Source organism: Thalassophryne amazonica, chromosome 12 (assembly GCF_902500255.1).
Source record: "Thalassophryne amazonica chromosome 12, fThaAma1.1, whole genome shotgun sequence".
Classification (NCBI taxonomy): Eukaryota; Metazoa; Chordata; class Actinopteri; order Batrachoidiformes; family Batrachoididae; genus Thalassophryne; species Thalassophryne amazonica.
The window spans coordinates 43,058,963-43,131,051 of NC_047114.1; the positions used below are offsets into that span (position 1 = coordinate 43,058,963).

The window sequence follows — 72,089 nt, forward strand, 5'->3', positions numbered from 1 at the left end:
AAAGTTTAGGCGCAGCCACTGAAAAAACCCGATCACCTCGAGTTTTTAATCGAGATCTGGGCACATTTAATAAAAACTGGCTTTCTGACCTCACTGATCTGACCGGAACATAAGGAGTCAAAAGCTCAGAGAGGTATTCGGGAGCCAAACCATTTAAACACTTGAACACAAGCAGCAGAATCTTAAAATCAATCCTAAATGTGACTGGGAGCCAGTGGAGCGAGGCTAACACAGGGGTGATATGCTCTCGTGTGTGTGTCTGATGTTTGTACCTGTGGAGTGAGATATTAGTGCTATTAGAGAGTATGGACTCAATGAGACCGCAGTCTGCCAGAACGGATGGATATACTATAATACACTGTACAAGGCCACCATAGAAACTGATGTAAGTAATAAGTGTGACTGTTGTATACTTAATAATCATATTCCTAATTTTATCATCATTTTGCAGTTTGATCTCATCTGTGACAAAGCTTACATTGTGAAAGTGGCACAGGCTGTGTTCATGGCTGGCTTTGGTGTTGGTTCACTCATATTTGGACCTTTTGCCGAATCGTAAGTGCTGTTTAGTTGGTGATGTACTGTGTATCTGAGTTACACAAACAATCAAGAAATAAACTACAACTCCACTTATTATATGGCTGTGACGCTACGTGCGCTCTGATTGGGCTGACATTTTCCCATATCAGAACGGTTTCCATGACAATTGGCCCCAAAACACTTATTTTCATTACAAACCAGGAAGTTAAAAATATGATTAGAAAAACAAAGTCAGATATGAACATACTTCATAAATATCTAAACAGCATCTGAAAAAACATGTTGGGAAAGTGTAGTGACACGGACCCACAACAGGGGGCGTAAATGAACGGACAATGGAAGGAGACAAATTATAACACTTTACTGTTGTGAATGTCACAACCAAACACAGCAGATTCAGAATGTGCAACAGTCAATTAATAAAGGTGTCGTGTGGGCAGGCTCGACGATAGGAGACGCCCGTCTGGAAACGAATCGGAACCACACGATTTCCACCGCCACCTGAACCCGAGGAATACTGGAGCCGCCAAGTCCCGGAGTCGCCAGGTGGCCACCTTCCCGGCGTGTCGGATCTGGTACTGCTGGCAGAAAGCAAAAGACAGTCAAAGGGTGGGTGTGTGAACACCCAGTAACAATGGTGGGAATGCCACCTCCACCTCTCACTCAACACGTTGCAGCGGTCTCAGATGAAAAGGAGCGCCGTCTTGCACAGCCTCCGCAAAACGACCGGTTCTCCTGCAAACACTCACAATAACAGATTTATAAATCTCACAAAAAGGCTGAGAGTATTACCTCCAGATGAAGATGATATCTCGGCAGTTTGGTGGAGGTGTCTTCCTGCTTTTATACCAGATGTGATGATTAGTGACAGCTGTCACGGATGATGGGTGACAGCTGTCACCACGGCTTGTTCCTGAGGCGGCAGCGCCCTCTCGTGCCTGAAGCCCGCACTTCAGGCAGGGCGCCTTCTGGTGGTGGGCCAGCAGTACCTCCTCTTCAGCGGCCCACACAACAAAACATACAGATTAAAAGCTTACCAGCTAATGACTGGACCATCTGTTAGCAAGTTCTTCATGGAGGTGAAGCGAACAGGTCGGACTACGAGCCGTCAGCAGCTTTCATATTCAGGCGATACTGTAAGTTTGCGCGTTTATATATAATAGCCATATAATAAATTATTAACCTCACTCACTCGGTCTGTACAGAGATAACAGACCTCCGTGTTTTTCGCTTTGCTCGGTCCGTACTGACAACACGTCAGTCTGATATTTCCCCGTACAGTCCTCACTGTCAGCTAATAATCCTTTAACCCTCTGGCGCCGACGCCGTCGTATACGACAGCTGGGACCAAGCTTTACTAAGTTATAAATAACTTTTTAATGATATGAGATAAAAACTTACTTTTTTTTGCTGAAAAGTTAACTCCGCAGACGTTCGATCCACCGTCGGCCATCTTTGTACTCCTCATAGAAGCTGTGTGATGACGTGCGCAATGTGAGTGTCCAATTGGAATTGGTTTACCGTCACATGGTTTTCCAAAATCCAATCGTAGGTCAGATTCACCTCACGTGAAAAGCCAAAGATCGTTTTCAGAAGTGATATATTACTAGTTGGCCCGTTTGAATAGCCCCCTAACTCCTCCAATGCACCCTGCGCCATTACGCACAGTGGACGGAGAGCCTCGCATGACAATCTTACGTGCTCAAACAAAGAATGTGTAACTATCAGGATTGCTCCACCAGTTTGCATTTGAATGTTACTGGATAACTCTGTGGCTCTCTCCCTCTGGGATAAAGCACTGTTTATCATATCAATGAGGTGAGGGAGAGAGGTCACTCCTCAGACTGGAGCATAAATGCATAGACCATTTTTGTATATATTGTTCAAAATGTGCATTTGTGTTTATTGTTTGAACTTTTTTGTTGTACAGTGTTTCACACAAGACCTCAAATTACCTTTAGAAAGTGTCAAAACAGTTGTTTATTATAGTTTGCTGTGTGTGGAAAATTATTTTTCACTTTATTTTTTCCTTTGATATTTTTTTATTGTAAACCTTTATTACACTTATAAAACACAACAAAAGCATATATATTATGAAAAAACAGGTTATCCTGAAAAGAAGAGACATAAAACTTGATTGTGGGATGCAGGGAGAGCTGTTAACAGCCATAATAAAACATTTATGCCAGGCGAGTGAACTGTCCAAAAAATGCCCTTGGACCCCAGAGGGTTAATATTGTTGCAATGAGACAATATGCATTGTTAGAAATACATGCAGTACACACAATGGACACTAAATAGGTTGGTTTTAAGATGTGCGGACGGGTCCGCGCGTCGGGACGCAGCCGGCGCGGTGCGGCGGCACAGGAAAAACACCTCCGTGTTGATAACCATTTGTAAAATCCAGGCGGCTTTTGATGGCTTTCAGTGGAGTGAGTATATGAGAAATTGTTTAACAGCTGGACATGTTCCAACTTGTCCTTAAGGCTTCCAACGGAGGTGTTTTTCCTGTGGCGGAGCGTCGCGGCGGCTGCGAGCCGACGCTGCAATCCGTCCACACGTCTTTCTTTAAAAAAATCTCCTTTAACAGTGGAATATCCGGATAAAATGCTGAAACCGACTTCTTCTGAAACTTCTCTGTTCTCTCACGATGTCCTGGATCAATAGAGCCTGAAATGTGGAGGTTTTCAGCTTGAAACAGGCTGATGATGGCGCCTGAGAGCGCTGCGCGACGTCTCGCACCGTGGGAAGTCCTTAAAGCGACAGTATCACCTCAAAATCTCTCATCAGACGTTAAAATTTTCACTGAAAACCAGCTTAATTTTTCGAACTGTGTCCACGTCGATGTGTCTCACAGGCTTAGAAAAAATTTTGATCAAACAAAGCGCCAGTCTCTCAGCAACTTCTCAGACAAAGGAATTCCGACGAGGGGCTGGACGACTCCTCCCACAAGGAGTGCTCACAGGCGAATGACGTCACCGACAGGCGTGGAAAAACTCACGCATGCGCACGAGGGTTCAAGCATGTCTGATGTAAAAACATATGAATGAAATCCATATAGTTTTTGAAAAAAATAAAAAGGACCTATACTTTATTGACAGACCTCGTAGGTTAGAAATTGCAAGTTTTACTGTTACAGTGCTGTCAACAGTTAAATATGAGGTCAAGAAAGAGGTCTTTATTTTACTTTTTATAAAACAAGTATTTATTTTCATTGAAGTCAAGAAAGGGTGACTATAAAGTGAGTTTTGGCAAAACAAGTATCATTGTCATGTTGAGGTGGCAGAGGGTTGTTGTCGGCAGCTGGGAAAAGTAACTAAAAAGTAACTAGTAATCTAACTTAGTTACTTTTACACTTGAGTAATCAGTAAAGTAACTAAGTTACTTTTTCAAGGAGTAATCAGTAATCAGTAATTGGATTACTGTTTCAAAGTAACTGTGGTAACACTGTCTGTATGATTGATCCATGTTCAATAGCCGCTTACTCCAGTTATGTGTCACTGTGTGTGTGTGTGGGGGGGGGTCCTATCGCAGCAGTCATGTTATATGATGATTAAGGTTTTTTTCAAATTTGCATGACAATCCAATAGATATAATAAATGCATCTGTAGTGAATTTGTAAAATGTTCAAGCCTGAATTGTTTCCCTTGAACTTGTTTTGTATGAGTTGATGTTTCGATGTGACATAAAATGAATAAATCATATCTTTTCCTTCTTGAAGCCACTGAGTGGATAGGTGTGAGTAAGCGAATCATGGGGAGCATGTGTGGCTTTGCTATTTGGAGCAGTCGGGCAGTGTGTCCTTGCTGGTACAGTTTACTTGATCCGAAACTGGAGGCTGATTCACTTCATCGAAGCAGATTCATTTGCTGTCACAGCCAGCTACATATGGTGTGTCACTGTTTTTAATGCATTTATTTCTTTAAAAACAAAATGAAAAAAAATGAAAGAAAGACTAATGTCATTGATGTAAAGGAGGCAATACACACACTATTAAGAACAGGGGTATGTAAACCTTTGAACAGGGTCATTTGGGTAGTTTCTGTTGTCATTATGACAACAGAAAAGAGTCAACACAGTTGACAATAAATGGCTTCACCCAAGCACTAACCATGAGTGAAAAAAAGTTTTTGTGTTATCATTCATATTCTCTGAAAAATGGCCACAAAACCAAAAATTATGCCAGGGTATGTAAACCTTTGAGCACAACTGTATCTGTGTTGTTGAGAATATAGGTTTTAAATATTTACGCAAATTAATCCCCCTTACAAAGTTCTCTCTCTGTTGTTCATTAAAAAATACTGTACCATGATCTCAAAACTATGGTTTTTACTATATTCTAATTTTTGTGCATCCTTTCATCCCTACTAGTTTGATGTATAATAAAGTAATATTCCTAAAGTTGTTAACAAGACTTGCTACTACTGCTAGTACTACTACAAATAATAATAATAATAATAATAATAATAATAATAATAATAATAATAATAATAATAACAATAATAACAATAATAATGGATTGTACTCGTATATTTGGTTTGTTTTTGTTTTGACATAAATTGTTGTTGTTGTTACAGATAGTGGTGAAAGAAGTCAATGATGGAGGCATTAAAATTGTTTTCAGTTCACCTGTACTGATCAAACATTTATTTATCATGGGCTTGGCATGGTAAGTTAAAATTTCAACAAAATCCACTATTTAAATTTATGAATGCTAAAAGAGTGGATATGAAATGATTTAAATTCTAATGTAAAATTCAAAAATGTTGGAAACACAGATGACTTAAATGACTGTCATTAAGTCACTGAACACACACACACACACACACACACACACACACACACACACACACGTGTGTGTGTGTGTGGGTCCAATGTTTATAACTGGTACCAGCAGGTGTAAAATCAGTCATGTTTACATAACACCTGGGACAATATGAGTCCAGATGCAATCTATATTCCATTCAAGGGATCCTTAACACAAAAGTTAACTTGTCAACATGACCAATAATGTGTTCATCTCCCACTCCTACTTTGGGCTCAAATTTTACTTGGTACAAATTTAGAATAAGCTCTGTTTCATGCTGAATTCCTTTTCTCCCAGTTGTCATGGTCCTCTCCAAAATGACGTAATGAAGCAGCCTTTCTCTTTGAGTGTTATGAACACCTAAAAAACAACATAACACAATGCTTGATTACCAATATGACTGGAGTGTCTGTTTTAATATCCAATTTCATTAAGTCTTTTTACCATTTCAGGTTTTCGATAAGTCTTGCCCTCTTCAGCCTGTACTTCAGTATTGGAAATCTGGGCTTGAACATCTTTCTGACACAGCTCCTGTTTGGTCTTTTTGATATACTAGCACATATTCTTTGTATATGGCTGTTGGAGATTGTGGGGAGGAAAATATCATTCATTTCAACACTTCTGGCATCAGGATTCCTTTGCATATTCATCCTAGCTGTTCCTGAAGGTAAAGCATATGGTACAGTTTGGATCCAGCAAAAACATTTTTATTGTTTTCTTTTGAATCATTATTATTTCCACCAACCGACAGACCAAGGCAGATTCTACATCATCTACCACACAATCCATTCTGTTTGTTTGTCTGTGGCACCCAAGCAGCAATCTCTGATACTCAAAAACTAATCAAATTAATACAAAGAAGTGCCAAAACCTACAGTTCCACAGATGGCCACTTGAGCCTAGTTCTAAAAGCAAGCCAATCTCTATGTTAAAATGTCCAAATTAGTAGCAGAAATACACATTTTACAAAGTGGTACAAGAATAAACAGTTCTTCAGAAACCGCCAAAAAAGCCTACACCAAGTTAGGTCTTCACACCAACCTGAAGAAGACACTCATCCTGTATCAGCCTCCACCCAACATTCATTTATTCATTCATTTTCTATACCCCCTTACTCTAATGTAGAGTCATGGGGGTTTGGTGCTGGAGCATATCCCATCAATCACAGGGCATGAAGCGGGGTGCACCCTGGACAGGATGCCAGTTTATCGCCTACCATATCTAATGGCATTTCATGATTCAACATCACAAACTATACATGAATCTATTGGTTCATGATATTGTCATGAAAAGTGTCACATTTTCATAAGGGGAGCACAAATTAATTTGAATATATTCTGTGACAGGAGCACAAAATGAAAAGTGATGCAGGGGGGTCTGGGGAGTTAGGGTTAGGGGAAGGGTTAGGGGAAGGGGTAGGGTTAGTAATAGTAAGATTTAAAAAGTGGAGCCATACCTCAAACAGAGAGAAAAAAATAGAAGAACAACAGAATCAGGCAGCAGAAAGACAACAAATACAGTATAATTTGTCAGCATTAAGCAACATGAAAAGCAGAAGAAATACTAAGGCAGTGGTGTCCAAAGTACCCCAGAAAGGGCCGAAATCTACCGAAATCCAAGTATTATGATGTAGGTTTATTTTTGTAACATGTTGCAAAATTACAGCTCATTTTAATGAAGAGGACATATTTTTCTGGGGAGAAATTCCATAGAAAATATTGTCTATTCCTTCCTCGCCGTCATGCAGACTAACTACAAGAGGAAGTGCATGTGCGCATGCATGAGAGTTTGAGATTACCTGTGACCCATCTTACATTGACATCCATAAGATTTCTTGTAAATCACTTCTAAATCTGCCATATGTTGGTTATTGCATCTGATCCCTTGAATTTCTCCCCATCAGAGATTGAAATTCTAAATTGTTTCCAGACAGCATGAATTTTGTTTGTATTGGCAATATCATATTCTGAACCCCTTATCAAAATGCTAAGGTATAAAATTATAGTGGTGCCAAAGAAAATTCTTTTTTATGACTTAAATCTTAAAAAAGAAACCAGTGGTACTATACCTTTAAATAAGAGGGGACAAATCCCAAAAGACAAGTTTTGACTAGAATTGCTTTGTGGACAATGACATCACATGTCTGCCATTGAAGCAAACTGTGAAACTCTGAAATGTGAGTCCATTTACTACACGGAAGGATCATGCAGCTAGCCCTATTTTGCAACTTTGGTATTTGATCAATATTTAACCTAGGTTTCTTTGGCCACAAAGTACCCCATATACAGTTTGTGGTGCTATCATTGTCTTATAAAGACGATTGGTAGTGGACTCTGACACAAAAGGATGGATACAAGAAAGAAAAGTGATCCTTTGTGAGATCTTTGTACAATGATAATACTTTCATAATACTTTCAATCCAGAAACCCAGAAACATACCCAAGTATTTAAACTGATCTACTACTTCCAATGTTTCACCGTAAATACTAACCTTCTGTGTTTAGTTTTCTTTGGCTATCTTTTGCTTGGACCCAGACACCATGCATTTGGTCATTACATTTAGGGTTTGCCACTGAGCTGAGCACTGAGCTGAAGCAACAACAGCTTCAAGATCGGCTGTTAGCTTGGCTTGAATATCCATTATATATTTTCCAGAGACCAACAAAGCAATGTCATCAGAACATAGGACAACATTACTAAATTTGACAACACTGTGGAGATTATGTATGTAATGTGTGAACCAAAGGGGACAGAGGATTGATCCCTGAAGGATGCCACATTCTACAGGGAGTGTGCCAGATGTGGCCCCACCCAAAGCAAAATTCGGGGTATGGTCCACAAAATAGCTCTGAATCCATAGGTATTCAACCTCCTGCACACAACAGCAAAAGGCGTCTATCACACTTCTTGTTATATAGCTGGGGGGGGCCTGGCTGCCGGTTTGTTTCTGTTTTTTGGTTTTCCTCCCAGGTGGCTTGCGTTTGGGACTGAGTGGCTGTGTTGCTGAGGCTGTCAGGACCTCACCCTGATCACCTGCGACTCGTCAGGACTCACAGCTGTGGTGCATCTGGATGGATTGGAACATGTTGGCATTTAAGACTGGAGTGCACAGTGTGTATTTGCCAGAGACTCGACCTTGTGACCAGACGGGTGAGATCGTCGTCTCGGGAGCCATCTCATCAACAGCGGATGCTGAGAACGTCCAGGTTTGATGCACAGTCTGTGAAAGAGGAGGGGGTGAGGTCTCACGCTCGTCAGCACACTTCCTGAGGTACGTTAGATTTTGTGACTAACAGTTATACAGTCAGTAAATGTGGTGTCCCTCACACCTTATTGTATTGAGCTGTTTGTTAGTCATGTATCAGCTTCCACTGCAGTGGAGTTTTGTGAACTGGATGTTCCATGCCTGCAGGTTGGGAAGCTGATCAGTAATCAAGCCAGGAAGTGTTTGCTGTTTGTACACCTTTAAGTGTTCTGTGTGTAGAGTGTGGACTCACATAATGGTTCCTTCTTTCACAGACTCGGTTGTTGCGGCCACCTGGGGGGTGTCGGCGGGGTCCTTGGGTCCGAAACAGCTTCTGGCTCCGGACCGTTAGCGCTGCTGGGAGCGCACCACGCCAGGCCGCACCTTTTTGTTATATTATCACTGTTATGTATTAAATTTAGTTAGCCTTTGAACCGTGCTCTGCTTATTTCATACTGGGTCCTTCAAACGCTGGTCGGTTCTCCGAGCTGCGTCCGACACATAACACTTCTGTCTGTTTGGAGTTACAGTTAAATCCAAACAGACATCTGATCATAAAGGTAATCAGTAATGTCTGCAAAAGCTGTTTCAGTTGAGCACCTGAAACCAGTCTGACAGTGATTTAAAATATTTTGCTCGAATATATGTTCATTCAGTTGGTCAGTAATTTAGTGAGTAACTTCAGTCTGCTTTATGGTGCCAACACAAACTACAGATCCAAGTATAAAATGCCTCCTCTGCCAGTTGATGGACACTGTAAAGTATTGTTTGTTTGACCTTGAGCTTGTCCTCTCCCCCCAGGATATCCAATTGCTGTTACATCATTAGCTGTAGCAGGACATTTTTGTCTGACATAGGCTGTTTCTATATGTACCGTCTATATTCAAGAGCTCTTTCCAACATCTGTGAGGTCAGTGCTTCCCCACCAGGGTGATGCAGAGTTGTCATTTATATGAAATTATTTGTATGCATGTATCTGGACGACTTTACACAAGGATACCTTAGACAACATATGTGAATGGAACTTTCGGTGTTCTTAAATGTTTGAAATTGCTGGGTTTCCATTACAAATTTGTGCAAAAGTTTAATATTTTTTCAGAATGTTTATAAGAAATAGTTGCAAAATGACAGGTTTTCCATTGAATTATTGAATGCCACTGTTGGGCTTTGTCACCTCACAATTACTGCCATTCTAAGGAGGCTGTTGTGTGGGCCACTGAAGAGGAGGTACTGCTGGCCCACCACCACCAGAGGGCACCCTGCCTGGAGTGCGGGCTCCAGGCACCAGAGGGCGCTGCCGCCTCACAGGAGCAGCCAGAGTGACAGCTGCCGCTCATCATCTTTGACAGCTGTCACCATTCGTCGGATCAGTGTCGGTATATCAGCCAGACGACATCTCCACCTCTTTGCCGAGATACCGTTCGACCCAGAAGGTAACATATCCAGCCAGCGAATTATTCTTTGACTAGAAAATACTTTTTGCCTTTGTACAGAGAGAAGAACAGCAGGAGATTGCTACACGGATAAGTACTTACATTCCTACAGTGTTTTTCCTGACTAGAGTGTTGTATGGCTGGGGGGGCCTGGCTGCCGGTTTGTTTGCCTTTTGTGTTTCCTCCCAGGTGGCGTGCATTTGGGACTGAGTGGCTGTGTTGCTGAGGCTGTCAGGACCTCACCCTGATCACCTGCGACTCGTCAGGACTCACAGCTGAGGTGCATCTGGATGGATTGGAGCATGTTGGCATTTAAGACTGGAGTGCACAGTGTGTATTTGCCAGAGACTCGACCTTGTGACCAGACGGGTGAGATCGTCGTCTTGGGAGCCATCTCATCAGCAGCGGACGCTGAGAAGGTCCAGGTTTGATGCACGGTCTGTGAAAGAGGAGAGGGTGAGGTCTCACGCTCGTCAGCACACTTCCTGAGGTACGTTGGATTTTGTGACTAACAGTTATACAGTCAGTAAATGTGGTGTCCCTCACACCTTATTGTATTGAGCTGTATGTTAGTCATGTATCAGCTTCCACTGCGGTGGTGATTTGTGAACGGGATGTTCCATGCCTGCAGGTTGGAAGCTGATCAGTAATCAAGCCAGGAAGTGTTTGCTGTTTGTACACCTTTAAGTGTTCTGTGTGTAGAGTGTGGACTCACATAATGGTTCCTTCTTTCACAGACTCGGTTGTTGCGGCCACCTGGGGGTGTCAGCGGGGTCCTTGGGTCCGAAACAGCTTCTGGCTCTGGACCATTAGCGCTGCTGGGAGCGCACCACGCCAGGCCGCACCTTTTATTATTATTATGATCACTGTTATGTATTAAATTCAGTTAGCCTTTGTACCGTGCTCTGCTTATTTCATACTGGGTCCTTCAAATGCTGGTCGGTTCTCCGAGCTGCGTCCGACACATAACAGTAGTCTCTGGCCAAACATCACGGACCCAGCAGTAGCAGAGACGGTAACGCGCCGGGAAGGCGGCAGCAGACGTTCAGTGGTTATCCGGATCAGTTGCGGGGCTCTCCGCCCGGAAGGTGCGTGTTTGAGAACCCATTACTGGATACTAATTTGTGCTCTCTTGCAGCCGTGTCCTGTGTTTGTGCCTTATCCGTGGGTCGTGGTGGAGTGTGACTGGCGACAGCTTCGCGTCACACTCCGACCGGATAAGAGGCTTAAACGGGAGCTGCAAGAGTGCGTTTGTAATGGGTTCACGCGCACGGCGGAGCTCTGTTAGCACGGGTCGCTGGGCTTCCTGTGCTACAGTCGTAGCCCCGTTTCCCCGGATAAAAGGTAACTACTGCGTCTGTTGTTTCAGCTCCGGCGTTATTTAGTTGAGCACATTTTGGTTGTGTTGCACACAGCTGCGCACGAAGATGCAGCTCGTTTGTTTTTTGTCACCAAAGGGGGTTTTTCATTTTTTAGCACTCTGGTTCCCCCTTGTGGTGACTGAATCACGGTACCGTCAAGCTCTTGAGTAGGAACAGGTGTGTTCCATGTGGTTGAGCTCTTGAGTAGGAACAGGTGTGTTCCATGTGGTTGAGCTTGACGGTATAACTCACTGATTTGTTTTGTGTTGGTTCATTTTGTGTGGGTGTTTTTTGAGTGGGTTTTGTGTGGGCTTTTGTTTTTTTTGTTGTCCACTGTTTGTCTGGGGGTGTGATCCTGCGGCCTTTGTTACACAAAAAAAAAAAAAAAGAAAGAAAGACGGGGACCCAAACAACTGTGTGTTGGTCTGTTTTTTTTCTTTTGTTTCTTTTTGTTTCCCCCCTCCCCGGGGTTAGGTGGAACGGTCCCCTGGGGGGTGATGGGGTGGTATTTGGGTTGTTTTTTCTCTTTGTTTTTTGTTATGCCCTCTCTTCTCCTCTGACTCCAGCCGGGGGTGCCGTAGTGTCGGCATTGCTGGAGGGGTGCAGTTAGGTTGTACTGGGCGTTTCCCAGGTGGCCTCTGCACTCGGGAGGGGAGGGGGGGGGGGGTTTGGGGTTTTTGTTTTGTTTTTCCTCCCCCCGTTTCCACCCTCAGGGTTTGACTGTGTTGTCCTCTGGGGGGGAAAAGGCGTTGGGTCCATCTAGCCGTGGGCGGCCGGGGCTGGGTCCATTGGTTGTGTGGGGAGGCGTCTCCTGGGGTTGACGAGTGGTCCTCTGGGGGGCGCTGGTAGTCCCCGTGGGTGACGGTGGATCCCAGAGGGACCTCGGCCGTGGTTATTACTCCTGGAGCTGGCGGGTGGCCCTCTGGGGGGTGTTGGTCCCTGCGTGTCGTTTGGGGGGAGGAGGGGGGGGGTTTTTTGGCATTTTTGTTTGTGTGTTTACATGTGGGTTGTTTTTCTTTTCTCCCCTTCCCTGGGGTTTGATGGAACGGTCCTCTGGGGGGGGGGGGGGGGGGGGGGGGGGGGGGGTGTTTTGGTATTTTTGTTTGTAGGTTTGGGTTGTTTTCCTTTCTCCCCTTCCCTGGGGTTTGATGGGACGGTCCCCTGGGGAGGGGGGGGGGGGGATGTTTTGGTTGTTTTGTTTTTGGCTAATCACACGTTTGGTTAAAGGCTGACCGCACAGGTGTAGGAACTCCTGGCCACGCCTGTGCTAAGACTGTCAGAAACAAAGGCAAAGATGCAGCCAGTTCAACCAGTCTGTTGGAGGACTAACGCGGACGTGGTTTCCAGCCATGGTCCCTGGAGGGGGGTGTTTCTCCTGGGCCAGGTGTGTGTGGTCGCCGGGAGGCTTCCCGTGAGGGTGGGGTACTGTTGTATGGCTGGGGGGGCCTGGCTGCCGGTTTGTTTGCCTTTTGTGTTTCCTCCCAGGTGGCGTGCATTTGGGACTGAGTGGCTGTGTTGCTGAGGCTGTCAGGACCTCACCCTGATCACCTGCGACTCGTCAGGACTCACAGCTGAGGTGCATCTGGATGGATTGGAGCATGTTGGCATTTAAGACTGGAGTGCACAGTGTGTATTTGCCAGAGACTCGACCTTGTGACCAGACGGGTGAGATCGTCGTCTTGGGAGCCATCTCATCAGCAGCGGACGCTGAGAATGTCCAGGTTTGATGCACGGTCTGTGAAAGAGGAGAGGGTGAGGTCTCACGCTCGTCAGCACACTTCCTGAGGTACGTTGGATTTTGTGACTAACAGTTATACAGTCAGTAAATGTGGTGTCCCTCACACCTTATTGTATTGAGCTGTATGTTAGTCATGTATCAGCTTCCACTGCGGTGGTGATTTGTGAACGGGATGTTCCATGCCTGCAGGTTGGAAGCTGATCAGTAATCAAGCCAGGAAGTGTTTGCTGTTTGTACACCTTTAAGTGTTCTGTGTGTAGAGTGTGGACTCACATAATGGTTCCTTCTTTCACAGACTCGGTTGTTGCGGCCACCTGGGGGGTGTCGGCGGGGTCCTTGGGTCCGAAACAGCTTCTGGCTCCGGACCATTAGCGCTGCTGGGAGCGCACCACGCCAGACCGCACCTTTTATTATTATTATGATCACTGTTATGTATTAAATTCAGTTAGCCTTTGTACCGTGCTCTGCTTATTTCATACTGGGTCCTTCAAACGCTGGTCGGTTCTCCGAGCTGCGTCCGACACATAACATAGAGGTGGAGGTGGTGTTTCACCCCACGTGTTGCTGGGTGCAGACGCACCCACATCTGACTGTTTCTGTTCCTCGCCAGCAGTACCGGATCCGACAAGCGGAGGCAGTGGCCACCTGGAGTTCGGGACTTGGCGGCTCCAGTATTCCCGGGGTTCGGTGGCGGAGGAAATCGTGTGGTTCCGGTTCGGCTTGGACGGACGTCTCCTACCTTCGAGCCTGCCCACACGACACCGTTGTGATTGACTTATCACTACAATTATTATTATTGGTTGTGATTGTTGTGCTTGTTTCACAACAGTAAAGTGTTGATATTTGACTTCCTCCATTGTCCGTTCATTTACGCCCCCTGTTGTGGGTCCGTGTTCCTACACTTTCACAACAGGGGCTCTCACAAGAACTGAATTTCCAATAGTTTTGGTGATGGAAGTGTAAGTCCCACTAAATATTTCCATTTTGTTATTTGTTGGTGTTTCTAATAATGCCATAACTTCATCTCTTATAATGTTTAACAAGCTCACCATCACTTACTTCGTTACCATGTTGTGTATTTTAAAATGTCAGGAGATACTTTTGATGCTTTTGTCAGGCGACCTGTAATAGAAGAATCATGTTTCCACTCTACTTTTTTGAATTAAGGCTTTTTGAAATCACTTGCTATACTGTGTCATGTGAGTGTAAAAACATTTTGGAACATTGGAGGGTTTTTTCTTTGAAATACATTTTTCCATTAAGTGTATTTTCAATTTGCTTCTTCAATTAGCACAGTTTGTGTTATGTGACGTTCGTTGGTTGAGGAGCGGACCTGCGTCTGACTGAACCCAGCGCTAAATAACCAGAAAGCGGTTCCAAAAACAAAACAATTTTATTTTCCCCTCTTGTGCAATACTCAGTGTACAACATAAAATAGGGTTTGTCTGGCGGAGTGAAGGACGGCGCGCTCTCCAGCGCCCAAAGGGATCGAAGCCCGGCGCTTCTGGACTCACATTCACCGCCAAACACCCCCCAGGTGGACACGACAAACTGACTCTCTGTGAAGGATAGAAGAGGTGAGGTAAGTCAACAAAGGCACACACTGTCAGCAACACATTCAGGTCTGAATTTAAGATTTATGCAAATGAGCAGCTTCTCACAACAGGTGGAGGATCATCAGTCCGCACGCCACGGCCGTGAGAAGCGAGCTGCACAATTCTCATCAATGTTCAAATATACTGCGTAACAAAATACCAAATTACTATTAACACTTATTCAGACAATCAATCACCTCTGATGTGTGCTGACAGCATGTGTCCCTCACCCGTCCTCCTTCACAGGCACGATGTGTCAAACCCAGGCGCGGTCCTCAGCGTCTCGCAAACGAACGTCACAAGGTCGAGTTCCCGGCAATTCTGCTTGAATCACTCATGGCTTAAATGCAGAACCCCATCTCATTATCTGCTTCAGCTGAAAGTCTTTAAGTTTGCACGTGAGCATCATCCACAGGTGCTGCAAATCATACTGATGAGGGTGAAGGACTCTTCTGCCAGCACCTTCTCCACAGACAAAAAAACAGTTTGCATACCGCCTGGAGAGCAAAGAAAAGAAAACAACACAAAAACATCCAGCCAACCCCCCCAACACACAACAGTTTGGAGGGTAATAGATAGGGATGAGCGAGTACACCACTATCTGTATCTGTTCAACCATCTAAATGATCTGTATCCGTATCTGTACTCATTGTGGGCGGGGCCTAAACCGGAAGTGGGCGTGGTTTGACCCCAAAATGGCTGGGGCTTAAGTCAGTACATTATTTTAAGTCTGAAATTGATATGGATTGATCAGAAGTTGCTATATTTATTGCTTATTTGAAACCTATTTACAGAACAGCCTCAAAATTGAGATTCAAATCAATGTTTTTGATCACAAAAGTAAGAGAACTATTTACAGAACAAGTTTTTTATGAACTCAGAACATGAATATTCTTAAATGTATGAATGAATATTTACAGAACAGCCTCAGAATTGAGAGTCAATGTTTTTGATCACAATAGTAAAGGAACTATTTTACAGAGCAAGTTTTTTTTATAAACTCAGAACATGAATATTCTTAAGTGTATGAATAAATATTTACAGAACAGCCTCAGAATTGAGAGTCAATGTTTTTGATCACAATAATAAAGGAACTATTTTACAGAGCAAGTTTTTTTTATAAACTCAGAACATTAATATTCTTAAGTGTATGAATGAATAACAAAACAGCCTCAGAATTGACATTCAATGTAGTAGGAAATTATGAACTACTAAGTATGCATGAACAAGAGTTGTCACACTCAACACAACTTTCTTTTTTAATTTTATGATCAAACTGTGATTTTTTTCAATTATTTATTTATTTTTACTACCTAACGTTCCTAACGCATTTTTTCCACACAAAGTTAAACAATATTAAGGTGTGTGTGTGTCTGTGTGTGCATGACTGTCTGTGTGTGCATGTGTGTCTGTGTGTGTGTGACTGAGTGACTGTGAGAGGGAGAGAGGTTGTTCGACTGACCAATTTGTTTTTATGAACTGCAGTGAGAAAATGTCAGATACTGCATGCAGCCATATACAATAAAAATGTTAATATAGGCTACTTTGTGTGTATGTGTCTAAGTGGTCTGTAAGACTGTTTATTTTTTAATGATCTGTGTGAACTTGGTGATTCATACAAACATCCAGTGATGGCAAACAGGGAAATAATATGTCAGCCTTGTTCACTGTATTCTTCTCAAAAGCACCGCGTTCAGTAGGAGCAAAGTTTTCCAACTGACTTTATACCACCAACAAAATGAAGAGCAAACAAACGGTTAAAAAAAAAATAAATAAATAAATAAATAAAAACCCGACTGGAGTGGAGGCAGTGGCCGACGTGACAGGAGCTGTTTTCAGCTCTGTCTTGTCAAAAGCACCGCATATGATACGAAACAAGTTCACCAAGTAACTTTAAATATCAGACAAACCGAAAAAGAGGCGAGCTGAAGAAAACAGAGTACTGAGAGCAACATGAAGCACAATCCAGCCAAGCACAGAGAGAGAGAGATCCTGTGTGTGTGTGTGTGTGTGTGTGTGTGTGTGTGTGTGTGTGTGTGTGTGTGTGTGTGTGTGTGTGTGTGTGTGTGTGTGTGTGTGTGTGTGTGTGTGTGTGTGTGCGTGTGTGAGAGAGAGAAGCTGCAGTGAGACATATGTGTAGGGAGGGGTCAGCGCTGTGTGTGACTGGCCAATCACAGGGTGTGAAGACAGTCAGTTAGTTAATGAGAATTTTCCTTCAGCACGAGCACAGATATTGATGAGTTTTATTCGGATCGTGCTCATCAAAAATGCTTTATCCGTACCAGATACTCGTCTGAAACGAGTATCTGGCTCAACCCTAGTAATGGAAACCCACCTAATGCTACACATATAGAATTATTATTATTATTATTATTATTACAGTTATTATTATTATAGATTTTTGTTATTGTTACTATGTTTCAGACAAACAGCCACAGGAATAGGGTCTGTTGCTGCCAGAGCAGGAGGTTTGCTTGCACCTCTGGTCAACATGTTGTCCATGTACCACTGGGTCATACCCCTCACTGTGCTCAGCAGCTTCACCCTGATCAGTGGAGCTCTCATCTTCATGCTTCCTGAGACAAGATGCAGGGAACTCCCTGATTGAACTGCAGAAGCTGAAAACAAAGGGTGTCTATTCAAATCTCACTATCATCCAAACTAATGTGTGTGAGGTTTCATTATTTTTATATTGATATCTTTCATTTGCCTTGTGTCCTTCAGAAATCTGACCTCCACAAACACAGCAATTTGGACATCAACCAAACTGTAAATGAGTAGCTGGATATCTGCAAGGTTACAGTGTTAAATGCATCAAGATGTGATCATCTAAAAGAACATATAAACTGGTCACTACTTCCAACAATTCAGCAAAACAAATTTTATGAAAAGATTTTTCTGCTGAGATTGGTACAGAACGCATTAAGTTCTAACAAAGTCATCAAGGTGTTAGTAGTGAATTAGTGATAATTTAGTTGTGTTATACTACAACCCCTGGCAATAATTATGGAATCACCAGACTCGGGGGATGTTCATTCAGTTGTGTAATTTTGTAGAAAAAAAAGCAGATCACAGACATGACACAAAACTAAAGTCATTTCAAATGGCAACTTTCTGGCTTTAAGAAACACTATAAGAAATCAGGAAAAAAAATTGTGGCAGTCAGTAACGGTTACTTTTTTAGACCAAGCAGAGGTAAAAAAATATGGACTCACTCAATTCTGAGGAATAAATTATGGAATCACCCTGTAAATTTTCATCCTCAAAACTAACACCTGCATCAAATCAGATCTGCTCGTTAGTCTGCATCTAAAAAGGAGTGATCACACCTTGGAGAGCTATTGCACCAAGTGGACTGACATGAATCATGGCTCCAACACGAGAGATGTCAATTGAAACAAAGGAGAGGATTATCAAACTCTTAAAAGAGGGTAAATCATCACGCAATGTTGCAAAACATGTTGGTTGTTCACAGTCAGCTGTGTCTAAACTCTGGACCAAATTCAAACAACATGGGAAGGTTGTTAAAGGCAAACATACTGGTAGACCAAGGAAGACATCAAAGCGTCAAGACAGAAAACTTAAAGCAATATGTCTCAAAAATCGAAAATGCACAACAAAACAAATGAGGAACGAATGGGAGGAAACTGGAGTCAACGTCTGTGACTGAACTGTAAGAAACCGCCTAAAGGAAATGGGATTTACATACAGAAAAGCTAAACGAAAGCCATCATTAACACCTAAACAGAAAAAAAACAAGGTTACAATGGGCTAAGCAAAAGCAATCATGAACTGTGGCTGACTGGATGAAAGTCATATTCAGTGATGAATCTTGAATCTGCATTGGGCAAGGTGATGATGCTGGAACTTTTGTTTGGTGCCGTTCCAATGAGATTTATAAAGATGACTGCCTGAAGAGAACATGTAAATTTCCACAGTCATTGATGATATGGGGCTGCATGTCAGGTAAAGGCACTGGGGAGATGGCTGTCATTACATCATCAATAAATGCACAAGTTTACGTTGATATTTTGGACACTTTTCTTATCCCATCAACTGAAAGGATGTTTGAGGATGATGAAATCATTTTTCAAGATGAAAATGCATCTTGCCATAGAGCAAAAACTGTGAAAACATTCCTTGCAAAAAGACACATAGGGTCAATGTCATGGCCTGCAAATAGTCTGGATCTTAATCCAATTGAACATCTTTGGTGGTAGTTGAAGATAATGATCCATGACAAGGCTCCAACCTGCAAAGCTGATCTGGCAACAGCAATCAGAGAAAGTTGGAGCCAGATTGATGAAGAGTACTGTTTGTCACTCATTACGTCCATGCCTCAGAGACTGCAAGCTGTTATAAAAGCCAGAGGTGGTGCAACAAAATACTAGTGATGTGTTGGAGCGTTCTTTTGTTTTTCATGATTCCATAATTTTTTCCTCAGAATTGAGTGATTCCATATTTTTTTCTCTCTGCTTGGTCTAAAAAAGTAACTGTTACTGACTGCCACAATTTTTTTCCTGATTTCTTATAGTGTTTCTTAAAGCCAGAAAGTTGCCATTTGAAATGACTTTAGTTTTGTGTCATGTCTGTGATCTGCTTTTTTTCTACAAAATTAAACAACTGAATGAACATCCTCCGAGGCCAGTGATTCCATAATTTTTGCCAGGGGTTGTATTAAAATATATTGTACTCATCCAATCTCTTATTTTGTGTTTTATATTTTTGTTTAATGTAGATTATTCATTAATTTTTTTTATACCTGTGTGTCTGTGGTAGTTCACTAGTCCCGTATGTGTCCAGCATAGTGGCAATCTGTGTGCATAAGCCGCTACCTCACTCATCGGAAAATGACAGAACCATACACATAAGTTACTTTATGGTTACTTTATGTGTAATAAAATGCTCACAGAGAAGCCACTTGGTCATAACGTTGGCTGTCAACATCACTACTGTTAGCCACCGACTTTTTAAACATGATCCCATTTCTAAGAGGAGTGAACAACTACATCCATCATGAATCTCTACCCCCCCACCACTCTACCACCACTCTACCATCCCACCCCACAGTGGGGGTGGTGGAGCCACCCCACTGAAGCATTTACATTCACCGAAGCATTTACTCAAAAAAACTCTGACCTAAATGACATGGTGAGATGCTGAAGAGCTTCGCTCGTCATGTCCGCGACATATACATATTATTGTTAAGTATGGCAAAACTTTATACAAGTGTTTAATATAGTAGTTTTCTAAAGTAAAAATGACAAAGGATGTAGTTTACAATCTGCCCAAGTAAATCGAAAGTAAGGTATTATGGGCCTTTCACACTGAATACTTCAGGCCAATCCGTCAACATGTCCCAATCCATCAACGCATCCGACGCATGACATCACACGCGTCGCTTTGGAAGCGGCAAGGGGGCGGAGATTGCCACGTCACACTCTGGCTGTTTCCACAACCTGAAAAAAGTTCAGCGATCGCCATCTTGAATTTGCGTTGCCTGAACCACAAAAAAAGCTTTAAGAAACAGCAGTAGAACGATTCTCCCATCACCCTGCTAGGAGAAGCTTTTTTTCGGCTACTTTTCGTAGTGACGCCGACCGAGGGAGGACTGACGACTTGGTGGGATATCGATCGAACCGCGACAGCGGGCCGACGCGCACAGAGAAGCCGGCCTTCAGGCATCATTCCTGGGCAGAGCGAGGCAGGCAGCCGGGGTGATGGAGCAAACCCACTCAGTCCGAAATGTCCCACTTTTTGGATATATGCGAAGTCCCAGTTTGCCCAACGGAGTTTAGTTCTGCAGCTTTATCGAGGTGAGAATAATGTAAAAATAAAACATGACGTTTACTGAGCTGCTGTGAAGGTTTAATGATCGGCTAACGTTAGCGTAGCCTTTTAGCACAGTTGATCTGAGTGAACGCTTTAATTTGTAAATGGTTCAGTCTTTTTTATTTTTACCAAATAAAGCTACAGCTTTTTTCAGACACCACAAAAGCTCAACTTTAGATAACTTATTTTTTCGGGCATTTTTTATCCATTTTTTTCCCGTTTATTTTTTTCCTTTTTTATATATAAACTGTATAGTGTTTCTTTATATTTAAAGAAATATTTTTATTTGTCCCAATCAGGAACATTTGCTGTGCAGACAACCAAACTTCCATTGATGAGCTGAACACCGCGAAGTCCAGTTGAAAGAAAACATCTCTGCTTTTCAAAATAGGACAAAAGTGTCTTCAGCAACACCACCAGAGTTCAAAGCTGCAGAAGAGACCTTCATCTGGTCCTGAGAATCCAGCAGAACATCACCTGCTTCTAAATAAAAGGCTCTTTCAACAGCAACTATTTTATTATTTTTTTTAAAAAGCTGTTTCATTTTATATTCAATAATAAATGAACGATTAAAAATGTCCACAAATCAAAGTCCAAAGACATTTGCACAGGTAGAAGCTCTTCACTTATCGCGCTCTAATTCATATTTTAGACATGACTCTGTCCTGATAACAACATTAAAGGCAATTATATATTTTGGCGAAATTACAAGTTGAAATGACCATTAAAAAAAATTCATCATGAGGTTTATGTCACAGAAATCCTACTTTACAATCACACTGCAGTCATTGTTAACCCTTTAAAGCCCGAATTTATATAGCTGTATATAAAAAAATGTTTTATGTGTGTTTTTGCCTTTAAGTAGATGGTAAATAATGTTGAGATTATTAATTTCACTTTTGCACAAAAACTAGATAGTAATATTGGGTATTCTGGTAATGACTTTATGTTATAATGTTATAATAATAATGATGGTATGTTGCAAATTTGCGACAACGGGCATACAGGTCAATTTGGTAAGTTGCATATTTGAGTCAGAGACTGTAGCATATATGCGACGATGGGCATTAAGGGGTTAAATTATTTCCTGTTGCATTTATAATAAACATTTGTATTTATTTACAGTGTCTGTTTTTCTGGTTGACATGAGATATAAATAATCTACCAGACTTAAAAAAATGTACAAATTTCCATGTTATTTTGTCTAAAAATAAATGTCAGAGGTTCCTTATGTTAAACAAGAAATTATCTAATCTGAAATAACAGGTGGTTTTAATTTACAGATGAAAGGTTTCTAAAGAACCATTTATTGATTTATTTAGCTATTTTAATTACAAGTGTTCTAAGCTTTTTTTAACAGTAATCAGAAATTCTGAGGTAACAACAAAAAAAAACATTTCACAAGATTTTTCTTCAGAAAACTGCTCCATAAATGAGCAGTCCTGTGACACGTATGTTTTGTACAGATCAGTGGTTTCTGTACCAATCCGTTTTGTATAGATCAGTGGTTTCTACACCGATCCATTTTGTAGAGATCAGTGGTTTCTACACCGATCCATTTTGTACAGATCAGTGGTTTCTGCCACTAGTCTTCCGTGTTTTGGCCCAACGCGTCGTTCCTATTGGACAACGCAAAGGTACGTCACAGCTCAGAGCATCGAAAGTTGGATTGGATTGAACTTTGACTGCATCAGCCTGCTGACAAGTGGCAATGCGCGCTCCCATCAGAAGCGTCGGTTTAGCTCAGCTTTTGACGCGACGCATCTAAAAAGCAACGCGTCTCATTGAAAATAATGCTTTTTAGACCGATTTTTGACGCATTTGATGTATCTGACGTATTCAGTGTGAAAGGCCCATTACTCTGTACTCATTAATCTTTACACCTTGTTAGAAAATATCTGTGCTAATTCTTTGTTTTATGTTAGCTATTAAGTATTTGTGTTATTTGCTTGGAAGTTCTGAGAAATATGTTAAGTTTTACTCTATCATCTGTCCAAGTTTCAGATACAGGGAGAGCTCCCCTGTTGGTGAGAGCCAGTAACATTAGAAATATGAGACTAAACCACACCCATGTTAACACCCACAACGTATAAAAAGTGTTGTATGACTCATTTTATGGGCCTTTCACAAGATGGACACTGTCTGTGGGGGTCCCAGGCCTGGTTTCTTACGTGACCTTGAATAAACTCAAAATGAGGAATACAATGGTTTGGTTTTTTGGTAAAGGGCAGAATTTTACATAAAAAGAACCAGGTAGAAATAACAACCTAAAAGAATAAAGAATTCACATCTGCATAGCATTGGGGGCTGATCAGACCGCAGTTTGTGTTGACTAATCATTCCATTCTGAAATAACGTATGCGCAGTAAAGGCAGGGGGACTGATCAGACAGGGGGACGATATATCTAAAAGAATTAAGAATACCTAACATGGGGCTACCAATCAGACCACAGTTTGTGTCAATGAATCATTCCCCTCCGAAATGATGCACACACAGTGCAGTGAAGGCAGGGGGACCGTTCAGACCACAACACCAGGCAGAGAGAGAGAGACACAATCAGAAATTCTTCACTTATATATATATATATATATATATATATATATATATATATATATATATATATATATATATATATATATATATATATATACACACACACACACACAGTTTGAGCAACAAAACCTCTGCAAATTTGTCTGAGGTGAGAGTAATCTAAAAATAAAATGTGACGTAGTGCACCCCTGAATAGGTATGATTTATCAGCTAACATTAGCTTAGCCTTTTGCTGCAGAATCATTCAGTTGAGCTGAGTGAACATTTTATATTTGTAAATTGTTTCATCTGATTTTACTTTTACCAAATAAATCTACACAATATTTTTTATTGTTACTGCTGTGGCTACAAAAACAGTCTCAAATTTATATAGCTTAGATAAAAAAAGTTAAAACAAAAAAATCTATCAAGTAATCAGAACTTAAAGAAAATACTGTATCATAGTGCTGATTTGTGTTTCTTTATATTTTAAGAAATACATTTCTTTACTTGTCCCACATCAGGAACATTTCAACATTTGTTGTGCAAAGAACCTTGAAAATCCAGATGCACTTCAAAATTTCCAGTGATGGAGCTGAACACCAAAACCTGAAGTCCAGAAGGAAGAAGAGAACATTTCTGCTCTTCGAAATGTGAGGAAAGTGTCTCCAAAAACTCCACCAAGTGGTCAAAGCTGCATAGGAGACCTTCATCTGGTTGAATGTCCTGAGGGTCCAGCTCACCTGTCGTCTCTAAAAACCAACACCTGCTGCTACACTTTTAAATAAAACAAAAAGGATATTTAAAGAGCAAATATTTTATTATTTGAAAAAGCTGTTTCCTTTTATATTTTAACATTAAATGAATGAATCATAAAACATGTCTATGAAGTCAAAGTTCAGTCAAAAAGACACTTGCACAGGTAAAAGTCTGGCCCCTATTCTGTATCATTTCAAAGCATTCACAATCACTAGAATAGTAAAATTCATATTTTAGAAATTAGTTGTGTTTACAACATTAAAAGCAATCATATAGTCAACAAGGACATAATTAAATGTTGAAATGACTAAATTAAAAAATGATTTCATCATGAGGTTTATGTCACATTGAGAAATCCTAATGAACAGATACACAGCAGTCACTGTTACATCATCTCCTGTTGTGTTCATAATAAATATTTATATTTATTTACAGTGTGTCTTTTCCTTGCTGAAATGCAGATATGAATGAATCTACCAGACCTAAAAATGTACACATTACTTTTGATGCTATTTGTCTAAAATAAAATATCCAAGGTTCATTATCATGTTAATCAAGAAAACATCTCATCTGAAACAGCAACAACAGATAAGTTATGGTTTTAATTTACAGATGACCAAAGATTTCTAAAGAATCTTTTTTTTAAATCAATTTTAATTACAAGTTTTCTAATGTAAGAAACATTTTTAACTTCAAAATGTACAGTAATCAGAAATTAATCTCGAGGTAAGGATTAGCAGTTCTGATGTTCCTCTGGCACACATTTGTGCACTTTGCCGTCTTCCCTGTTTTGGTCTGATGCCTCATGTCTATTCAATGCACAAAACTACATCACAGCACGCAGCAGTGATAGTTGGATTGGGTTGAACTTTGACCATGGTGGCCTAAAGACAAGCAGCAGTGCACACTCCCAGTGAAGCATCGTGCAACCTTGGTTTTACCGCACCGCATCATTTGTCATTTGCCCGACGCTTCTCGTTGAAAATAATGGGTTTTAGAGTGATGTGCAAGATGTTTACATGCTCTGTGTGAAAGGCACTACAAGATCCATCAGGTTGGATGGGGAGCATCGGTCCACAGCCATTTTCAGATCTGTCTAGAGATGTTCAATGGAATTAAGATCTGGGCTCTGGCTGGGCCACTCAAGGACATTCACATAGTTGTCCTGAAGCCACTCCTTTGATATCTTGGGTCATTGTCCTGCTGAAAGATGAACCGTCGCTTCAGTCTGAGGTCAAGAGTGCTCTGGAGCAGGTTTTCATCCAGGATGTCTCTGTACACTGCTGCATTCGTATTTTCCTCAATCCTGACTAGTCTCCCAGTTCCTGCCATTGAAACACATCCCCACAGCATGATGCTGCCTCCACCATGCTTCACTGTAGGGGTGGTGTCTGGTTTCATCCAAATCTGACACTCCTTCCTTTTCCTAAAGTAGGTTTTCACCACAGCCATTTCCATCATTTCTGCAAAATCAACTACCATCTGCCCTTCTACATTCCTATCCTTGATACCATGTCTACCCATTACTTCCTCATCACCTCTGTTCCCTTCACCAACATGCCCACTGTAGTTCGTGCCTATCACCACTTTTACATGCGTGGGCACACTCTCCACCACCTCATCTAACTCACTCCAGAAATCTTTCTCCTTCATCTCGCAATGTACCAGTGGGGCATAGGCATTGATAATATTCATTATCACCCCTTCCATTTCCAACTTCACATTCATCACCCTTAACCTCCAGCACACTCTTAACATACTCTTCCTTTAAAATGACCCCAACACCATTTCTCTTCCTATCCTCACCATGATACAACAATTTGAACCTTCCGCCAATGCTCCTACTCTCACTTCCTTTCCACTTGGTTTCTTGCACAAATATGTCTACCTTTCTCCTCTCCATCATATCACCCAGCTCTCTCCCTTTACCAATCATACTACCAACTTTTAAAGTCCCTACTGTCATTTTCGACCCTTCTAGTTTTCCTCTTCTCCCATTGTTTGTGGACACGTTCTCCTCTTCTTCTTCTTCTTTGCTCAGCAGTTGCCCAATTTCCGTCGGCACCCTGTTGGGCAACAGCACCGATAGCGAATGTTGTTAACCCGGGCCTCGACTGATCCATTATGGAAATTTGATTCTTAGTCTGCATGGTTGGCTTGGCTTGTTTTATGCCGGATGCCCTTCCTGATACAACCCTCCTCATTTATCTGGGCTTGGGACAGGCACAGCAGTCGTTAAATTTTGGTTAGCTGTGCCCACCACTACTAAATTGACAATACGCAGTATTTTGCACAGTTAACAGATGCAGTCTTGGTGTGCAATGTTAGTACATTAGACGTATTTTGTAAGTGCAGTGATGTTTACACACATTTTTACACTCACAAACCTTGAGTAAATCAGGTGCATTGTGTTCAGGTTTCCAATTAAAACACCAAGATTAAGGGCCCCTTCACACATAGTATGAATGTGGTCAAATTGCGCATGAAGCAGGAATCGTATGCAATATGTGTAAAATCGTAGCTGCCTTCAACGCCTCGTACACCTGTTGCTCCAACTGTTTGCACACACCAGTGGCTGAAAGACAGAGTGTGCACTGTCAGAGCCCATCGAACCCTCTCATGGCAGGTGTCAGCCAAATTCTAGCTGACACACACAAACATCTAACACCGCTCGCTTGGCACTTACAAAATATGTGGCCATTCGCACTATTAGCATGACAACAGTCAGCAGATAATCAATGTCGAGCTGGATGTGAAATCTGTCTAAGTGCCCCCACGAATGTGGCTTTGCAAACAGACAGTGACACGTTGGTGTGTGCGCTGAACTGACAAATGGTGTGTCTGCCGACAGGAGCAACTGTGGAGATCTGTGGTTCTGGATGTCCCAGCTAAAGAACACGTGTGGACATACACAAAAACATATATCGTTGTTGCAATGGGCTGCAGCGAGTGCACGCATGGTGCGCAGATTGACAGCCTGCCCCAGGTAAAACAGACCATCAGATCATAACATGCAGCAGGCGATCTGAATGTCATGTCACAAACATGAGCTCTGTTCCACATGATGCGATGTCTGTCCTGCAGCGCCCTATCCACAAGACACGTGTGTCGAGCAGGATACATGCGCAGGGCCAACTGGACACACCGCCAGCAGACGTCGACATGATAAGAGCACCCTGCTTCTCATTCATGTAATTTCATGACTGTACGTCTGGGACCATGAGTCATCTACAGATGAACAGACGGTTCATACTTGTACTGCCTGCTTGATAAGAGGGATTCAATAAAATGCAGTGGTTTATATGGTGTGTGGTTGTATTTTTTTTTAAATACACCGATGTCCTTCTTGATATCAGGCATTTTCCCACACCTTTTACAGGACAGCAATGGTAGCTCAGTAAAGTTTCTGACTGGCATTCAGAGCTTTTGGAAATTGCAGGTTCGAATCCCATGGGTGGCATGTATGTTTTATCTTAATAGCTGCGCGATGCTCGCACTGTGTTCCTGCGTGCACAAAACCGATAGCAGTGGCATCATTCACGTCTTCCCATCAGGTCAATGTTTTCGTGGTTCGCTCATAAGAGCTGTTCCGCTGTGATTCGTCCTGAGTTGTACTTATTCGTATAATGTGTGAAGGGGCCCTAATGAAAAACATTTTTTACACTTGCTAATTAATTTTTGTATGTGTTATTCTCATTTAAACATTTCCATTATCCCATGTTGATTATAATATTGTCCATTAAATGAAAATAGAAATGCTTCTATCCGAACAAATCATCCATCCAGTTCCTGTTGATGTTATTTTCTGCTGGCTGTTCATTATTTGTTTTCAGTAGACTGTTGATGGATGCATCCGGTAGCATCTCTTGTTCTGATGTTAAGACACTACCAGCAGCAATAAGATCAATCTGAGCTGAAGGAGCAGCAATAAAAGATGCATCAGGTCCAGTGAATTCATTCATTGCATTACAATGCACTGGCAATGCTGTCAGAGCATCTGTACTGCTCGGGATTTCAATCATTCCAAAGACATCAACTAAAGGAAGTGGCATTTGATCTGCGGAAGCATTAGTTCCTCGGTGAAGAACAGGTGGATCAGTGAAAAGACCTTCTTCTGAGCTGAATATGTCAAATTCAGCGCCCTGCCATCTTGTCTGGCTGTTTGCACTTACTGGACCTGCAATGGGCGACTGCGCTGACGTGATTAGCACCTGGGGATTTTCCACTGGTTGAAGCTGAGAGTTAAACAGACAAAAACCATCAGTTGAAGGGTCTGCTGCTGAAAAAATATCACCAACGGGCTTCACCAAAGAGTCGGATGGAGCCAGAACATCTGAAGCCTGTTTGGGGACTTCATGGTCCATGCTGAAAAGAGTTCCTTCACAAAGCATTCTTCTCCTACCATCTGGTGCAGCCATCAATTTGTTTGGCTCCTGAACACAATCAGCCATATTTACCTCACTGACAAAAAGGTCAGCATGTTCATAACCAACACTGTCTCCAGAATTAGAAATAAATGGGTAATTTAAGATATCATCATCACTGTTCTTGAGTACTGACTGATTAATTGGCCTATCGGATGCCCGGACCACTGTTTGCCCAGCAGTAGGCCAGGCTGCAGAGTCAGCCTCAACATCATTAGAAAACAAATCTGGAGCCTCTGTGTTGTGTAGATCTGAATGGGAAAGATCAGTTGGATTCATATACATTAGTGCTGGTGCTGATGATTTGGTGTGCACGGAAAATATGTCATCACCTGTTTTGTGGATGTTGAATGGTTCCGCTGATTCAATTTCCACCTGTTTGCTGCAGTTAGCAGGTTTGTCCTGAGTCATGTGACTTTCAAGTTCTTGTTCATCCTCTTCCACCTGCTTGAGTTCAGTGGTGTGACTTTCCTTCAGCATTTCGTTTGTCGCATCTACATCTTCTTTAGTTTTATCATCGGCACGTGCAATGATGACATTTGCTTCATCTGCATCTTCAGTCTTCTCGGACGATATCCGAAAGAGTCTTCCTAAGAGTCCAGTAGGCTTGCTATTCTGTTTCTTTGCATCTTTGGAATCAAGCTTGCCTGAGTTGTGATTTCCATTTGATGTGAAGAGTTTTGAAAGAGGACTCTTTCCCTTAGACCATGATCCACATTTTCCCTTAGACTTTTCTGTTTGTGTCACCAAAGGCTTTGCACTGTTTGTTTTCGATGAAGATTTTTTCGGACTGCCAGTGATTTCTTGCTGATTTGCTGAATCCCACTCTTGCAAATCAGCTCCATGATGATCAAGCTTGTGGTTCTCTTTGGTGTTATGCTCTGCAGGAATGTGCAGAGTGCTTGGACTTTCAGAACAAACTGGAATGACAGAGTTTATGACATCAAGCTTCTTGGATGGTTCTTGGTCTGTCACTGTATTTTTATTTAACAGGTCAGTTTCATTTAACCTTTCAGTTTTGTTGACATTCTGTATGTCGGGTGACTCAGTAGCCCATTCTACTTTGTCACACAACTGCTTTATCTCTTTCCTGCTCTCCTCTTTCCCATCATTCTCTGTGACTGTATTGATCATGTCTTTTGAACTGTTAAGTTCAGAAGTTTTAGAGATTCCTTCACATTCAAACTCAGTTTTCTCACACTCAGATGGTAAATTGTCCATGTCATTTTTTCCAGCTACATCTGCCATTCTTGTGGATTTATTCACTTGCAGATGGTCAGTTTGATCTAAGCTATTGTGATCTTCTGATTGACCTTCCAAAATCAGTCGGCCTTTTTGAGCAATATTAGGATCAGGAGCAAAGTGTACAAACTTCCTTCCTTTATTAAAACATGCATCCTGCCCGTTAGATGTTTGAATGGAGCTTTTTACTTTTGATGCTTTTTGGTTTGAGACAATATCAGCCTTTGATATACTGGTTGAGGAACAGTTCAGCTCAGATGTAGATGTGCTCTCATGAATGTGTCCGTCTTTACTTGAATCCCTTCCATGTTTTATTTCTTTGAAGGAAACATCATGAGCTGAGTTATAAAATGCTGTCTTAGATTGGCCAGTGACCCTTGACATAAAGTTGGTTGACAATCTGTTCACTTTTTGTTTTGTTTCCTTGTTGTCACTAATCTGTAACTGGATTTTGTCATTTTTCTCATGCTCACTATGTGAAGCTGAATTCCCAAAGACAGGATTCTTGTTTTTCCTTGCTGGTGCCCTCATCCACTGAGCTGGATTAATCCCTGTGTCTTTCTTCTCTGGTGGCCAGATGATTTTCAGGCGGCCTCTAATAGCAGTACTCTGAGAGCCCGGTTGTCTGAAAGTGGACTTTGCAGAAAACTCTCTGAAGCTGTTGTGACGGTCTGAGTTCCGTTTGGTTGTTTTCAGAGTCAGTTTGGTGTCTGGCTCATCTATTTCTTTATTTTTCGTAAGCCATCTTTGTTTATGCTGTTCGTGTCCAAATCCCTCGTCGTAATTTCCTTTTCTTTTAAAGAGCTGTTGGTAATGAGAAATGCAGTAGAACTCCCCATAAAGAGATGAGTAGTTATGAAGGCTGCAATAAAGTGAAAAACAGTCACTGTGACATTAAAATGAAACATACATCAGATGCTGTTAAAATTGTCATGTAATTTGTTGTTATTCATATGAGATCAACTTTTGTGATTGATTTCAATATGTTGTAAAATTTAAATAATATTTCATTTTCAAGATTTTTTCTTAACAATGTTAAAGGTGTAGTGCCTTTTGATTTTCTACAAATTTTACTGTTTAAAATTGACAACATTTTCGTTTTGTTGAAATGTTGTTATAAAATATCTATATTTATGTGGTGTAGTGCAAAATTACAGCAAATTTAATTCACATTTTATTTATGTTTATGGGGGTGGGCGGGGTATATCGTATGTCAAATATTGTGTTTGACCCATGAGATTTTACAGATAATATGGAGGAGGATAAGCATGTGTGCATGCATGAGGTTCAAAGTTCATGCTGCGTTGGATGGAAACTGGGAACTTGGAATTGCCATCTTAAAGCTATGATAATGTAGTCTCCTCACTGACTCATTTTGGCAAATCAAGTTTAAAACGTAAGTGTAACTAATGTTAATATAAACTACCAACATAGTAGACTTGTGTGACTTTTGTCTTACCTTTGCAGGAGCTATGCAGAAAACCTGGGTGTGAAATACAGTAAAACTTGTATATAATGAAATCAGGTGGCCCTTTTTTGTCCGTTATAATCAAAATTTGCTATATGTATAAAATTAATAAAATCCGCTATATGTGTAAAACAGACAAAATCCATTATATTTATGTTACAGATTAGTTACAGTCAGAAGGTGCCGAATGATCTACAGCACCAGTTTGGCTTACATATTTCCTTGATTAAATGCCTGACCTTGAATCGGAGCCTGCCTCATTTAATGGCTGGGTCAAAATTTTGTCTGAAAAAAAAATGTTATTTCCTTTACCTCTGGTTGTTGGCTCAAACTGAGTCCTAAACTGTTCTCTGGTTTGAACTGTAACAAAACGCCTGCTTTAAATAAGCACTGGGCATTATCTGCATTAAAGAGATTAGGTCAAGTCACTGTTCTTTCTTAAGTCTGCTGTGGAAGTGGTACTTTAAAATACTAAAGCCTGATTTATGGTTGTACAACTCTGTAACTCCATGGCCATGCAATGACACTGATGTACTCATGGCCCTTTTAAAGTTCTCTGTCATATTGGTGGGTATCTTATTGCAATTTACTGCAGGAACTATAGCTTTTTCTGGATCAATTTGTCCCTCAACGAGCTTCACTTCATTATGCAATCATCAGCCTACAAACCACTTTTGCCATATGTGCAATTCCCTACATGAATTGCAGGTCATTTGAGCATCTTTATAGTTTTTAGACTCCATGTTGTAAACAGTCACACTTGGACTTTTCTGCCAAATGTATTCATTGAAATGTAATGGGCAGGCGCACTGCAAAAACTATTAAAATATGACAGGAGAGGAAGGAGTGAAACCAGAACAGTGACAAATCACAGCCCTTGCAGTCTGCGTTGTTTAGCAGGTGCACATCAGGCTACGGAGAGGGTTTGCAGCCATGCAGAGGGCTCTGATCTAAAGTGGTGATCTTTGGTTCGCCACACCCAGAAATATGTGTGTGAAACTTAACACCATATTACAGTGCAGGCAGCAAGCAGCATTTTGTTAATAATCGGTGGCCTGAGCATGGTTTGAAAAATGTATTATTAAAATTATTAATTAAAAAGTTAATCAAGGAAATAGAGTACCCACTTTCCTCGAATCAGCGAGCGTCAGTGCTGAACTTGATTTGGTATCTCTTTTGCAATTAGGCACGTCCAGACTGCTCTGTCCGGTACATGCAAGGGGTTTTAATTGGAAATACATTGCGATGGGATGGGACATTTTGTCCAATCTGAGCGAAAATCCATTATACATAATCCAGTATATACAGTGTTTATTACATGGAAAACCATACAAAAGCATTGGGAGTTTTGCTTTTGTCCGGTGAGTGCGAGTATCCAGGTTTATAAAATGACGGTTTAGGTGAGTTTTACTGTATGTCAGTTTTATTCTGATTTCTTCTGAACGTGATCTCTGGTTGACTATGTTTATTTAGACATTAATGTGTCTAAAACTAATAAAGACATTGCAATAGAATTTAGAATAATCGTACAGCCATTTTTTCTGTGGTGTTTAAGGACGAGGCTGTTGAGGTTCCACAGTACAGATATCTGGGGAATGTAACGAACGATACATGTCAATCAGTTAAGTCTAAAAACTCCTTTGTCTGAGCTGCCACTGGTTTTCTAAAGGAGTCTGTGATTTTAAGCATTGTTCGTTTTTACTGGTCTTTTAACTAATTGAATGTGACCTCATTATTGCTTATTTCATATTGCTTGTCTTTTGCCTTTATTGGCCCTTATTTTAACCTGTGTGATTTTAATGTTATTATGGCCTTTTAATTTATTGATGGTTTAAGGTGTGCTGGATGCTTGTATTAGTCCTGATGACTGTACAATGAATTGTTTCCTGACAATGTAAATGCTCATATTGGTGATATAAGATTGTGACTCCTTTATTTAAATCTAAGGAATAAAGTTGTAGTGAGCAAATCTTTTATCTAACTTAAATGATAAATAATGAAAGGGACTACACCTTTTTAAAATTAATGTAAAATTTGAAATTTGCATTCTGGTAAATTTTGTAAAATAGAGTAAATATTATAAATATCTCACCTGAGTTTGTTCTTGCAGTGTTTACAGCAAAAACAGTTGTTGTGCAGGATAAGTTTATTGGCCACCATTTTTTCCATTGGATAGACTGGTGTCAAGCAGGCAGAGCATATTTCCTTGGCAGTAGACTGGAACTATGAAAACAAATGAGGTTTTTCTGTAACTGGATTTGTGCATGCGTGCGTGTGTGTGTGTGTGTGTGTGTAATACATTAAAAACATTATAGCAGCATGAAAATAACATTATTGTGTTGCTTTTGTTGTGTTTTTAAGTTACGACATCGCTACTGTAGCCATATAATATTTTCCATCAGTTGTCCCAAGAACACAACAATCATCATTTTCAGGAATATTCCTGTATTTTTGAGAGTCCCAGGAAAAAAAAAAGTTCCCACATCAGAGTGGCAGATATTTTCATGATCACTCTGATGCAGGAACTGGAGTTAAAGGATTCCTGGGGATACTGTACAGAATTGTAACCACTTTACTGTAGAGAAGCTTGAATCTTCGACTGGACTGGGTTGCTTGACGTGAGGACGTTTCGCTTCAAATCACAGAAGCTTCCTCAGCTAAAATTCCTTGCTCTGGTTGTTATTTTTGAATATTTTGTGCTATTCTTGTGGATAGCATGTAAATAAGCAATTGGTTCAGTTAATGATTAGGAGATAAGATGTATAAGGAGGTAAACTTTTGAATGATTTTCTACTTTAGCTCTTTCGAGTCTTTTGTTAGGTTCCTTTAATATGCAGATATAAGCCCCACAAATGAGTTTCCTCTGTCAGGGGTATGGGCTTACTGCAGGAATGAGTCACTCATCTGTTTCACCTCAGGGAGTTGTGGTGGATGCTGCTTTGATAAATGATCTACTGCGTGCTTTGACACTTTGCATGCAGATCTGTAATCTCTCCAGAAAACTTTTCAATTCTGTCACCTACTCAGTCCACCATCTAAATAGCAATGTGCCAGAATAAAGTGGACATGACTCTTAAATAGAATGATAAACAACTATCTGATATTTGTAATTTCTGTTATTCCCAAAGCACACCCCTTATTAATTAAGAGAATAAATACAAGCCACTGGCACACTGTGGCTTGTATTGTGCTCAGATTATGTTCTATGTAAAAAGCAAAGTAAACATGGACATGCCCCCAATCGCAGTTGCACTATGAACTTTAGGCCTTATGGCCTACAAAATTCACAGTGATTGTCAGTCTGTTGGAGTTAGATTGTGGAATAATGACATGGAACCGTCATGTTAGAGAACACTGGATAACCTGCTGGACATTATGGACGATGCCAGTCACCCTCTGCACACCGTCATCAGCAACTAGAGGAGTCTCTTCAGCCACAGACTGCTCCTTCCCAACTGCAGGACCAAAAGACTGAAAAACTCCTTTGTTCCTCAGGCCATCAGGGAGAGGAGGCGTAACAGGAAGACAGAGGATGGGAAAGAGAGGAACAGTAGTAGCCAGTAAAGCAGTAGTGATCAGTATGTCTGGTATTTATATTTATATTTGAATTTTTTATTTTTTTATTTTCACTTTTGATACTCTGTGTGCTTCTTATCCTGTGTGCTGCTATACAATGCTGCTGGAACATCGATTTCCCTGGGGGAGTCTTCCCAGGGGATTAATAAAGTTCCATCTAATTGAATCAAATCTATCAAGAATATATGTTCTGTGACAATACGATCTTTTAATTTTTTTTTATTTAACCATTTACACAACAAAATATTGGGTATCACTTAAAAACACTAAAATGTGGTTACAGTATAAAATCCATAAAACATTTTTTTACATCATAGTCAACAATGTCATCATTTCAAAACAAAACAGATATGATAAATGAAACAAACATTTTCATAAAATCAAAGTAAAATGGGAAGTTTAATGCTTTTCGACTGATGGGCTAAATGTTACAAACACTGTCCCTTTCTCATTGTGCAACACATGGTCTTCAAACGGGTGAGGAGATCTTTGTTGGAAGTTGGATGTCATTCCTTCATATCTGGCTGGACTCCGCTCCGCTTCAAATAGTCCAGGTGTTTTTGCTTCAGCTTGCTTGGTGACAAAGGTTGAAGTCACAGATGAAACAAATACATTTCCAAAACAGTCGGTCTCTTCGTACATTTCACTGACAGTTTTTGTACCAATGACTCCTGCTGGTGGGTCTGGAGCCGTTTTCACCTGAAGAATGCTGACCTGCCGTTGTGCAGCAGACTCTTGACCCTGATTGGTACCACAGCTGCTTTGAGGATTGCTCTCTGTTTTTGATTGAACTGTTGAACTTGTCTTCAGTTGCTCAGCAGGCTTTCTAGCAGCCGAGTGAATGGAGATGAATGACGGAGATGATTGGGAACTGGACTGTCTAACAAGTGGCTTAATGTGAGCATTTCTTTGTGTTCCTTGTTCGGGAGAAGTTGTGTTTGAAACAGCTTTGGCATCAGCTGTTTCATTGATTTGACCCGATTTGGTCTTGCTCGACACAATACTTATTTTTCTTATGTTGTTTGCAGGTTGCTCAGATTTTAAAGATTCATGAAAAAGTCCTGACAAGCCCACAATGTCAGCCTCAGATTTCAGACTAGAAACAGAGTACAAAGCCTTTTTTATTGCCTCTTCAATGTCAGCGAGTTTTGCTAATGTCTCCTCTTTTAGATTCATTATTTCCTTGCTTGCCTTTTCCAGGTCTTCAAATGCAGTATCAACTGAGGAAATACTCTCTAGATCTTCATCTTTTGTTTCCACTTCAATTCTCTTCTCTTCTGCTTTTCGGTGTTTAGCATTTCTTGCAGGTATCCATGCAGGTACATTCTCGTATAATGTCTTCAAGGAGCTAACGTCTACTTTACTGGTATCTCCTTCTATCTCTCGCACCTGACTCAGGACTTCCTTGAGCTCTTCTCGTTTCCTTAAATTGTCAAAGATCTCCATTGCTGCCTTCACGTTTCCTTTCATGATTTCTTCCTTGTGGACAGAGAGCCTGTGTAGACGCTCAGTCTCTGACTCCTTTACTTTCTTCTCTCTTAAAACAACTCCATCAGACTTGTTTTGCTTTTCAATCAGGTCGTTTTGCTGTGTACGGTGTGCTGAAATGTTGGGAGGCTGACAGTCTGATTGTTGTTGGGTAGCAGTCTTGTTGCTGCTGTTCAAATCCCTTCTTTCAGGGTTCTGCTCAGTAGTCAGAAGGTTCATGCTCATTTCTTCTGCCCCAGCTTCTGGAATATTCTTGGAACATATTTGTATCTCTGTAGCCGCATTGATTTTCCGAACCAAGTTTCTATCCACTTCCTCCTTAGTGCTGTTTAAAGTTATTTTCATGTCCATGTGGTGTTCTGATGATGGTGGATTTCCAGTATGCAGTTTGGATTGTGAGTCAGCAGGCAGACATTCATTGGTTTGATTTGATTCTTCAGCTGCATGACTTGTTTCATGGATGTTTTTACTACTTAGTTGGTTTTGCGTTATGTGGTCATGTATCTTCTCTGTATCACATGTAGGAGATGTCACTTCACTTTTTGTGTTGTCTTTGATGATGAAATGGGTCTCTGGAGCAGATGTTTGCAGAATTTTCACTAATTTTGTCCATTGTGGCTTTGGTGGTAAAGCAGGCTTCTGCTCCTGTGGTTTGTTGCTGTTTGTTTTTTGAGGACCTGGAGGTGAAGATACACCTTCAGAACTGGATGGATCAGCGTTTTCCTTTAGCAGAGGTTTGGGTCTTGAATTCTGTCTTGTAATGGCTGGAGGTTCTTCTGGGGTTACTGAAATTGAAGGAGACAATTTGGTATGAGATGGGGGCATACAGACCTCAGTACACTGCTTTTGAACTGTCTTTGTCCGTCCTGAACAAGCTTTCCCTGAATTCCTGTATATCATTGCTGCATTAAAGTCTCCTTTGGTTACATTTATGCTATACTTTCCAAGAGACTGCAGGGCCAACTGTACATTGCCTCTTACAATATCTTCTTTATCTAGTAGTTTCTGCTCTGTTGCTGCACTCTGTAGAGACCTAATTGCTGCCTTCACATCTCCTCTGTAAATATCTACTGCCTCATCTTGTACAATGTCACCATTACACTCATAACTTGCAAAAGATGGCAGTGATTCTGCTGCACAACTACTACCTATTGCTGCACTTTGGGCTATTTCCCTCTGGTGACAAGCCGTAAAGGAAACACTGCTTCTCTGGTCTGCAGCACTGACCTTTGGATTGTGTTGCCCTTTAGGGGAAGAGAAGGACACAGACTGTGCCACTGGAGAAGGGCTTTCCTCTTGTCCTGAGATATTCAAGTTGTATATTTTTCCAGGAACAATGGCTTCACGGTCCACATGCACGCTTTGCTTCTTAGCCATTTCAAGGGACTTCTTCGCTGCTTTCACATCTCCAGATATAATAACCTCTTTTTGTGCTTGACTCCCTTCTGTTTCTGGACCTTGCGCTGACAAGTCCATATCATAGATAGTTCCAGGTACAATGATCTCACGCTCCATAGACATGCTCTGTTGCTTTGCACGTTCCAATGACTCCATTGTTGCTTTGATGTCACCAGCTACAACTTCTTCTTTTTCCATCATCACGGGTTGTTTTGTTGCAAGCTGTTGCTTCACTGTCAAGACATCACCAGGGATGATTTCATCCTTTGGGATACACTTTTCAACACTGAAAGAGCATTCAGAGGAAAAAACTTTTTTGGTGTTTCTTACGTCTCCTGGCAATACATCGGAAATGGTTCGTTGTACATCCTCTTTTTGTTGGTAGAGACTTCTTTTTGCTTCTTTCACATCTCCCTGTACTATTTCGATGGGGGTCAGAAGGCTGTCTCCTTCATCTGCGGATAGCTCAGTATGAAGACTCTTAAGGTATTGCAAATCCCCTTTCTCAATACAACTTTTGAACAAGTTGACATTTCCCTTTTCATTTTCATCTACTCTATATGTGGTTGCAGTCTTGTGACTGGCGGTAGCTAACAGATTTCCAATTGTAGACTTGACATCTCCCCTTTCTATGGCATGACTCTCAGCTTTAATGAGGGAATAAACTGACATTTCCGCATGTCCTTCTGCAGTCTCTTGCATTATGATTCCTTTTTTTGAGTTCTTGTCATAAACAAGGAGGTCATCAATCACTTGGACAATGCTTTGTATTCTTTGATCCCTGTTGAAGCTGACTGTAGATGCTGACTCATAATCCAGAAGTTCCACTACTGAGGTGTTTATTTCACCTTTTTCCACTTCTTTAAGAAGAGTAACTTGGGGCTTTAGGTTTGGTTTGAACAACAACTGTAAGATGATGTTCCTGATGTTTCCCTCAACAGCCTCTTCTTTCTGGGTTTCTATGCCTTCATTGTTTCTAAACAGATATTTTGCCATGTTAACATTCCTGCTCTCAAATGCTTCTATTATGATACCACTTGAATGGAGAAAATTCATCTGATCCAAGTATGACAGAGTATCAGAAGCAGAGTTTGCAGTGATTTTGTCTAGTGGGGTTGTTTCAAATAACCAGGTAGTGCACTTCACATCAGCTTTTGGAATTGCTTCCTCAACACCTTGTACTGAGTTGTCATCAGGCTCCTTGATCTTGTCCAGTGGTTGTGATTCAAATAGCCACGTGCAGCGTTTCACATCTCCCTTACAGGTGTCTTCTCTATGGACTGTGTTTACCACATTCTGTTCCTGGGGCTCTCCTTTCAGACTGTCAATGGTTTGATTCTCAAAGAGCCATGTAGAGGTCCTGACATCACCACGCTGGACATCAGTGACACTGACAGTTCTCACAAACCTCCTGGATGATTGGTTCGATTCAAATGTCTGTTTATTGACCTGTACGTTACAACTTCCAGAGTCTTCTGTAACCTTGACAGAGGGCTCCTCTTTATCAGTAAATGAGTCCAAAGGTTGTGTCTCAAACTTCCATCGAGCTGATTTAACATCTCCTTTCTTGGCATCTTCTTGGGTAACAGCTCGGATCAAGTAAACCTCATTCTCTGCTTTGATGGCATCAAGGGGTTTTGTCTCAAACATCCATCTTGCTCCCCTTACATCACCACTCAGTATCTCCTCTTTTTTCACAGTTGTTACCTCATGAAACTCCCCTTCCTTGTCTCTGATAGCATACAGTGGCAGAGACTCAACATCATGGTACTTGATTTCACATCAACGTTGGTCACAGGGTTTTCGGCACATGCTGACTTCTCTTCAAAGTTTTGGTCCTGGATTTTGTCCAGTGAGCAGGTTTCAAATATAAACTTCTTGTTGATTACATCACCGCCCTCAGCTTCACTGCTTCTTTGTGTGTTTGCATCATCATTGTCGTTATTGATCAGATTCATTGGACAGTTCTCAAACAACCACGTAACTTTATGAACTGAGCCCTTTTCAATGTGTTCATCTTGGTTCTGTTCATCAGACGCTGTCATCATTTCTGATCCTATTTCATCAAGGGACTGTGATTCAAAAAGTTCTTTGACCCGTGATACATCTCCTGATTGAATGTCGACTTCGCTGACGCATCTCACGTATTTGTCTGAATTTGCAACTTTGCTTATTCTGTCTAAAGTTTCTGTTTCAAAAAGATGTTTGGCAGTTTGAACACCAATTTCTGATTTAGCAGAATCCTGTATGGTGGTGCAAAGCTTCAAGTTGTACTCATGTTTGTCTGTCATGCTGTCGAGAGGCTGTGATTCAAAAAGCCAGGTAATGGATTTGACACTGGTGGTGCTGTTGATATTTTCTTTATCATGTTTGTTTTCCGATTTATCATACAAAATGTCCATTGGGTGTGTCTCAAATAACCATTTACAAGTCTTGACATTGCCTCTGCAAGTCTCCTTATTGACAGATGTGTCTTGCTCTGATGGGTTGAACTTGGCATGGATTCCATCTATAGTCTGGGTCTCAAAAAGCCACTTTGCCATTTTGACATCTCCCATTGTATCCTCCTCTCGGGTAATGCCTTTGATTACCTCTACATTTCTCACTTCCTGTCCAATGTTGTCCAAAGGTTTGGTTTCAAACATCCATTTATAGTTTTGGACTTTCCCTTTGATTGATTCCTCTCGGCTGACTGTTGTGACCTTGTGGAGATTACCTGAGCAGTCCTTTAATGCATATAAAGGAGTCATTTCAAACAAAGCTGTGTTGCCTTTCACATTTCCTACTGCTATTTCTTGTTTCTTCTCATTAGTGATATATGTCTCATCAGATTGAGTGATTTTGCTCAGAGGAATAGTTTCAAAAAGATGTTTGAATCTCTTAACATCACCCTTTTCAATCTGTTGTTCTTGGATGGAGATATTGTTTTGGATGGTGCTGCTTTCATAAACTTGCTTTTTGTCCTTTACTGCTCCGTGTTCATCATTTGAAAGAGTAATTTTTGCCAGGTGCCCGACTTGACAGCTGTCATTTAGGGCATCCATTTGTTGCGTTTCAAACAACCACAGAGATGTCTTCACATCTCCTCCGATTACTTCTTCCTTTTCCAAAGATGGTTCTGCTTTATCTCCTTTAAGTGTTGCCAAAGGTTGTGTCTCAAAGAGCTTTTGTTTATTCATGACATCACCCTCTCTTGTGCATTCAGATGCTACTCCTTCAAACCTGTCCACTCCGACGAGTTCTTGGATTGTGTCAAACGACTGTGTCTCAAACATCCACCTTTTTCTGTCAACTCCGCCTTTCTGCCCCTCTTCCAAAGATATACCCCGTATAATTTTTACTCCAGCCATCCCCTTATTTATCATGTCCAAAGGCTGTGTTTCAAAAAGCCAGCGTGCACTGCGGGTATGGTTGCTTTTGATCTCCTCTCTGCAGATGGATTTGACTTCATGAATAATGCCACTGTTGTCTCTGATAGCACAGCAAGGCTCTGCCTGAAAGACTCTGACAGTTCTTTGGACATCTCCCTTCTGCTCGTGGACCTCAGACTTCAGTGTCAGAAAGTTTTGGTCTTCTATTGAGTTGCAGCGGCCCAAGTCACTGAGTGATTTCGATTCAAAAAGCAGACGAGTTCCTCTTACATCTCCTGGTTGGATGGGTTCTTTCAGCACAGCTTCCACCAGCTCACCTTCTTCTGTTATTGCTTTGTTGAGGGAATCTAAGGGCTGGGTCTCAAATAACCACCTCGATGTTCTCACATCTCCTTTGACAGAGGTTTGTCTTTGAACAAATGCCCCTGAAACTTGCTGCATGCTGTCAGTTTGCTCAAACATGGACGAGGTGCCTCTTACATCTCCACCTTTTAAGTCCTCCTCATCGAGCAACTTCTTGGTTGCATGGGGATCTCCGATATTATCAAGAGCCCAGTTCTCAAAGATCCACCTCATGGACTGAACCTCTCCTTGATAGGAAGCATCTGCTGACTGACTGTCTTCTGACTGCACTGCCTTCGTTATCTCATCATCTGCAACATCATCGAGACTTGCTCGCAGCTCCGGGTGGATGTGTTTAAAGAGCCTCTTTAGCTCACTCTTTTGCCGCTGTTGGTAGAAGGTCGAGAATGTTTCTTTTGGTGGAGGCACAGGGAGGCTGCTTATCGCTGAAGGACCTTCGTAATCAAGAGGTCTAGGTGGGATAGGAGGTGGTGGAGGAAGAGGTAGGTCGTCATCATCTTGGGCAGATTGTGAAACTGTTACCTGTCTGGGTTTGTCAGCCATCTTGAAATATAAAAAAGCAGAAATAGCATCAGGATTTATTCATTTTAACCAGTACTACTTTGTTAACATGCACATATTAGATTGTGTTGCATTTAGCAAGCAAAGCCATATGTTACCTTTTTCTTCTGTAGATGTTTGTCACAGCATACCATCCTCCATCACATCAGGGGTTAGCAAAACACTTCACAACAGTTAGTAGGCACACCGCACTACAGACACATTCTCAATATAAGGACTGAAGGAAAGTTTGGGCCTCAATATTGCTTTCAGTTTAAAATGTTTGTTGATGATCATACTCAAGCTATAACGGTACATGTAATTGTACCAAAAAATTTGGTAACACTTTACTTGAAGGTATCGTCATAATAGTGACATAACACTGTCATAAGTGTTACATGACAGTCATGAACATGTCATAAACATTATGTCAATGTCATAAATGTTTATGACTGCTCCCCGTGGCATTTAAACAGCCTCCAGCTAATGAAAGCAGTAACAAACAGCACAGGTGTTTTAATTGCAGTAGATATGTGACCATACTCTGCTGTCAAGAACACAAGTTTTAAACACATGCTGAAACTTACTGAGCCCATTTATAGTTCCCCCCTCTCGTTGAATTTTTTTAAAAAGCAGTTTAATTTTGTGCTTGTTGTAGTCAACATATTGAAAACATGTTAAACCGTGAATTGTACGTACTCACAGTATGAAACCAAACTGTGATTTTGGAGTATCATTACATCAGTAGTTCCTACAATACGTAATGTATATTATGTTTGTGCTGCAGCACACTGGATCAGAGACGACACATTGTGAAAGTGGTCTGCTAAATTATATGAGAGGTGACTGAGAAGTTGAGCCTTAACCAGAAAAAAGTAGAGCGTGGTTCTCCATTTTTAGCATTCTGTGAAACCAACATTTATCAACATTGCACCCAGTGAGTCAAAAGTTCACACAGTCTCGAGACATGCTGGTTTCTCAGAATGCAAAAGATGGAGAACCATGTCCCACTTTTTCCGGGTCAGTCCCAAAACTTCTCTCTCACCCCCCGTAAGTTTACTATTGACAACCGCAATCATATTAAAATACTATTAACAATCAAGCTTCACTTTTGGTGTTGTATGAGAGAAACCCAGTTTTCAAATAATTACTTTAGCAAAGAATGAATGAGAGTGAATGAGGCAGCTGTTTACGGAGTTATACAAATCCCCCCGTACACTCGAAATAGCAAGGAAGTAACAATAGCAACGTACTTTGTAATGGTGTTACGTGAATGGTGCAATGATGTCTAAAGAAGTATGCCGAGATATGTGTGCTTTGTCTGCTATTCCAGTTTACATCAGAGAAGATTATTAGGACCAGGCTGCCAACCACTGGTGAACTGGCAGAACAGCGCTGCTTGTCGAGGGTAAGAAGAATAATCAGGGACACCACATCCCTTTAACAATCTGTTTTCCTTCCTTCCCTCAGGTAGATGTACCTTAGCTTGAGTTGCAAAGCACACAAATTCAGGGACAGCTTTTACCCAACCACCATAAGACAGTTAAATACAAATCGATAGAACTGTGTAGTATAGATTGTAGGACATAGAATGCACTGTAACAGCTGGTGGCAACTTTATCCTTGTAGCATCTTTATATGTGCAATATCCCGTGACTTTTATTTATTTATTGTATGTTGTGTATATACAGAGACAGTTATCAATAGGATTTTTGTATATTTGTTTTTTTTTTTTTTTTACTTTATCACTATCACACACCTTGGACTGGTATTTTATGCTTTTATTCTGTGTTTATATCTATTCATGCAGGGCATTGATATTTCATTCTGTGACAGCATCTGTGATGTTTTTTACTGAATGACAATAAATATGTCTAAGTCTACATCAGCTTTGCACCACTGTTTGAAATTAACTCTGGTCAATGTTTTTTTTTTTTTCCTGCTGACGGTATTCAAGAATCTCACATTGACCCACTCTTTTTTTCTTTCCCTCTCAATCCCTATGATCTAAAGGAGGAAGTTGAATGTTCAATTTACACGCTTACTATCAATGGGTAAATAGTCCCTATGGAAAATTAATAATATCAAAAGCAATACATGCCACAGGTCATCATAAAATGCAAAAATGCACTATCAACACTGTTCAGTTGGAAGGATAGAAGACAAAGATTTGAATTTGTTTACAACTCTAAAGGTGCCCTGCCACTTGGACGACTTTGATCCGTGCACTTGCACGCACTTCATCGTGACAATCCACCCGCTGTGTTCCCAGCTGGATGCCATGCTTTGTCCCACTGGATGCTATGCTTTGTGTGCTGGACACTGCATATATAAAATAATTATTTTGTTGATTAATCATTTTCTCTCAGAGTTGGATGTTGAAAACATCTCTAATCGCTTTTGGAATCACAGAGGACCGTTTCATCTGGTGCTTCTCTCTCTCTCTTTCTCTCTCTCTCTCTCTCTCTCTCTCTCTCTCTCTCTCTCTCTCTCTCTCTCGTGTACTGCATGAGGTGGAGAACACATTTGTAGCTGTCTAAAAGTTAATTATTTGTAATGTTTATATTGTAATGGCTTGGTAAAACAGTTGCATGTTCATTCCTCCTTATGAGCAGCTGTAAAAGTACGTTTATGATAGATTTAACATCTTGTTATAATCGATCAGTGGTTTGCGATGAGAGTACTTAATTTTCACCGAAAGCCAGATAAATGTTTCGAATAGTTTCCAGGTGCCAGTCTCTAACAGCTTCTGAAAAATTCTGATGGAAAAAAACCCCCAAATCATTCCGCCATTCCCAGACAATGAAAATCCGATGACGGGGCAGGACCACTCGTTCCACAAGGCGTGCTCACAGGCGAATGATGTCACCGACAGGCGTGGAAAAACTCACGCATGCGCACAAGGGTTCAAGCTTGTCTGACGTAAAAACATATGAATCAAATCCATATAGTTTAAAAAAAAAAATAAAAAGGTACGATTCTTTATGGACAGATCTCGTACAATGATATTTATTGTATATCACTGGGATGCAAATCAAAATGAAAGATAGAACATCTGAAAAATGAAGCCAATATATCTTTAGTGTGCCCTAGTGGTTGCTTGCTTTAATTCTTGCTTCTTCTGTGGATGTAAATCATAAATTTGTATTTACAATAAATTCAACAAATTTATTCTTGAAGATGCTTTGTGTAAACATAATTCAAATCATTGACATATGTATGCCTGAAAAAACATCTTTATCGTTTTATTTTATTTTTGTGAAGTTATTCTATGATTTTCAAATGTGTGTGATAGATAGATAGCCATTATTAACAATCAGTATCTGTAAATGTTATTATTGGATTAAGAATCCATTGTAGCCAGTTTGTTAAATGTTGAAGTTACTTACTTACACCTGCAGATGTCAACGTTATTGCACACGCAACATCACTATGAAACTTTGTCTCTGCATTACATTAAAATGGCTTATATGCTGTTTAATACACAAATAAATATGAAATTGTCTTTTTGTGTGTTTCTGATGCATACTATGATATACAGTTTGTACCAAGAAAACATACTGACACTCTCATACTGACTCTCAGCGCCTTCGCAGAATTTTGTTGGGTGCCCGAGGTCATCAGGATTGGCCCTCTGTCACACAAAGAGTTTCTGACCAATGAGAGAACAGCGGGCTCACATGTGACTTTTATTTATGTACATGGTTTGAACCATTTAGAGATATTTGAGAATAAAAGCAAATTGATTCAAGAGAAAAGTGGAGTACTGTAACATTTGGTTCATGGTTTGGAATCACACAAACAAACTATCTAGTAGCTGTGCAAACAGCTCAAAACGATTCTAAAACAACTCTAACCGTAAGGAATTGTAAAAAAAAAAAAAAAAGTACACTCTAAAAAAAAGGAACTGCTGGCTCAATGAGAAAAATTGATGGAACATTTTGTATAGATTTTTAAGAAGTTATTTCAACTTAGTTATTTCAACTTTCAACTGAGTTAATCCCACAAGACTTCTCTAGCTAAGTTGAAATAACTTTAGTTAAGTTGAAATAACTTAAAAAATCTATGCAAATTGTTACATCACTTTTTCTTGTTGAGACAGTGGTTCATTTTTTAGAGTGGAGAGCATCACTTCTGATTTTCTCAGAAATACTTGTTCTAAATGTGAAATGTCACTGACCAGATCAACTTTTTTTTTTTTATTTAACCTTTATTTAAGCAGGATAGTCCCATTGAGATCAAGATCTCTTTTACAATGGAGACCTGGACAATTATAAAATTTCCAATTCACCTAATCTGCATGTCTTTAGTACAGTAAAAACAGCTTCTTATTGTGTTTATTTTGCCTTGATTAAAGGAAACTGTCTTTTTTTTCAAGCAAGCAACAAGAAGGCATGAAGTGCACAGCACACATTTAGAACACACACACTGTCCTTATGTTAACTAAGTCAACTATACTGTACCTTACTGAGTTTAGCTGTTGCTCCTTTTTTCCCAGTGAATTCCTGTTGAACAAACAACACAAAATGTGAATTTGAGGCATTTTGACTGTTAGTAACATAATATTGTCTTTCCATTGTAAATGAATGATACATTTCTAGGGTGCAATGCAGTAGAGTATGAGGAGTTCTGGTTGTGCAGTCATCATTCCCAGACGGCGCCCATATGAGCTGAAGAATGTGAGGCATGTTAGGAACTCACCGCTGGGGTCGAGCCTCCTGTGGGGTTGGTAGCTGCTGCTCTGGACAGATAGACAACTGATTTGTCTCTCACTGAGGATGAAGTTGAAATTCTGTCTCTTCCTTGTTTTACTGTTGTGCCCCTTTCAATCACTGATGCACGGTTTTTGTTTTCTGCAAACAACAAGAAAAAACCAACATGAAGTCTTCCTAACATAAAGTTTTCTCAGAAGGATAACAGTAACAAATGTCTTTTAAAAAATCAGTTTGGGTCTTTTTTCTACTTATTTCTACTTATGTCCATATTTTAGCTTACCACTAAAAATCTACTTTGATTGTAATTCCATTACCATACAATTGTCCATTTCGGGTTCTTTGCCAGTTGTGTAATTATAATCATCTAATCAAATTTATTTGTAAAGCACTTTAAAAATTAGACATGAAGTGATTTACATATTAAACTGAATGAACATAAAATTGAAACAGTCAGTCATTACACAAACAATTAACTGTCACAAAATAAAATCAGCAGCTGGCTATAAATTGCAAGAAGACAAATCAAGTAATATCAGAAGGAGTTCACATCACAATTTACAGCATAAAATAAGGATAAATTGACTGAGAAGAGATCTGAGACAAGTGTGAAATATTTAATCAAATAGTCATATTATACTGTTACATAATATTACACTTCATTTTGTACTTTATTTAAAGCTGTAATATGAAACTCTTGTTAATCAGTTTTTCATACATCTGTGGTGTACTATGTTTTTAAAATTATATATTTTTTTTATTTCATGTTTTAAGGGCCTTTTTGCTACTTCAGTACAAAAATAGCATAGTAAATACATAAGTACATAATAAAAACCATTTTAAAAACAGAACTACAAAATGTACATATTGCCAGAAGTCATGTGTTAAACATGTAGTTTTAACTAAGTACATATGTTGTAATTGCATTCTTATTATTGGATTTAAATATGGTAGTGTTTAAAGTCAATTGAGAAAACAGAAAAAAGATCTGAACTTTGGCAACATTTCACCAAATGTAGGCTTGTTTTTTTAAAATCAGATTTCTATCTAATTTCTTATTTCTTCTTCTTCTTCTTTGTCTTTCGGCTCTTCCCGTTAGGGGTCGCCACAGCAGATCAACCGTTTCCATCTCACCCTGTCCTCTGTATCTTCCTCTGTCACACCAACCACCTGCATGTCCTCTCTCAGCACATCCATGAACCTCCTCTTTGGTCTCCCTCTTCTCCTCCTGCCTGGTGGCTTCATCCTCAGCATCCTTCTCCCTATATACCCTGGGTCCCTCCTCTGCACATGTCCAAACCATCTCAATCTCGCCTCTCTGACTTTGTCTCCAAACCGTCCCACCTGAGCTGTCCCTCTGATATGTTCATTCCTAATCTTGTCCATTCTTGTCACTCCCAAAGAGAATCTCAACATCTTCAGCTCTGCCACCTCCAGCTCTGCCTCCTGTCTTTTTGTTAGTGCCACTGTCTCTAAACCATACAACATAGCTGGTCTCACTACTGTTTTGTAAACTTTCCCCTTCACTCTTGCTGATATTCTTCGGTCACAAATCACTCCTGCCACCTTTCTCCACCCACTCCACCCTGCCTGCACTCTCTTCTTCACCTCTCTACCACACTCTCCATTACTTTGAACTGTTGACCCCAAATATTTAAACTCATCTACTTTCACCACTTCTACTCCTTGTAACTGCACTATTCCACTGGGCTCCCTCTCATTCACACACATGTACTCAGTCTTGCTTCTACTGACGTTCATTCCCCTTCTCTCCAAAGCATATCTCCACTTCTCCAGACTAGACTCAACTTGCTCTCTACTCTCACTACAGATCACAATGTCATCTGCAAACATCATAGTCCATGGGGGCTCCTGTCTGATCTCATCTGTCAACCTGTCCATCACCACTGCAAACAAGAAAGGACTCAGAGCTGATCCTTGGTGTAATCCCACCTCCACCTTGAATGAGTCTGTCATTCCGACTGCGCATCTCACCGCTGTCACACTATTCTTGTACATGTCCTGCACTACACTAACATACTTCTCTGCCACTCCAGACTTCCTCATAGAATACCACAGCTCTTCTCTTGGCACCCTGTCATATGCTTTTTCTAAGTCCACAAACACACAATGTAACTCTTTCTGTCTTTCTCTGTACTTTTCCAACAGTATTCTCAGAGCAAACATTGCATCTGTAGTGCTCTTTCTCGGCATGAAGCCATATTGCTGCTCACAGATCTTCACCTGTTTTCTAAGCCTAGCTTCTACTACTCTTTCCCATAACTTCATGCTGTGGCTGATCAGCTTTATGCCTCTGTAGTTACTGCAGCTCTGCACATCACCCTTGTTCTTGAAAATAGGAACCAGCACACTTCGTCTCCACTCCTCAGGCATCCTCTCACTTTCCAAGATTTTATTAAACAATGTGGTTAGAAACTCTACTGCCATCTCTCCTAGACATTTCCATGCCTCCATTGGAATGTCATCTGGACCAACTGCCTTTCCACTCTTCATCCTCTTCATAGCAGCCCTCACTTTTTCCTTGCTAATCTCTTTTACTTCCTGATTTACTCTCACCACATCATCCAGCCTTTTCTCTCGCTCATTTTATTTATTCATCAACTCTTCAAAATATTCCCTCCACCTTCTCAGCACACACTCCTCACTTGTCAGCACATTACCATGTGCATCTTTTACCACCCTAACCTGCTGTGCACATCCTTTCCAGCTCTGTCCCTTTGTCTGGCCAGTCGGTACAAGTCCTTTTCTCCTTCCTTACTACTCAACTTCTTGTACAGCTCGCAATATGCCTTTTCCTTTGCTTTTGCCACTTCTCTTTTCGCCTTACGCCGCATCTCCTTGTACTCCTGTCTACTTTCTTCATCTCTCCGACTATCCCAAAACCTTTTTGCCAACCTCTTTCTCCTTATGCTTTCCTGGACCTCTTCATTCCACCACCAAGTCTCCTTGTCTTCCTTCCACTGTCCAGATGTCATACCCAGTACTGCCCTAGCTGTCTCCCTCACCACATCTGCAGTACTTTTCCAGTTGTCCAAAATTGCTTCCCCTCCAACTAGTGCTTCTCTCACCTGCTCGCTAAATTTCACACAACAGTCTTCCTCCTTCAGCTTCCACCATCTGATCCTTTGTTGAGCTCTCACTCTCTTCTTCTTCTTTACCTCTAAAGTCATCCTACAAACAACCATCCTATGCTGTGTAGTGACTCTCCTGCTACCACCTTACAGTCTGTGATTTCTTTTAGCTTGCATCTCCTATAAAGAATGTAGTCCACCTGTGTGCACCTTCCTCCACTCTTATATGTTACCCTGTGCTCCTCCCTTTTCTTAAAGTAGGTATTCACCACAGCCATTTCCATTCTTTTTGCAAAATCAACTACCATCTGTCCTTCCCCATTCCTATCCTTGATACCATATCTACCCATTACTTCCTCATCACCTCTGTTCCCTTCACCAACATGCCCATTGAAGTCTGCTCCTATCACCACTCTTTCATGCTTGAGCACACTCTCCACCACCTCATCTAACACACTCCAGAAATCTTCTTTCTCCTTCATCTCACAACCTACCTGTGGGCATATGCACTGATGATATTCATCATCACCCCTTCAATTTCCAACTTCACACTCATCACCCTGTCAGACACTCGCTTAACCTCCAACACACTTTTAACATACTCTTCCTTTAAAATGACCCCAACACCATTTCTCTTCCTGTCCTCACCATGGTACAACAACTTGTACCCACCGCCGATGCTCCTGCTCTTGCTTCCCTTCCACTTGGTCTCTTGCACACACAATATGTCTACCTTTCTCCTCTCCATCATATCAGCCAGCTCTCTCCCTTTACCAGTCATACTACCAACATTCAAAGTCCCCACTCTCATTTCCACCCTTCTAGTTTTCTTCTTCTCCCGCTGTTCGTGGCAACGTTTTCCTCCTCTTCTTCGTCGCCTTCGCCCAGCAGTAGCCCAATTTCCACCGGCAACCTGTTGGGCAATAGCACCGGTGGCGGACATTGTTAACCCGGGCCGCGACCGATCCGGTATGGGAATTCGATTCTGAGTCTGCATAGTTGGGTTGGCTTGTTTTACGCCGGATGCCCTTCCTGACGCAACCCTCCTCATTTATCCGGGCTTGGGACCGGCACTCAGAATGTACTGGCTGCACACCCCATGTGGCTGAGTTATCTAATTTCTTATTCACGAGTTAAAATAATAATAATACAAGTTTAAAGTGCACAGGTATTTCAAGGGTTTTTGACAAAAATGTTGAACATCAACCCAGAGCATTACTGATAAAATGCATTCAAAAAGGAAATGTGTCAAAATTTCCTCAAGCAAATCACACAAACTGTCCTCATTCCTAAATCTTACACTGTCTGGTTTGTTTGTTTGTTTTTTCTTTCATTCTTTCTTACTTTCTTTCTTACTTACTTTCTTTCTTTTTTTTTTCCTGGTAACTATGTTGTATCTTCTTTGGCATTATGGTTTACCCCAGCTCCATACAGTCAGATGGAGACACTGTGGCGGACATAATAAAATAAATCATTGGTGTTTATTTATTTGTATGTCTGACTGTTAGCAGGGTTACGTCAAAACTACTGCATGGATTATGACAAATTTGCACCACAGATTCATATTAGGGCATGGAAGACTCCACTGAATTTTGGAGGTGATCCGGATCCAGATTGGCAGACGGCAGAAATCTCAGATTGTTCTATCTTGTATTGTATTGTATTGTATTGATCTAACTTGTATTTAAGGTGCTAAAATCCAAAATGTACATGTTCATTGTTTTTGTTTTTATAAACAATTTTTTCTTAACAAAAAATGAGGTTTGTTCATGTGTTACTATGCATGTATGTATAGTTGTGTTCTAATAAAGTGCACTAATACTTAATTTATGTCATGTTGTAAATGTTTGTTTTCACATTAAGTCAAATTGAGTTGTTTTCACATTTTATTCATTTCAACATTGAGAAGCAGGGTTGGGGGGGGGGGGGGGGGTAATGTGCCATCTTTTTGTTTGTTGGTTGGTTTGTTTTAATTTGATGTCATTACAAAATTAAAATTTGTGAAAAATAAGTTTAACAAACTTTTGCATGCCACCGTATATACAAGGATTACAACTTGAAATATTCATAAATTTTTGTTTTTTTGTTTTCTTTTTTTTTGGGGGGGGGGGGGGGTGCTGGCATTTCTAAACTACATGCTTGTACAGGGTGTTCCCCTCATCTCACACTGTGACTCCTGTGTTAGGCTCCAGCACCCCCCCCCCCCCACACACACACACACATACACATATTGACCCTTAATTGACATAAGCAGGTATAGAAAATGAATGAATAAATGAATGGCATAGACATATAAAATCACAAAAGTCATCATGTCATCACATACCCTCAGATTGCTATGAGACTGCTGTGATGTTCAAAGAGTTTCAGCTTTTCTGCATGACACAGTCATGTGGTCATCTATAAAAAAAAACACCCTCAGGTGGAAACAACATGTGAGTTGGTTTAAGTTTCAATTAAGAGTAACACCAGCTTCATTAGTTTGGGAAACCGATCTGATCATCAGTGTTGTGAACATCAGTGGTTAACAGGTCAGTGTGATGTAGAGGCTATCCAGCTGTAACTAATGTCCAGATTTGGACACGATTCTCTATTCAGAGCGAAAGCTGACACAGGACAAAAGAGCAGACCAGAACACCAGCGCCCCTCATGAGTTTGGAATTAAAACATTATCATCGACGGCTGAACAGACAGAAGCGTTGTGTGTGTATGTGTGTGTGTGTGTGTGTGTGTGTGTGTGTGTGTGTGTGTGTGTGTGTGTGTGTGTGTGTGTGTGTGTGTGTGTGTGGTGTGTGTGTGTGTGTGTGTGTGTGTGAAATAGTGGGAGGTGGTGTCATGATTATTTTATTGTTGGATTACAGAATTTTTACTAAGTGTGCCAGTATATATTTCAAAGTGAATGGCAGTTGCTTATTATATAGTGCACGTGTTAATAATACACAACAAATCCTTCTGTTTGTTATTTTCACCAGGTTCTGGTTTTTGGGCGGAGTTGATTTACAAGAACGCAATGCATTTTAATCATTTAAACAAAACCAAGTTAATAATGAAAAATAGATACGTTTATTTTGTGGTGTGTGTGGCTCAGTCTATGCCTTTGCCACACATCAACAGAATCTTATGGGTACATTATGGGACCAGATCAATCAAAGAATGTAAGAAACTGAGGCTGAAAATTTATGCTTCCAAATGGTAGATGTCATCTTTCTGCTGGTGTTACAGTTGGGTACTGAAATTTTGGAGGGTTAGAAGAGGAACCTCATCAAACTTAGATCTGCCTATGAAACTCTAAATATTACAAGAGGACCCCTTTTTTTTTAGTTGTGGTTTCAGCACTGCATTAAATTCTGCTTATCTTCTGGTAGGGTCAGGTAGCTGTGTTTGTGATTCTGTGTGTCTGGACTCCATTAAGTCTGCATGTGATGGAGAGGAGCTGTTAACGGTGCAGTAATGTCAGGGCGCCCCAGCCACCAGCAGCTGCACAAATGATGGCAAAATCCAGTTGCTATTTGTTCTTCGCCGCCATATTTGTCACCATCAGCTGTTTGTAGTCACATTCACAGACTGTAATGAAAAGCTGCATTCCAAAAGAACTCCCACAAAGAGGCCATCCCCACCCCCATTCAACCCCCCAACCCGCAAACAACGTTAAAGCTAAAAATATTAAAGCTATAAATATTTAAAATGATTTAAATAACAAATAATGATTTGAAAAAGCTATCTTGTCAAGAAAAATGTGCCAAATGCTGAACGATGCCATTGTTTTAAATGTGAGAATATGCTTTTATATATATATATATATGTGTGTGTGTGTGTGTGTGTGTGTGTGTGTGTGTGTGTGTGTGTGTGTGTGTGTGTGTGTGTGTGTGTGTGTGTGTGTGTGTGTGTGTGTGTGTGTGTGTGTGTGTGTGTATCATTGTACATCAAATATTTGGAGGTTTCAGCTGTTGATGAGACAAACACTTTTAACTTTACTAAACTAGACTAAACTATAGTGATGGATTATTGAACTGTTCGCCACACAGTGTGGTACAATTGCAATTTGTTTTTTCTTCTAATCTTTAATGTGCTGCATTTTAATGTATATTTTATTCTTCATTTTGTGATAAATTAAAGAATGCATCCCATGATGGCCTGTTAAAAAGATTTATGATTGTCAAACAATGACTAATTATAACTTACGGAAGAAAGTCACTTTACAAAGTACACAAGGTCATTTTAATATACGACTTTGTGCAGCTGTGATATCACTTCCACAATTACAAAGCTGCACCACTGACTTTATTTTCGTTTGCACTGTCAGGAATTAATATTCTGAAGCTTAGAAAATGTCCTCTGTATATCACTGTCACAACATAAAACATTAACATAAGCTGTAAGTCTGCACTAGCAACTACACTCTCCATCCATTCTACATACAGAACGGGCACATAATAATACAAATAATACAAATTTAAGATTTTTAAAGACATTTAAATCATTCATATCTTTTTGAACCTGAGTTCCGCATTCCAAGTACTCACTAAAATGCCACCGGTTTGTCTGCACTCACTTTGCTGCGTTGGATTCCAGACTGTGTTCGTGCTCCTTTGGCTCCTCTGTGCTCCTCTCTGCCTTTTACTCTTTGTGGCCCTTTGGCCTCAGTGACAGCTGATTTTTATCAGAGCTGCTGCCCAAGTGAAAGACTATTTTTGGGAGGCTGCTCCTCGCCTGAGTCAATCACCTCTGTTTGTGAAGGACTGAGGCATCGTGCCACTGCCCATTCCCAGAGATACATTGTCAGTCACTATATCGGGTTCTGGGAGGACCGTAGAGTTTGTGTGTCACAGAACGGTCTGTAAGTAAGGGAAATTCTCAGTAATGGTCTGATTTTAGAAGAAGGATGTGAAAAAGGCTGCATAAAAACAAAGGCATACAGTCCATTTTTTTGAATAATTCTACTCTTAAGCCATTAGGACTGCATGGGGGGATTATTACCAGGGATTCTTAGTGATTTTATTCCACTCTGAATGCAACCCAAGATAATAGATATGTCAGGAAAAATTTTGCCATAACCTTTAGAAAAGCATTTTTTTTTAACAGTTTATCTCAAGTATGAAGACACTTGAAGACAGTTTTGGAAGATCTGACTTTCACATCTGGGTTTTATTTGTGTGGAATTTATGTTAAAGTCTGATGACACATATTATGGCTACAGTCTCTGAAATCATGGGAACATGTCAGTGCCTCAGGTCCACATGCCCTCACTGTAACTCTTCTGCAGCATGCTGAATAAAAAAAAATAAAGTGACATTAAATGCAACATCAGTGGGATGGTGCACTTTTTTGTGTGAGAGGTGTTTGGAGCACCTGCCCCACTTTGGCACATCAGAGTGCACTCTACAGGGAGAGACATGAGTTTAAAAAGTGCTGCCAACAGTTCATTTATTTCAGACAATGAGAGTGAATGTGAAGATGGATTCATTCAGTCACAAAGAGAAGACCACAGAAATGAAAAAAGAAAAAACACTGAAGCCTCGTAATTATCTGTTTTGTTTGTTATGTATTTTTTTTATTATATTATTTATTATATTATCATTGAGGGCTGACAGCAGTGCCTCAGCCCTGTTTATGAAGGAAGTTGTATGAGATTTCTTATCCCATGTGAATCAGCCATAAATATAACATCCTGTGGTAAAATTACATTACTCCACATCCCCATGTAAAACTAATCCTATCACAGTGTGGCAGAATATCTTTTTTTTTTACTCACCATCCAAATACAAATATTGTCAGTAAAGAAATGCAATCTTAATCCATAGTCTCAGTAATACCACAGGATCAAAGTACCAACTACCACACACTGGAATTCCAAAGACGCAGAGTGGCTGAAGTGTCGGCCGAGGTCAACACCAGAACTGCCGGCTAAATCCTCCCTCCTATCTTGAGCATGTGTGCTGAACACATTAGTTATGCATTCACACCACTTTGTCCTCTGTCTTTATTTAGCTGTTTCCACGCGTCAATGAGCACAGGAGATAACCGCTTACCAAACTGTCAGGCCTTCACTCTGATATTTTTATATTCTGGTGTTTCTGAGGACGATTTCTACATTCTGCCTCCACAATTGAGAGATTTCTTTAACTTCTATTAACATCCGTATAATAATGTAATAAGTGTTAGTTAATTGGTAATAAGGCCTTTATAAGGACTTGTGAAATGTTTATTGACATTATGTGCTGATAAAAGAATATACATGTTTGTAATGCTATCATGAACACATTACCGTCATATTTTGAAAACATTCACTCACTCATGTTCAACTGCTGATCTGGTATCGGGTCGCGTGGGAAGCAGCTCCAGCAGGGGACCCTACACTTCCCTTTCCCTGGCCACATTCACCACCTCTGACTGGGGGATCCCAAGGTGTTCCCAGGCCAATGTGGAGATATAATCTCTCCACCTAGTCCTGGGTCTTCCCTGGGGTGTCCTCCCAGATGAACATGCCCAGAACATCTCCCTAGAGAGGCACCCAGGGGACATCCTTACTAGATGTCCAAAACACCTCAGCTGGCTCCTTTCAATGCAAGAAGCAGCAGCTGTATTCCAAGCTCCTCACGGATGACCGAGCTTCTCACCTTATCTCTAAAGGAGACATGAGCCACCCTCCAAAGGAAACCCATTTCGGCCACTTGTACCCGTGATCTAGTTCTTCTGGCCATGACCCAACCCTCATGACCATAGGTGAGAGTAGGAACAAAGATTGACCAGTAGATTGAGAGCCTCGCCTTTTGGCTCAGGTCCCTTTTGATCACAACAATACAGTAGAGCAAATGCAATACCGCCCCTGCTGCGGCGATTCTTATATTAGATACAGTAACTGCAAAAAGCATAGTTACATCTTAATAAGTATGTTTATCTGCCAACAAATACAAAATGTATTCAATCACAATAAAGCACCGAAAAGGCTTAGTAAAGGGAGGTGATGGTCAAGTAGTTAAAGCGGTAGCCTTTTGACCAGAGGATCCTCAGTTTAAAACAGCATCTGACTGGAAAAACATTAATGGCCATTCACACCAAAGTTTCTTCAGCTGTTCTTTGGCTCAAAGTCTACCTTCCCATTAAATTGAATTGAAATCCGTCTACAGCCTGTCTTCATACACTGCTGACTAACAAACAGACAAAAAGCAATGAGAACATAGTGAGGTACCCATGGTAACTAGAGGACATTCAGAGAGAATGTACCTCCCCCAATACTAAAAAGTGCTGTGTCAATCTGTTCTTATCAGAGTCAATGTACAAGTGCTGCAGTTTTGACAAAGTAAAAATAACAAAGAAATCAATTGAAAACATAAAAATTTATGTAAAACTATGAATGGATCCATATTTGCATACAAATAATCAACATTTGCCCTCATACAAGCCATACTCACTCATCTTCAACCACTTACTCCAATTAAGAGTCATGGAGAGATCTGGAGCCTATCCCAGCAGTCATAGGGCGTGAGGTGGCCTACACCCTGGACAAGATGCCAGTCTGTCATAGGGCCACATATAGACAGACAAACACATTCACACCCACACACCTACGGACAATTTAAAGATGCAAACCACCTAGCCTCCATGTCTTTGGATACGGGCGGAAGCTGGAGCACCCTGGGGGAACCCACGCAAACACAAGGAGAACATGCAAACTCCACACATAAAGGTCCCAGATGGGAATCGATCCCATGACCATGTTGCTGTGAGGCAACAGTGCTAACCATTAAGCCACTGTGCTACCCCTGAAAGCCATCCTTTGCCACCAAACTGGATTAAAATCCAAATTGTTTCTTTGTGTGTATAATCCCAATTCCAATGAAGTTGGGACTTTGCGTGAAATGTAAATAAAAACAGAATACAATGATTTGCAAATCCTCTTCAACCTATATTCAATTGAATACCCCACAAAGATAAGGTATTTAATGTTCAAACTGATAAGCTTTATTGTTTTTGTGCAAATATTTGCTCATTTTGAAATGGATGCCTACAACACGTTTCAAAAAAGCTGGGACATGGGCAACAAAAGACTAGGAAAGTTTACACAACATCCCAACTTCACTGGAATTGGGGTTGTATAAGATAAGCTGTTTACAGACAGACAAACAGACAAATGTTGGTAATGGGAAATAAAAATAATGTCATAAACCTAATCTATAAAAGTATAGTGTTTATAATGATCACTGACAGACTGCCTCGACCATGGATGTCTGAAGGGAAACTGTCACATGGAATACTTAATAATAATAATAATAATAATAATAATAATAATAATAATAATAATAATAATAATAATAATAATAATAATAATAATAATAAATGGCCTGTGAGCTTATGATTGAGACCTCTGCTTTAGAGTCAGGCTCATACACTTTTGCATTAACATCTCACTATATTTACTTTGACTCATACATTACTTGCTTAGCACATGTCCAGTGACAGCAGTCCTGATTTTGGGTTATAGTGTGACAACAGCAGATTGTGAGCTGTGGCACCAAAATAGACCATTGACCTCATGGCTTTGAGAGATGCCTGTTACCATTCCTGTTGACCCTATCAGGTCTCAGTTACTATAAACCTGAGTCAGTACTGAGGCTCACCGTGGGAGTGCCTGCTCGCTCTGTCATAACCCTCCAGGAGCCCATTCACAGCCTTTCTTTCTTCCACCTGTGAATAATCAGCATGTGCCATTATTAGTGGTGTACTCACAGAACAACACATCAAAGGATGATGCTCATTGAGAGCTATAGTTAGGTCTAGTGTTTTTTTCTCTTTCTGTTAATCTTAGAACAGCTGTTTTCTAACAAGTTACATTCAACCGCCTTCAGTTTGTCTGATAAGCTGCAGTGTCACTAGAATATGCTGTAAAGAATGTGCACAGTGTAAAGATAATCAATCAATATGATGATGATTTACACGGACATAAACCAAGATACAGCACGTGCCTGAATGACTGCGTCCTTCAAAGGAGTTTTATTACATCTCCAGTCCTGCAGAGAGCAGTCTTCTCTATTTTTACTGCCAGTGGCAGCCAGCTGGGGGCTGCTGGAGATGCCGTACTGCTGATTGGCCTTGGACTCAAACAGGGCACATAGAACTTTGGTCCCAGAAACTTCTCTCTGTGGCAGGTAGTCCATAGAACGACTTCTGGATAGATTCACATTTCTTCCAGGTCGTTGGTGGCCCACGCTGCTCAGCTTCCTCCACTGACCTTCTGCACTGCTTTCAGACACCTGCAGCAATGACTGATTTACTTTAATGTGTCTTTACAAAGGGCACCGTTCCTTAAATTGTAGTCAGTAAGGCAGAAAATGGTGTATTACCTGGAGTTGATGCTCCACATACGCAGAGATCTGCAGTTCGGCACAGCTTTGGTAACTGAACACATTTACAGACTAACTTGTTAACATGACCTTTGTGCTCAACTAGGAATTTGTGAAGTCAAAGTTACAAAGTGTGAAAACCCAACATGTGCACCCTTACGATAAACAAGTTTATTCAACTTTACCAGGAGTAAAGTTGAAGATTTAAACTAAAAATAAGTGAGCATACATTCAGTTTACTTATGCACTAATCAGATATACTTAACAGATTGTACTTAAAGTATATTTTTTGTATACTTGTAGCTATAAGGACATATCTTCAGGTGACACAAAAACTCACTGACTTGTAGATGGGAAAACATGCAAAATCGATAGTGGATCAAATACTTATTTGCTTCACTGTAATTCCTGGCCTTCTCTATACTTCTTCATCAGTATTCTCAGAGAAAACGTATCTGTAGTGCTCTTTCTCAGCATGAAACCATATTGCTCCTCACAGTTCTGCACCTGTTTTCTAACCCTCGCTTCTACTACTCTTACCCATAATTTCATACTGTGGCTTATTAACTTTCTGTCTCTGTAGTTACTGCAGCTCTGCACATCACCCTTGTTCTTAAATATAGGAACCAGCACACTTCATTTCCACTCCTCAGGCATCCTCGCACTTTCCAAGATTTTATGGTAACACTTTATATTAACTGTACTCTATAAAGCATTAATAAAGTGTAAGTAAATGCTTAAATAACTACTTGCAAAACATTTACAAAGCATTCTTTTTCATTACCTACAAATTGGTAAGAAAATAAATAGATTGCTTAATAATTATTAATAACAAAACATGTAATGTCCAGTGGTGGGCACACTTCCGATAATCTGATAACAGATAATTATCGAAGGTAATGTTTTCATTATCGGATTATCTTTTTAGATAAATTTAAAAACCATCATCGGACTAATTATCTTCCGATGAATTACCGTCCAATAACATTAAGACCGATAACATACTAAACTAAGCTGAACAGTGAAAAACATTTTTAAAACTGTTAAAGCTGTTGAGACCTACCTGTTAAAAGTTTCCTAATAGGCATGTTGTTCTATCCTCTGCAATCAGAAACCATTCTATCGTCTGTAAGCAAAGAAGAACTGGTGACCAAAAAAAAGTCATTTCTTTTAAAACCATACTAATATAATCTCAATGTCACCAAGTCATCCAGAGGCATACATGTTTAACCTATGGTTCAAATTTTAACCACTCATTTTAGACAAGTTATTTAAAATTATTGTCATGTCTGAAGTTTATAAAGTGAAAATATCAGATATATGTTTTCGTTTTAAAGTAATGTGCTAATTTTTAAGGTTTTGAAGAGCACATGCTGTGCCAGGCAGCAATGCATTATGGGTACCATAAGGTAATCTCAGACGTTCACGACAGGACAAATGCATTTCAGACACTCTGTTCATGGTCCACAGATAACAGCATTAAACTCTAGTGCCTAAAACTCTCGTGAATATATTCTCTGGGTTTATAGACGTTAGTGTATTTGCATTTGTTAAATTCCACGCATCTTAAATGTAGCAGACACGGATTATCTGGAATTTTGTTTGACATTTTTTCAAGGCCGCTACTGCCATCTACTGGCCAGGAGTGTTCATGGCAGTATTAAACGTCTGGGTACATGGCTGCTCTCAAAGTGTTGGTATTGTCCATTGTCCAGGCACTTTTTGTGTGCATATATTTGTTAACTTTGTATTCTAAAACTACGGTTAGAAGTAATTCCGACTCCTTATCGGTCCACACGAATGAGGTTGGCGCCATGTTTTTAGTTTTTGTGGAAGTGACGACAAGAGAATAAGGCTCCTGATTGGATAGAATTTTAATCAGTACCACCACCCAAAGGTTTGGCAGACTAATTACAACACATTTATACGGTTCGATGTGGATGGATTTTTTTTTAAACGACGTAGTGTGGATGAAGTTTTTTCCCCAAACTGAAAGGGTAAGATATTCGGTTTTACAAATACCCGACAACGTGTGTACATGGCCTTATGTCTGTGAAAGGCACTATATAAATAAATTTACTTACTTACTTGCTAATATTGAGTGCACGTTTTACAACATCATAAAAGTTTTAAAACATGCAATTGCGATGACACTTCCAGGGCTCCGTAAAAATGCCTGTTTTTACAAATAAAAATGGAATATTTTACAAAAGCACATTTATCTTTAAACCAACACACGACACACGTCACATTAACGTGTTGGTTTACATAATGGATTACTGAGCCAATCACTGTTTAGCACTTTTACCCAGAATGCTTTGCAGTCTGTGTTTGTTACAAAACCTCAGAATTAGTGCCTTATTCAACATTAAAAGATATATGTTATATTTTAACTTTGTACAAATGACAGAATTGACATTAATGGAGTTACTCTATCAGTATTTTCAAAAAACCATAAGTTAGTATGACTTTATTTTTCAAGACCTCCGCCTGACCGGAGTGTTGAAATTGATAGGGAGCTGGTCTTATGGCTGTTCTTGGTGTGCCTCTGTGGTGGGAGTGTTGTTGTAGACAAGAGCTTCCAACAGGGGCAGAATGTTGAAAGTAAAATGATTATGATTAGTGAAGAGTTAATTATGTGGGTGCTCTCAGGATTTGTCTGTGCTGCTTCCTGCAGGGAGCAGCATGGTCTAACATTCATTGCTTATTCTTCAGGTCTTTTACCGCTTTTGATGCTTTCAAAAGCAGTCGTGTTAAAAATCAATTTCAGGTCTTTAGTAATTGCAAATGTCCCATAGACAACACCGGAATTTATTGGTTATCGATTATCTGTAACTTCTGATACATTTTTGGGTGGTTTATCTTTATCAAAGATAACTTTTAAGTTATCTTATTATCTGTTATCAAAGTTAATTTTTTGGTTATCTGTGCCCACCACTGGTAATGTCTTTATAAAACATTTATAAATTATTTTTTAATTCTCTATAAACCATTTAAGAAAAGTTGATCATCAATAGTTCATCATTTACAAACGTAAATCAGACACCATTTATTGTGACGCTATCACCACAGTGCTCCACACCGCGCTGAGCCACCTGGAGCACCAGGAATGCTATGTGAGGATGCTCTTCCTGGACGTCAGCTCAGCCTTCAACCACATCATCCCGGAGATCCTGGTCCGGAAACTGACACATCTGGGCATCTCCACCCCCATCTGCCAGTGGATCAAGGACTTCCTCACGAACCGCCCACAGTCCGTGAAACTTGGCCCCCACCTTCCTCCACCATCACACTCATCACCGGTTTCCCTCAAAGCTGTGTATTGAGCCCCCTCCTGTTCACCCTTTACACTCACGACTGCTCTCTGACCCATCTCTCAACACCATCATAAAGTTTGCAGATGATACCACCGTGGTTGGGCTCATCTCAGGGTGTTCAGCTAACAACCTGCCGCTGAACACCACAAAAACAAAAGAAATAATCCTGGACTTCAGGAAGGGCAGGGCTGACCCAGCCCCGCTCTACATCCATGGGGAGTGTGTGGAAAGGGTCAGCTCCATCAGGTTCCTGCAAGTACAGCTCTCTGACAGCCTCTCCTGGACTGCCAACACAACAGTGGTGGTGAAGAAAGCCCAGCAGTGACTCCACTTTCTGAGGTTGCTCAGGAGGAACAGTCTGGAGGAGAAGCTGCTGGTGTTGTTCTACAGAGCCACCATCGAGAGCATCCTGACGTACTGCATCACAGCGTGGTATGGGGGGTGCTCAGCAGCAGACAGGAGAGCACTGCAGAGGGTGATCAACAGGGCCCAGAGGATCACTGGCTGCTCTCTGCCCAGCCTGTAAGACATTACCAACTCTCGCTACATCAGCAGAGCTGCCAGCATCATCAAAGACACATCCCACCTCAGCAACCACCTGTTTGACCTACTACCTTCGGGCCGATGGTATAGGTCAATCAAAACTAGGACAAACAGACTCAGGGACAGCTTTCTCCCCAGAGTGATCACTGCACTAAACAATAACAAACCATATTGATCTGCACTTTTCAAAGTTCTTGTGCAATATCTGCACCCATGTGCAATATTTTCTGGTGCAATATCATTCCACAGTTGTAAATAATTCTCATTTTACATTTTACTTTTGTCCACATTTTATTTTAGTTGTACATATATTTAAATAATTTATTTTGTTAAATTTCATTATCTTTTATTTAGCTAACCATTCTTCGCACCTCGGAAAAGCACCTTTTGGAGTTGCACTCAAATCTCATTGCAATGTAAATTACAATGATAATAAAGGCGATTCTGATTCTGATTCTGATTAGTGATAAAAATACTTTATAAATCACATTTTTATTGTCTTTACATTTTTCCTCACAAATTATTAAGCCTTTACTAAGCATTAATAAACCATTAGTTGATGCTCAATGTATCAGTTAAAACATTTGTAAAGATTGCATTAATTACTTTTCCTTATTCCTCAATATGTTATGTATCATTTGTTAATAATGAACAAAGCTCAAGTCTATTTTCCCATAACTATAAGTATGCAGTTTTAAAGACATTATCTATGTAAGAATTCTTCTTTCAATGTACGAATAAGCCTTAACTGAGCATTAGTTAAGCATTTGTAATATCCTTGTGGTGATTAAATTTGTTTTATAACTCATTTGTATATGCTTAATATATATTTTAATTTATAAATGCTTATCAACGCGTTAGTGAACTTAAAAATACTGTTATAAAGTCTTTACAAGCTGTTAGTAAAGAATTTGGTGTGAGCTTGGTTAAATGTGCATTTTTAACTGATTTGTAGATGCTAATATATACTCAGAGTCACCAACAGTTGAGAATTCAGCTTTATATGTCCATTTCTAAATGCTTATCAACGCAATAGTAAACTTAAAAAACACTATTATAAAACCTTTACAAACTGTTAGTAAAGTATTTGGTGTGAGCTTAACTAAGTGATGGTTAAATTTGAATTTTTAACTCATTTGTAAATGCTAATTATATATTATACTCAGAGTCACCAACAGTTGACCAATTCATTTTTATATGTCCATTTATAAATGCTTATCAAGTTGTTAGTAAACTTAAAAATACTATTATAAAACCTTTACAAACTGTTAGTAAAGTATTTGGTGTGAGTTTAACTAAGGTGATGGTTAAATTTACTTAACTCATTTGTAAATGCTAATTATATATTATACTCAGAGTCACCAACAGTTGACCAATTCACTTTTAAATGCCCATTTATAAATGCTTATCAATGCGTTAGTGAACTTAAAAATACTGTTATAAAGCCTTTACAAGCTGTTAGTAAAGAATTTGGTGTGTGCTTGGTTAAATTTGCATTTTTAACTGATTTGTAGATGCTAATTATATATTATACTCAGAGTCACCAACAGTTGAGAATTCAGCTTTATATGCCCATTTATAAATGCTTATCAACGCAATAGTAAACTTAAAAATACTATTATAAAACCTTTACAAACTGTTAGTAAAGTATTTGGTATGAGCTTATCTAAAGTGATGGTTAAATTTGCATTTTTAACTCATTTGTAAATGCTAATTATATATTATACTCAGAGTCACCAACAGTTGACCAATTCATTTTTATATGTGGCTCTCACTGCGGTATTGTATCACTTCCTGTTCCGGAGCACAGCGGTGTTTTTCTGTATCTGTTAGCTGTTTAATCTGCGCAGTTAGATTGATCTAGTTATCTAGATTACGATTTGTTTCCCAGTGTAATCTTTACGTGCCTTAACTAAAGCACTCCTTCTGCTGAATCACCACTAAATTATTTACACATTATTTACTTTGCGTATTTTTAGGAATCCGCTAGCTTAGCGTAGCTACTAGCTCTTAGCCGATTTAGCATGGCGGCTTCTCCTGTCTCTCCCGCACTTTTCTGCTCTGGGTGTGAAATGTTTAGTTATTCCTCGGCCTCCTTTAGCAGTAACGGTACTTGTAATAAGTGTAGCTTATTCGTAGCTTTGGAGGCCAGGCTGGGCGAATTGGAGACTTGGCTCCGCACCGTGGAAAATTCTACAGTTAGCCAGGCCCCTGTAGTCGGTGCGGACCAAGGTAGCTTAGCCGCCGTTAGTTCCCCCCCTGGCAGATCCCGAGCAGCCGGGAAAGCAGGCTGACTGGGTGACTGTGAGGAGGAAGCGTAGCCCTAAACAGAAGCCCCGTGTACACCGCCAACCCGTTCACATCTCTAACCGTTTTTCCCCACTCGACGACACACCCGCCGAGGATCAAACTCTGGTTATTGGCGACTCTGTTTTGAGAAATGTGAAGTTAGCGACACCAGCAACCATAGTCAATTGTCTTCCGGGGGCCAGAGCAGGCGACATTGAAGGAAATTTGAAACTGCTGGCTAAGGCTAAGCGTAAATTTGGTAAGATTGTAATTCACGTCGGCAGTAATGACACCCGGTTACGCCAATCGGAGGTCACTAAAATTAACATTAAATCGGTGTGTAACTTTGCAAAAACAATGTCGGACTCTGTAGTTTTCTCTGGGCCCCTCCCCAATCAGACCGGGAGTGACATGTTTAGCCGCATGTTCTCCTTGAATTGCTGGCTGTCTGAGTGGTGTCCAAAAAATGAGGTGGGCTTCATAGATAATTGGCAAAGCTTATGGGGAAAACCTGGTCTTGTTAGGAGAGACGGCATCCATCCCACTTTGGATGGAGCAGCTCTCATTTCTAGAAATCTGGCCAATTTTCTTAAATCCTCCAAACCGTGACTATCCAGGGTTGGGACCAGGAAGCAGAGTTGTAGTCTTACACACCTCTCTGCAGCTTCTCTCCCCCCTGCCATCCCCTCATTACCCATCCCCGTAGAGACGGTGCCTGCTCCCAGACTACCAATAACCAGCAAAAATCTATTTAAGCATAAAAATTCAAAAAGAAAAAATAATATAGCACCTTCAACTGCACCACAGACTAAAACAGTTAAATGTGGTCTATTAAACATTAGGTCTCTCTCTTCTAAGTCCCTGTTGGTAAATGATATAATAATTGATCAACATATTGATTTATTCTGCCTAACAGAAACCTGGTTACAGCAGGATGAATATGTTAGTTTAAATGAGTCAACACCCCCGAGTCACACTAACTGTCAGAATGCTCGTAGCACGGGCCGGGGCGGAGGATTAGCAGCAATCTTCCATTCCAGCTTATTAATTAATCAAAAACCCAGACAGAGCTTTAATTCATTTGAAAGCTTGTCTCTTAGTCTTGTCCATCCAAATTGGAAGTCCCAAAAACCAGTTTTATTTGTTATTATCTATCGTCCACCTGGTCGTTACTGTGAGTTTCTCTGTGAATTTTCAGACCTTTTGTCTGACTTAGTGCTTAGCTCAGATAAGATAATTATAGTGGGCGATTTTAACATCCACACAGATGCTGAGAATGACAGCCTCAACACTGCATTTAATCTATTATTAGACTCTATTGGCTTTGCTCAAAAAGTAAATGAGTCCACCCACCACTTTAATCATATCTTAGATCTTGTTCTGACTTATGGTATGGAAATAGAAGACTTAACAGTATTCCCTGAAAACTCCCTTCTGTCTGATCATTTCTTAATAACATTTACATTTACTCTGATGGACTACCCAGCAGTAGGGAATAAGTTTCATTACACTAGAAGTCTTTCAGGAAAGCGCTTGTAACTAGGTTTAAGGATATGATTCCTTCTTTATGTTCTCTAATGCCATATAACAACACAGTGCAGAGTAGCTACCTAAACTCCTGTAAGGGAGATAGAGTATTCGTCAATAGTTTTACATCCTCATTGAAGACAACTTTGGATGCTGTAGCTCCTCTGAAAAAGAGAGCTTTAAATCAGAAGTGTCTGACTCCATGGTATAACTCACAAACTCGTAGCTTAAAGCAGATAACCCGTAAGTTGGAGAGGAATGGCATCTCACTAATTTAGAAGATCTTCACTTAGCCTGGAAAAAGAGTCTGTTGCTCTATAAAAAGCCCTCCGTAAAGCTAGGACATCTTTCTACTCATACACTAATTGAAGAAATAAGAACAACCCCAGGTTTCTTTTCAGCACTGTAGCCAGGCTGACAAAGAGTCAGAGCTCTATTGAGCTGAGTATTCCATTAACTTTAACTAGTAATGACTTCATGACTTTCTTTGCTAACAAAATTTTAACTATTAGAGAAAAAATTACTCATAACCATCCCAAAGACGTATCGTTATCTTTGGCTGCTTTCAGTGATGCCGGTATTTGGTTAGACTCTTTCTCTCCGATTGTTCTGTCTGAGTTATTTTCATTAGTTACTTCATCCAAACCATCAACATGTTTATTAGACCCCATTCCTACCAGCTGCTCAAGGAAGCCCTACCATTATTTAATGCTTCGATCTTAAATATGATCAATCTATCTTTGTTAGTTGGCTATGTACCACAGGCTTTTAAGGTGGCAGTAATTAAACCATTACGTAAAAAGCCATCACTTGACCCAGCTATCTTAGCTAATTATAGGCCCAATCTCCAACCTTCCTTTCTCTCAAAAATTCTTGAAAGGGTAGTTGTAAAACAGCTAACTGATCATCTGCAGAGGAATGGTCTATTTGAAGAGTTTCAGTCAGGTTTTAGAATTCATCATAGTACAGAAACCGCATTAGTGAAGGTTACAAATGATCTTCTTATGGCCTCGGACAGTGGACTCATCTCTGTGCTTGTCTGTTAGACCTCAGTGCTGCTTTTGATACTGTTGACCATAAAATTTATATTACAGAGATTAGAGCATGCCATAGGTATTAAAGGCACTGCGCTGCGGTGGTTTGAATCATATTGTCTAATAGATTACAATTTGTTCATGTAAATGGGGAATCTTCTTCACAGACTAAAGTTAATTATGGAGTTCCACAAGGTTTCTGTGATGCTGAAAAACTAATTCATGCATTTATTTCCTCTAGGCTGGACTATTGTAATTCATTATTATCAGGTTGTCCTAAAAGTTCCCTAAAAAGCCTTCAGTTAATTCCAAAATGCTGCAGCTAGGAGTACTGACGGGGACTAGAAGGAGAGAGCATATCTCACCCATATTGGCCTCTCTTCATTGGCTTCCTGTTAATTCTAGAATAGAATTTAAAATTCTTCTTCTACTTATAAGGTTTTGAATACTTCAGGTCCCATCTTATCTTAGGGACCTCGTTAGTACCATATCACCCCAAATAGAGCGCTTCGCTCTCAGACTGCAGGCTTACTTGTAGTTCCTTAGGGTTTGTAAGAGTAGAATGGGAGGCAGAGCCTTCAGCTTTCAGGCTCCTCTCCTGTGGAACCAGCTCCCAATCAGATCAGGGAGACAGACACCCCTCTCTACTTTTAAGATTAAGCTTAAAACTTTCCTTTTTGCTAAAGCTTATAGTTAGGGCTGGATCAGGTGACCCTGAACCATCCCTTAGTTATGCTGCTATAGACTTAGACTGCTGGGGGGTTCCCATGATGCACTGTTTCTTTCTCTTTTTGCTCTGTATGCACCACTCTGCATTTATCATCATTAGTGATCGATCTCTGCTCCCTCCACAGCCATGTCTTTTTCCTGGTTCTCTCCCTCAGCCCAACCAGTCCCAGCAGAAGGACTGCCCCTCCCTGAGCCTGGTTCTGCTGGAGGTTTCTTCCTGTTACAAGGGAGTTTTTCCTTTCCCACTGTAGCCAAGTGCTTGCTCACAGGGGGGTCGTTTTGACCGTTGGGGTTTTCCATAATTATTGTCTGGCCTTGCCTTACAATATAAAGCGCCTTGGGGCAATGTTTGTTGTGATTTGGCGCTATATAAACAAATTGATTGATTGATTGATTGATTGCTATGTCCATTTATAAATGCTTATCCAGTTGTTAGTAAACTTAAAACTACTATTACAAAACATTTACATTACGTTAGTAAGTATTTGGTGTGAGCTTAACTAAGGTGATGGTTAAATTTGCTTAACTCATTTGTAAATGCTAATTATATATTATACTCAGAGTCACCAACAGTTGACCAATTCACTTTTATATGTCCATTTATAAATGCTTATCAAGGCGTTAGTAAACTTAATAACACTATTATAAAGCCTTTATAAGCTGTTAGTAAAGTATTTGGTGTGAGCTCAAGTAAAGTGATGGATAAATTTGCATTATAACTCATTTGTAGATGCTATTTATATGTGTTACGTTGCATCTCCTACAAAGAATCTAGTCCACCTGTGTGCACCTTCCTCCACTCATATATGTCACCCTGTTCTCCTCTCTTTTCTTAAAGTAAGTATTCACCACAGCCATTTCCATCGTTTTTGAAAAATCAACTACCATCTGCCCTTCCACATCCCTGTCCTTGATACCATATCTACCTATTACGTCTTCAGCACTGTAGAGGAAAAAATTGTTTGCTTCATATTGTCAGGGCAGAAAGTACTGAAAGTACTGGGCCAGGGACATCCCCTACTAGCATTCATCTCTGTTGATATAACACATTGTGTTTCTCCAATTTCACGACTAAACATCTGGGGCCTCATGTACAAAGGGTGCATATGCACAAAAACGTGATGTACGTCCATCTTCATGCCAACATTCAGATGTATCAAACATGAAATGACCGTGGAAATATGCAGTGCGTCATGCAAAAATCCTGACTGGCGTATGCACATTTCTACCAGCTATCAGTCCACTGTCAACACATAGAGGTGACGCTGGAATCGTTAATAGTGTGAAAATGAGGAATTCATCAGAGTGATGTGCCACATCAGAAACATAGTTATGAACAAGTAACACACCATGCGTTTACAATTATATGGGTGATATAAAAGCATGCGGCCAAGTGATGCATAAAATGCCATTAACAATGTAAATGGTGTAATCTGAGGTGAGCATGTATTGCGAGATTTACTTGCAAACTGACGCATAATCTGGCTCATAAGCAATTTGATTACCAGACCAGTGTTACTGGAGTTGGTCACAGAACATGGCCGGTCCAGGAGTGCAATAAGGAGAGGAGCCAGGGCTGTCTGTGCCCACACAGGTTGCTGATCACACTGCTCTCCTGGTAACAGGAGCATCTCCAGCAGGAGCTGGACGATCAGCGGGAGTGTGCCAGCCTCAACCTTGAGTGAGCCTTGCCAGCTGTGTGGGAATATAATCACTCTGAATGTCATCCAGGTACATCACATTCCAACATTAAAGTGCAATTTGCAGGGATGAGATCCAGTTTCCCAATGTAATTGGAGCTATTATCCTGCACACCTATTGCTATAAAGGTGCATCACATGAGGAATTGTTTTTGTTAATAGAAACATTTCCATTCCATCAACTGTTCAAATCATATGTGATGCGCATCAAGCTGGAAGTGGCACAGTGTGTGGTGGAGGCTGCTTAGTAAATAAATAGTTTTTTCGTGTGACACTGGTTACGAACAAAAACCAGCAGGCATGTGCACATTCAAATGTTATTATTATTATTATTGTTATTATTATTGATGTGTTTTCTTTTTCTTGATGGTGAAACTGGAGAACTCCTTAACAGGCCCCCCCAAGTGTCACTCTGTGTTGTGTATTTTTTAATAAATGTATGTGTAATGTTGTGAATATCACACACTGTCAGCTGCCGCGCACCTAATATGTTTTTATTTAATTGAATTTAATTAATTAATTTAATTTATTAATTTTACATAGTGCCAAATTGCAACAGAGTCGCCTCAAGGCGCTTCACACAAAACAATTCAGAAAGCAAAATAAAATGAATTAAAACATTAAAAAAAGCACAGTAAAAGAGTAAAAAAATAAAAAGCATAGTAACATAATATGCCAATATGCTAGCCATAGGAAAGGGAAAATAAGTGCGTCTTAAGTCTGGACTTGAAAGCCTCCACAGAATATGACTGTTTTATTGACACAACTGAATCCAATGACACAACTGAATCCAATGACACAACTGAATCCAATGAAAGGCTCATTAAAAGTCTGCTAACAAGTCTTTCGTTGGATTCAGGTGTGTTGGAGCAGGGAGACAACTAAGAGTGTCAGGAATATGGCTCTCGAGGACCGAACTTGGCCACCCCTGGGCTAGCTGGTCAAATTGATGCCGATGTCTCACTAGGTCAAGAACTATCATTTCAGTCTTATCAGAGTTTAAAAGTAGGAAGTTACTAGACATCCAGCTTCTCACTGATGCAAGATTTTATGTGGATGAGATTACCAGCAGTTATCGGCATGTACAATTGAGTATCATCAGCATCACAGTGAAAGGTAATCCCAAAACACCGCAGTATATGCCCAAGGGGTGCTAAATAAAGGGAGAAAAGCAGGGGGCCTAAGATGGATCCCTTTGGAACCCCAAATTTCATGTCACTAAGGTTAGAGGTAGTGTTATTGTACAAAACACAGTGAGAACGACTGGAGAGGTATGACGTCAACCATGCAAGGTCACTTCCATTAATCCCAAAATGATTCTCCAGTCTATCGAGTAAAATATGATGATCCATGATATCAAACACAGCACTGAGATCTAACAGCACCAGAACCGTAGTGGTGTCCGAGTCCATTGCAAGCAGAAGGTCATTCACCACTTTAGTGAGAGTTGTCTCTGTGGAGTGATATTTTCTAAAGGCAGACAGCAGTGGCTCAAAAAGATTATTCTCGGTAAGGTGGTCCACGAGTTGCCGTGAAACCACTTTTTCCAGAATTTTAGAGCAAAATGATAGATTTGATATCGGCCTATAGTTTTTCAATACACTAGGGTCAAGATTAGATTAGTTAAGTAATGGTTTAATCACTGCAGATTTGAAACATTTAGGAAGACATCCAGAAATTAATGAGATATTAACAATTTCCAGCACAGTCGGCCCAAGAATGGGCCACAGGTCCCAATCTCTCCCTATATCAAATCAAATCAAATCAATTTTATTTATATAGCGCCAAATCACAACAAACAGTTGCCCCAAGGCGCTTTATATTGTAAGGCAAGAGCATACAATAATTACGGAAAAACCCCAACGGTCAAAACGACCCCCTGTGAGCAAGCACTTGGCAACAGTGGGAAGGAAAAACTCCCTTTTAACAGGAAGAAACCTCCAGCAGAACCAGGCTCAGGGAGGGGCAGTCCTCTGCTGGAACTGGTTGGGGCTGAGGGAGAGAACCAGGAAAAAGACATGCTGTGGAGGGGAGCAGAGATAATCACTAATGATTAAATGCAGAGTGGTGCATACAGAGCAAAAAGAGAAAGA

At 40.4% G+C, this 72,089-nt stretch overlaps 2 protein-coding genes and 1 pseudogene across 2 annotated transcripts; 1 reads left to right on the plus strand and 2 right to left on the minus strand.

The window, feature by feature from the left end:
* Nucleotides 1-4,230: 4,230 nt before the first annotated feature.
* On the plus strand, nt 4,231-17,383 carry LOC117521229 (annotated as a pseudogene).
* A 10,183-nt stretch (nt 17,384-27,566) lies between these two features.
* Nucleotides 27,567-33,187, minus strand: LOC117522684. The gene is made up of 2 exons (XM_034184137.1): nt 33,069-33,187; nt 27,567-30,370 (listed from the first exon to the last, which is right to left on the minus strand). The coding sequence occupies exons 1-2, from the start codon at nt 33,143-33,145 to the stop codon at nt 27,604-27,606; spliced, it is 2,844 nt and encodes a 947-aa protein (XP_034040028.1). The 5' UTR covers nt 33,146-33,187; the 3' UTR covers nt 27,567-27,603.
* A 1,644-nt stretch (nt 33,188-34,831) lies between these two features.
* On the minus strand, nt 34,832-58,764 carry xirp1 (xin actin binding repeat containing 1). The gene is given in 6 exon segments (XM_034184151.1): nt 34,832-39,198; nt 39,201-41,715; nt 46,176-46,217; nt 46,414-46,565; nt 58,135-58,201; nt 58,471-58,764. Coding segments are annotated over 6 exon segments (7,224 nt in total). The 5' UTR covers nt 58,672-58,764; the 3' UTR covers nt 34,832-34,951.
* Nucleotides 58,765-72,089: the final 13,325 nt, after the last annotated feature.

Bases quoted from the DNA above. Each gene is read 5' to 3' on its own strand.
- LOC117522684 (XM_034184137.1), bottom strand. From the start codon at position 33,145: ATGGAAAAAATGGTGGCCAATAAACTTATCCTGCACAACAACTGTTTT. The intron at 30,371-33,068 runs GTGAGATATTTA...ACTTTATTGCAG, and splicing joins CACTGCAAGAACAAACTCAG to CCTTCATAACTACTCATCTC.